Source organism: Diaphorina citri, unplaced genomic scaffold (assembly GCF_000475195.1).
Source record: "Diaphorina citri unplaced genomic scaffold, Diaci psyllid genome assembly version 1.1 scaffold1318, whole genome shotgun sequence".
Taxonomy (NCBI): Eukaryota; Metazoa; Arthropoda; class Insecta; order Hemiptera; family Psyllidae; genus Diaphorina; species Diaphorina citri.
Window position 1 is genome coordinate 1 of NW_007378747.1, and position 61,299 is coordinate 61,299.

A 61,299-nucleotide genomic window follows, 5' to 3' on the forward strand; every position below is an offset into this window, starting at 1 on the left:
AGGCATTTAACGCGTTTAAATTATCAGTTTGATCTCTTCAATCCGACAGCGGTTCTAGTTTCCTCTCATGAACATAATTCCTAAAAAAGTTCAATATGACACTTATGACAAAAATATCAATATTCTTTAAAATTGCAGAGAAAGTAGAATACCTACCTACATATTATTATCAGCAAAGACCTTTTTTTTAGTCCTTGTAAGTATCTATATATATATATATGTAATATTACTTTTATTAGGCAGGTTTTCAACTTAATTAGAGCTGTGTACAAGGTGAATTATTGTTACCAGAAAAACAATGTTTGTCACTGAAGAGGATGCTGAGCTAATAAAAGATTTTATGCAACTAAGTACGTATTAAATCAACAAAGGCTAAATACAACCTATCTTCCCATAATACTGTATTTTTTCAGACGTGATTCGGAAAATGTTTAACGTTTTTAATTAGGTATTTTGTTTTAATTAATTTATGAAGCTCCGCCATAAAAATAACATTTTCCGATGCCTATTTTGTGTTGATTAATTCCTGAAATCCAGTATTTTTTCAATTTTAAAAAAGCTAGCGTTAAAACGATCAAAATTCATAAAATTACTTTCTACTTTTAAATGAGTTATTTTTTATTATTTCTAGATTATGCACGGAAAAATATTCTTGATGTCCACTAAGTTTTAATTCTCAGCTCGTCAAGGCAACGACTTTAATTCAAGGTAAAGTTTTTACGGTAGTATCCAGTTCGAATCCAGTACGAAGAGGGACAACTGTTTTTAGCAAAATTGTTGGGATAGACTTGTTTGCAAGTTATCACCAACTTTTCCCTTACTACTGCGATTACATTAAAATATACGTATACAGTAGTACGTACAAACTTGTAGGTAGTAGAGTAATATCAAAAACAAAAGTATTATCATTTCCGACCAACATTTAATTTTCAGATCGACTAAAGAACTATGCTCGGTTTCAACCACCTCCTATCGCTTCTTCTTTCCCTCTTCGTAATCACAATTAAAATCCCAAGCTCCGAGAGTGGCAAGTTAAGTTTTGGTGCCCAAGGGAGGGGCAGTGTGAAAGATGTACCTTATTTGGCGTCTCGAATGCCCATCATTATCAGGTACCCGCCCAAATCTGACGTGTACGATACTTCTATCCCGGAAAACGTAAGTTTAGAATAGAATAGTTATATTTTCTTTTCGGAATTTCCCCTTCCCTAAGCTTCCCCTCTTTTTCCTATGGTTTGGTGCAGGCGCTATCACGCCAAAAGAGGGGAAACGAGCTTCAGAAAAGGGGAAATTGGAGTGAAAATTTCTTCTACCTTCTACCCCAGTAGTCTAAATAAGGTCTCGTATAGCTGACGAGATAATAATACGTTTAGGGCTTTCTTGAGTGGATAGAGGCTAGAGAGAGTGGCTGATAATTATACTCTTGAGTGCATGGAAGGAGTGAGGTTAACACCGGAAGCGTTCCTACAACTTAACCCTTACAACTATATTATTAAGTGGTCAAAATTCTCAAAGAAATGAAGACAAAATTCCAAGCCTCGGCTGGGATTAAACTCGCGCCCTGTTTACCAGTTGAACACCTTTGAACTACGCTACCAAAAAGGTCACATTAATCAAATTCTCAAAGAAATGAAGATAAAATTCCAAGCCTCGGCTGGGATTAAACTCGCGCCCTGTTTACCAGTTGAACACCTTTGAACTACGCTACCAAAAAGGTCACATTAAAAGTCAGCATACCTAAAAACATACAATTCAATATATTATTTCAATATATTGGACAATTTTTAAGGATTTCCCTATAGTAGCAGCTAGTGATGGGTAAATACCCGGGTACTTATTTTTGGGGTAAACACCCTGGGTATTTACCCGGGTAAATACCCAATTTTTATAAATACCCGGGTATTTTCAAGAAGCGCCTCAGTCGAATTGTGCCCGGGAAGTGGGATAACGGTACATCCTAGAAGAAAAGTGTAAATGTATAGAATGTAAGAAATAAAAATACAAACAACTTTCTAATTCATTGTTCTTCACAAAAAAATACCGGAAACGAGATATTGTGAGAAAACCTCAAATCAAGTGACGATGTTTTTTGTTTATTTTTCTTCTTTTTTTAAAATTTAGCTTAAATCTGTTTCCCCCTCTTCCCCCCATAATATCCGGACCGTAGTTCTTGTTGAGCACTAGCACAACTTAACGCCCCCCAGGGGACCCACCCTGGGGGTGGATAAATACCCGGGTAAATACCCAATTTTTATTTACCCACCCAGTGGGTATTTACCCACGACCCATCACTAGTAGCAGCATATCCCAAAAACGGGATCAACCATTATGGGATAACGGTACATCCTAGAAGAAAAGTGTAAATGTATAAAATGTAAGAAATAAAAATACAAACAACTTTCTAATTCATTGTTCTTCACAAAAAAATACCGGAAACGAGATATTGTGAGAAAACCTCTTTTTTGGCCGCCATTAATTCATTGTTTATAAGATAAAAAAAAATTACCGGAAACGAGATATTGTAAGAAAACCTCTTTTTTAGCTGCCATTTTGGAGAAATCATTACGGCACGGGATTACGGTACATCCTAGAAGAAAAGTGTAAATGTATAAAATGTAGAAAACAAAAATACAAACAACTTTCTAATTCATTGTTCTTCGAAAAAAATTACTGGGAACGCGATATTGTGAGAAAACCTCTTTTTGTCCGCCATATTGGAAAAATCATTACGGTACGGGATTACGGTACATCCTAGAGAAAAAGTGCAAATGTATGGAATGTAGAAAATAAAAAGACAAACAACTTTCTAATTTATTGTTATTAGAAAAAAGTTACCGGAAACGAGATATTCTCATGCGAACTTTTCAGGGCGCCAGAATAATCAAGTCCTCTCATTTCGAATTTGATTATATGCTAGGAAGAAAGATCACTTTCTTCTGTGCGAACTTTTCAGGGCGCCAGAATAATCAAGTCCTCTCATTTCGAATTTGATTATATGCTAGGAAGAAAGATCACTTTCTTCTGTATGGCCGAAGGATTTCCTAGGCCTCATATTACTTGGACTAAAGATGATATAGAGCTTACGTTTCATAAATACTTTCAGGTGAGATGACCTATTAGATCTTGATATTAAGTTACTTAAAAATCTATACTTTGTTGAAATTTTATGTCTGGAAAACACAGAAAAATTCAATAATAATTAATAATACACTTGAAATAATAATAATTTGTATGTTGTAGCAATGAAGCTTTTCAATTTTGAGTGTACAGTCAAAGGTGGGAAAAAGGAAGATATTTTTATTCTTTCAAACCAACAACTATGGGTCAGTTATCTCATATTTTTACAATTTCCAGGTGCACACAAGAACCTCAGTTATTTCATCACAATAACGTACTGTACGTATTAAGGTGTGTCCACACATAGTCGGTTGTCGATCGATGTGGGATTATGGATCGAGAACCGTCGACTACGTGTGGACATACCTTTATACACTCTTTTCTGATTATTTCAGGTACATGAGTGGTTTTTGGGCAATAATACTATCAAGTCCAAAATGGAAATAGATCCAGCAACTCAGAAAGATGCCGGTTACTACGAGTGTGTCGCTGACAATCCGTTTGCCATTGATAGAAGAGGGTTCCGAACAGATTATGTACTTTATGATGGACAATAGGGGAAAACTTACAACATGAATGTCCTAAGGACCTAAGGTATCACAGTAAGGTTACCTTTTGAGAGGTAAAATTGTGATAGAATGATGGGATTTATCTCGTTTGAATAAAAAATTCCATACATTATTTCCGTTGATTTATATATATAAAAAAATATTATTCCGGTGGGTAGCATTCATTTTGAGTAAACTTTATGGTAATTATCTGTGGAAAAGTAAAGCTCCTTTTTGTATTCAACCTAACACTAATCACTGCTCTAATCGTGAAAACTCCTTCTTGCGTTTAACCTAACCCTATAATAACCAGGGTCACTGCTTGTTTGTGCCAGTTCCTTTGGTAGCAATATTCCACGGACGTGACTTCTGAACAAGTACCAACTTTATTATCCTTATAAACAAGAATCATCCCAAAAGGAAATTTAGCTAAAAAGAAAAAATGTGTCTATTTTTGCAGTAAGGATGTCCTGATATCCAGGTTATGATTGGAATCTCATCCCTCTGTGACAAGTTCTCTTAACTTCTGAGAAAAAAAGCAAGGGTGAAAAACGAGCTTAAAACCCAACCTCAGTGGTGCAGTTGTTAATGCATTGGACTTTGGATCTGGAGGTTGGTGGTTCAAGTCCAAGTCAAGTCATAAAATTTATCTAGGTGTAATAATCAGGGATTGATATTTGTGACAAGCATTTCAATATGCTTAACACAATTAAAAATTCCTGTTAAACTTGAAAAATTCTTTCTCCCTCTAGGTATGTCAACTACTGTATGAAATACATCCATATGTTGCTGGCACACAAAATCAAAGTGATCATGGTCTTTGATGGAAGACATCTGCCTGCTAAAGAGGCCACAGAAGAAGACAGAAGAAAGTAAGTGCCCTCTTAGAGCCCTACATCCTCTTTAGGGTAGATCCTTACCATTTAAAAAAGGAAATATTAATTACTGTAGTGGCTAGTGGCGCTGGCCAGAGAATATAATTTTTGTCAGTCTGGTTCCAATAAAATTTGAGAGCAATAGCTCTCGGCTTTGCCAAGTTTTCCCTTCAAATTTGTGTAATCACTTTAGGACATAAAAGTCTAAGATGACCAGTCAGGGAAACTCCACTATTAATTACTGTAGCGGCGCTGGCCAGAGAATATAATTTGTGTCAGTCTGGTTCCAATAAAATTTGAGAGCAACAGCTCTCGGCTTTGCCAAGTTTTCCCTTCAAATTTGTGTAATCACTTTAGGACATAAAAGTCTAAGATGACCAGTCAGGGAAACTCCACATTACCTACTTACCTACGTTTTTTTTTTAGATACTTGGGTAAAGGAACTTCATTCTTCAATCTAAATACTTCCTGTGCTTCAATATGGCAATAGGTTGAGTATTTTGTCCAGTTAGTTGGCCAGAATCAATACAAATCAATAGCTATGCAGAAATACATGTTTTCCCAAGTGGACTGGAATTTTACTGGATGCCTGTGGTATTCACATGAGGGCAGTTACTGTACTGCTTACAGCCCTCTTGTCTTCTACTCATTATAGCAATAGTTTTGGATGTATTTTCAAACTTGTAAGTAATGATTTTTTTTTTTTTTTTTTTTTTTCAGGAAGCGAGATAGCCACAAGGCAAAAGCTGCTGAACTTCTCATTCTGGATCGTGGCAGTGAGGCTCAGTCTCATCTCAGACAAAGTGTCGATGTTACCCACAAGATGGCTCTGAATGTCATTCAAGCATGTCGGGCCAGGGGTGTAGATTGTATTGTGGCCCCATTTGAGGCTGATGCTCAGATGGCTTATTTGAATATTGCCGGATATGCTGACTATGTGATAACAGAAGATTCTGATTTGCTTGTGTTTGGAGCAAAGAAGGTAAGAGGAAGTCTGGTCCATGATCTTTCAAAATAACATTTTCAGTCTGTCTTTACTAGCGCTTCTCACGACTTTACCTTTAGCCACAGGTCGCTCAAATTATGCAGACAGCTTCGATATTTTATGATGATCAAAAGTGTCCGCGGGCCGCACCTCGAGAAATTTACGGTTCAGCCGCTATTTAAGAAAAAGTTTTTGAAAAAGCTGAAAAAGAGTTCGCAATTCTCAGGGTTTTAGATTTCGTCCAATATGGCTCGAACTTGGCACAGAGATTGGAATTATGTAGATCAAAAATATCCTTGGGCCCAAAATTGTGTTTTAAAATTCCTTGCTTGGAAATTGTTTAAGTCTAATAGGTAAGACTTGGAGGGGAAAAAAGGTTGTAGGAACCCACAATTTTTATTTTAGGTTGCTCTTTTGGGAAATGTCATTAATTCATCTACTTCAAATTCTTTCATCTCCTCAGATTATTTACAAGCTAGACCTCTCTGGCAACTGTTGTTTTATGGACCGGGAGAAGCTTCCGTCTGCTCTCAAAATGCCCTTGGCTAAATTTACTGACGCCAAATTCCGGTACATGTGTATTTTATCTGGCTGTGATTACTGGACTGGCATCAAAGGCATGGGACTCAAGAAGGCAAAGGATTATGTGTTCTCTATTATGGATCCAGACTTTGAAAATGTAAGTAAGGAACTAGCGCTTCTCATACCTTTAGTCACAGGTCGCTCAAATTTTACAGACAGCTTCGATACTTTATAATGATCAAAATTGTCCGCTGGCCTAGTCTCGAGAAAAGAGACTCCTCTTTTAGGGCCTAGCTTTTACGAACTGCCCTACAGTGACGCTACAAATGTTTAGCTTGCTAACAGAACTCGAACCCTAACCCTTAGATTTTGAGTCCAACGTCCGTATTTCCCAGTGTGGTGAAAGTATATTCTACTCAACTGTGTACAATTGTACATACTGCTGGACAATTAGGGTTCAAATCAGTACTCTTGTTTAATCTAAAAATAAAAATCCAATAATATCTTGTTCTTTATTTTACAGGCCTTGCGCAAAATCAACGTCTACGGAAAAATCGGATCATATGTGAAAATCACTAAAGAGTTCCTTACTAGTTTCCATAACACCAACTTGATGTTCCTTTATCAGCCCGTATACGATCCTGTCTCTAAAGAGGTTAGTATAAGAACCTATGATGCTTTATTTCGACCGTTCAGGTAGGGCAGGTAAACAGGTGTCTCCTTTTTCAACATATTGATGTAGCACCGCTTTATTGGGTATTCTTTTTTCCTGATACATGTGGTAAGATGCATTAAATACTCAGCAGAAACAACAAAATTTTCTGGTACAGATTTTCTCATTCTACTAAAATAGGAAGGTGAACTTTTGGGACCTCGTTATAAGTCAATGCGATAGAAAGAATGCTTCAAATATGGATTTGAAGAGAAAAAAAAAAACTTTTTGTAATAAAATAATGTGATCTTTCTTTTGAAGGTGGTGCCCCTCAACCCTTTGGAGTCAGAAATGAGGGACGAAGTCTTCTCTCAGCTGTCACTGAAAGAGCTCGAGCTTCCTAAGGATCAAGCATTCCAGCTAGCTCTGGGAAATCTCGACCCATTCTCGTTAGAAGAAATGGACCAGTGGAATCCTGACAGTGAGGTAATTTAAAAGTAATTTGTAAATTGTAATTGTAAATATGTATTGACTTTATTGTGTATGTGTACATGTAAATTTTGCAGTGATCAATTAGTTGGTTTGAATTTTAATTGTAATTGTAAATATGTATTGACTTTATTGTGTATGTGTACATGTAAATTTTGCAGTGATCAATTAGTTGGTTTGAATTTTATGTAAAATGAACGAAAAAGGATACAATAATCCCTGATTAAACTCAATCAATTGACCGATGTCGATCGACATCGACTGAACCGTCCACACTGCCTCTACAACCTCGTCGATCGACGTCCGGTCGACTATGTTTGCACACCATTACAAGGCAGAGCGCTACTCTTCAAGCTAACTAGGTTGGCTAATTAGACTAGAAATACGCGCATCGAGTGGAAGCGCCTTTAGGCACCTGTTTCTCACTTATCTGGAAGCACCTGTGCTGTGCCTTACTTATTTGATATTTTGCAGGAGAATCTTCCAGTAACCAGTATCTGGTCTAAGCAATATGAGAAACCCTGTGATCGTCATTCCAGTGAGGAATCTGTCTCAGAACCTCCAGTGTTCCAGAAACTGAAGCCTGTAGCCAGCTCACCTCTCAAAGGTAAATGTTTACTTTGGTCATAACAATGAAGGCCCGTTCCCACTTTTCGTGAGTTTCATCCGTTTTTTTTTTTCCGAATGTGCTGTAGGCAATGTAATTTAAATGAGTGTTAACACTTACGCACGACATGATTTTTTTTCCGAACGACAAGTGGGAACTGGCCTTAACACGTATTTGTTTGTTTGTTTGTTTGTTTGTTTGGGGTTTAATCTCACTGTACAACAGCTAAGGTCTTAAGTGACGAAGGTTTTACCCTTCATTCGGCGACAATCTACCCGCCTGATATTAACCTCACCCAGCCCAAGTGGGGGCCGAGAAAAGCTAGCATGAAATTGTCCAGATAGTCACCCATTCGGATAAGGCTGTAAATTCAATTAAAAACCGACTTATTTTCGGTGTTTTCGAAAAAAACTGAATGATTAGTGGACTAATTGATTTAATATTTCAGAGCGACCAGCCAGTAGAAGTATATCATCTCAAATCAGTGTTGAACGAAACATAAATGGTGCTCAATCTCCTCAGAATGGTTTTCGAACTCCTGAAAAAATGGCTGGGAAAAGGAAAATCGATGAGACTGGTAAGTTATTCATTAAGATCGATAGGATGATTCTGAGGTCGCTCTCAACCTCTTGAAATATCTTTTCATTCTGACTTTTAGTCCACTGTCTTTTGACGTTAATATGTTGAGATCTTTATTTTATTTTTATTTATTTTTTTAAACCTAAATGAGGTAAGTACTTAATCATAAAACCTGTATTATATCTTACCAATGAAATATCTATAATAAATAATAAGATTAATAAGGCTTTAAAATATAACAAGGCTTAAAGGAACTTTTCAATCTCATCTTAGCAGTATAAAATTGACGTAGGTATAATTCGTGAAAAGTAGGAGGATATTTTTTGTGTAGCTCTGCAGTGGACATAGGGATGTAATGTACACAAATGTTAATGTGTAGGGATGTTAAGAGAAATATAATACCTAGGATATGCAGGTGCTTTTCTAGATGAGTTAAGTTCAGAACACAATTATTGTACCTACATTAATTAATCGTGCTTTCTTAGGTTGTACGAAATAAGTTGTCTTCTAAATAAAGTGTAAATTGCTGTTCAGAATTTTATTTACGAAACTCTATTATGGAACTTTCCTTGGCAATGGAATGATAATTCTAATAAATAAAGCTGAACAGACCCTTCCAAATAGGTAATTCATATTTCGCTAAGAGTTCATTAAACTTTCAAATGTAATCCTTGAATAAAGATCATAAAATATTTATTATTGGTAGAAACAATCATGATCTAAACTCTAAAGTGACTAATTAAAGAATGGACCTATGAACTTTGGCTTTCATCACTTCTTGTTCTCCTGCTATAATGTACTCAGCTGTTTAAAGCTTTAAAGAGCTGTTATTTTCGCTCACCCATGTTGCTAAATTTTGTACCTGCATTTTAGATTGTGGGAATTGATCATAAACGTGTTACCTATGTACTAAGTTTTTTCCCAAAATTGGAATTCCATACCGTTAATTGAACACATAAAAAACGCGAAAAATTCGCAAATTCTCACCTATTTCAAAATTTACCCACATGGAAAATTTACTTTTCAATATTCGTATACCTTGGTATTTTACACATTTGTCGCACTATTTCTGCCCTTGACTCGTTAAATCGACCGTTATTTCATCTACCTGTGTTAGTGGGCATGTGAAAAAATGGAGAATTTCGTTTCGAGAGATAATATTTTACAGAATTCACGTACCCTCTCTTTCTCTTTCCCCAAATTTGCTCTGGTCAGTTTTTAGCATGCTCTGTAAAATGCTGAATGGGCACATTGTAGGCAGGTGCCAAAAAAAGGGGGAAAATCATTTTCCACTAAAATTGAAACATTTATAATGAACAATTTTCGGACCAGACTAGATTTTTTTTTCTCTCACAGCTACGAGTGTTGTTGATAAAATTGTGATTTCAAAATAAAATAAATGGACCTGTCTTGTCTAATACGTAAATGTCTACTAAATTTACTCGCTAATATAAATCTGAATAATCAAGAGAAAACACTGATTAATTATCAGGAATATACCTACCTATTCCTATAGGTTTACAAACATATTATACCTACCTTCACACAAATTATAAAGAAACAATATTGTTTTGGGGAAAGAAAAAAAATGTGTTTTTTTGATGCCAAGTTCAAATTATTAACGTACGTACGTTACGTACAGACCATGGGCTAAAAACCACTTTTTTGGAATCAGGGGACCCCAAAACGGATATTTCCACCCATTTCCCGATTTTGAAAATTTGGACCGATTGCAATACTTTCATTACTAGTATAGCTCGCTATACTGTAGTAATAGAAAGTAAAAACAGATAAACGAAATACAGTCGAACCTGGATAAACGAGAATCCAAGGGACTAGCTCATTTTTTCGTTTAAGGCGGTTTAATACAACATTTTCTCGTTTATAAAGGTTTAGCAAAGTGGAAGAGCAAACTGATGAAAGCATGACAAATTTAAACAAGTTAAGAACAAATTCTGATTTATAGAGGTACCTAATTTTAAAGTTAAAAAATGCGTCCCGAATTTTTTCTGGGACAAAAACGGAAATTCGGGACAAAACGCCCCAAAGTGAAAAACTGAACGGGACGCCGGGACACCCCCTGAAATTCGGGACTGTCCCGGCCAATTCGGGACGTTTGGCAAGCCTACTTTACTTATACGTATTGCGTAGATTCGTAGAAGCTTAACCCATCCTTTAGGGCTGTCGGCCCCTACACCTAAGCCTCGGAGTGGGCTTTTTGTGTATGAAAAGTGTGGTACCAGTCCTAACTGTCTTATATTCTTCTGTGCACAGGTTCTTTGCAAGATTTACTGTAGAGAAGGCTCCCAAGACCACTCCTACCTCACAGACTGCCGGAAATACATCTACCTCTCAAAGTGTTCAAGGAACGAACCCGGACGCAAAGTCCTCCAAGGAAGAGGTAAGTAACCGACCTTAGTGGTTAGCGCGGCGTGATACCAGTCCTAACTGTCTTATATTCTTCTGTGCACAGGTTCTTCGCAAGATTTACTGTAGAGAAGGCTCCCAAGACCACTCCTACCTCACAGACTGCCGGAAATATATCTACCTCTCAAAGTGTTCAAGGAACGAACCCGGACGCAAAGTCCTCCAAGGAAGAGGTAAGTAACCGACCTTAGTGGTTAGCGCGGTGGACTTCGGATCTGCAGGTTGGTGGTTCGAGTCCAAGTCTGGTCATAAAATTTAACGATTGATGGGAGAACGACATTTTTCACAAGCTTGTATGCTGAACACAATTTCAATTCATTGCAAGTGAGCAAATTTTGCAGAGAACGCGGACTTAGTAATGCTGTGGTACCCACAAATATCGTGAAAAGGTGCTTAGCTTCAAATATAATTAATTATGTTTGTTGAGTAAATCGATCAAAATTAAAAGGTTCATTTATTCTCTGCGAGCCATGACAGCCATGGATAGAACAGAATAGACATCAAAGATTCTCCTGACTGTCCTCTCTGTTCCTTAAATCTTCTTATGAACTCTCCACAATTATGTTTGTTGAGTAAATCGATCAAAATTAAAAGGTTCATTTATTCTCTGGGAGCCATGACAGCCATGGATAGAACAGAATAGACATCAAAGATTCTCCTGACTGTCCTCTCTGTTCCTTAAATCTTCTTATTAACTCTGTTCACCTCTTTTCTTGTCCTACCTTGGAAGCCAGCATAGACATTGTAGAAAAATATCGGAATGCGCGCAAGAAAATGACCTAGTGGTCAATTCTTGACATTAGATAACCACAACATTTTTACTCTCTAATCTGTTTCAGACTTCTCCAAAAGTTCCTGCAATAAACGCCTTTGCCAAAATGATGGAGAGACAAGTTGTTTGTAGTTAGGATGAATTTGAAAACCAGCTCACTTATGAATTTGATGACAGTACCTGAATTTTATATCAGTTGTTCTTTTTACTTTCTATTTATACTGATGTTTTTCAAAAGTGATTTTGTGCCTTATTGTCTTTGTGTTTTTGTGTCACTGCCTTTATTGTCTGTGTTATGTTATAATAATTGTGGACAATTATCTTAATTTTCCTTTTTCCAATTATTATAACCTCTGATGTTTTTCAAAAGTGATTTTGTGCCTTATTATGTCTTTGTGGTTTTGTGTCACTGCCTTTATTGTCTGTGTTATGTTATAATAATTGTGGACAATTATCTTAATTTTCCTTTTTCCAATTATTATAACCTTGATTTTCTATTCATTGCTTTTTGGACATTGATCTCATAGGGTCAACCCAATTTTCTGAAGAATCAGTCAGAGATAAAGCAATAATTATATTATTTACATTCCACTTTCATCCCTTTGAAACAACTTGTGGAGGTCGAGAAAACCAATTTATGCAAAATGTCCTTCATTGGATATTAACCTTTCTTTTAAATCCTTTTTGTATTATTTTGTTTAAATAAATATATATTCATGACTTTTTATTTATCTTTTTGCAAGTTATTTACTCTATTCAACACCCATTTCATACATTACGAAGTCACTTTTATTCTTTTTGTACCTAACTTTGCTTTTCACACTTCTTCCACTCTCTCCCTCCCCTCTATAAAATGTCCCCTCACATAGAGAGAAACAAGATAAAAACATTCCTCTCTTATCTGAAATTTTCTTTTTCATTTTCCTAAGGGAGAATACAAGGGGGTGAAAAAATGAGGGTGTAAAGTAGTGTGCATGGAGAGAGTAAAGATGCTTGCGCATGCGTACACCTCTACAAACGAGAGAACTTGAGAGAAAAACTCGGAGAAAAACGTTCCGATTTTCCCTCTTCTATATTGTAAATTTCGACTCTTTGATAAGCACATCATGGGGTCGTCGATTGTTTTGAAAAGTTTGTCGGTGTTGTTGGGAATTTTCTTTGTATTTATTGGACTCATGAAAATCACGTCGCTGTTAAATAAGGAACTACACAAAGATGTGGTAAGCTTTGCGTTTTCATTGAAAAGTTCATTTAGATACGTGAAAAGTAGGAGTATCTTTTGTATAGCTCTGCAGTGGACATAGGGATGTAATGTACACAAATGTTAATGTGTAGGGATGTTAAGAGAAATATAATACCTAGGATATGCAGGTGCTTTTCTAGATGAGTTAAGTTCAGAACACAATTATTGTACCTACATTAATTAATCGTGCTTTCTTAGGTTGTACGAAATAAGTTGTCTTCTAAATAAAGTGTAAATTGCTGTTCAGAATTTTATTTACGAAACTCTATTATGGAACTTTCCTTGGCAATGGAATGATAATTCTAATAAATAAAGCTGAACAGACCCTTCCAAATAGGTAATTCATATTTCGCTAAGAGTTCATTAAACTTTCAAATGTAATCCTTGAATAAAGATCATAAAATATTTATTATTGGTAGAAACAATCATGATCTAAACTCTAAAGTGACTAATTAAAGAATGGACCTATGAACTTTGGCTTTCATCACTTCTTGTTCTCCTGCTATAATGTACTCAGCTGTTTAAAGCTTTAAAGAGCTGTTATTTTCGCTCACCCATGTTGCTAAATTTTGTACCTGCATTTTAGATTGTGGGAATTGATCATAAACGTGTTACCTATGTACTAAGTTTTTTCCCAAAATTGGAATTCCATACCGTTAATTGAACACATAAAAAACGCGAAAAATTCGCAAATTCTCACCTATTTCAAAATTTACCCACATGGAAAATTTACTTTTCAATATTCGTATACCTTGGTATTTTACACATTTGTCGCACTATTTCTGCCCTTGACTCGTTAAATCGACCGTTATTTCATCTACCTGTGTTAGTGGGCATGTGAAAAAATGGAGAATTTCGTTTCGAGAGATAATATTTTACAGAATTCACGTACCCTCTCTTTCTCTTTCCCCAAATTTGCTCTGGTCAGTTTTTAGCATGCTCTGTAAAATGCTGAATGGGCACATTGTAGGCAGGTGCCAAAAAAAGGGGGAAAATCATTTTCCACTAAAATTGAAACATTTATAATGAACAATTTTCGGACCAGACTAGATTTTTTTTTCTCTCACAGCTACGAGTGTTGTTGATAAAATTGTGATTTCAAAATAAAATAAATGGACCTGTCTTGTCTAATACGTAAATGTCTACTAAATTTACTCGCTAATATAAATCTGAATAATCAAGAGAAAACACTGATTAATTATCAGGAATATACCTACCTATTCCTATAGGTTTACAAACATATTATACCTACCTTCACACAAATTATAAAGAAACAATATTGTTTTGGGGAAAGAAAAAAAATGTGTTTTTTTGATGCCAAGTTCAAATTATTATTAGTCGTCAGGGTCATTCTATTTATTTTATTTATTTTTTCGGAAAAAAAGTAAAAGAAATATAGGTAGGTTCACTTTTCCCTATCTTATGCAAAATGATAAGTGTTTTAAAAATAGATTGCGCGTACTTTGGCTAAAAAGTAAAAATATTTCACACTACTTCGCTTTTCTGTCCCCTTCGGTGGTTCTTGTGTCTCCAGATTGATACTGATTTACCAGTTTTTTTTTATGTAAAAAAAAAGGAAAACTCATTTCCTAAAAAGAATAAAGGTGGTATATCCCTTTAGCCCTCTTAGGGTATAAGAAACTCTTATTTTCTCAATTTTTCTGCTTCCTTAAGATTATCATTATTCTTTAAATCTACCATTCCCGAATTTTACCTACGGCACCCATACTCATTCTCTGATATTTCAAACTGGTGGTATATCTCTTTAGCCCTTAGCCGATAATTTCAAAAATTCGAATAGAAAAGTTACGTAAATAGTGCTTCCGTGCTCATGCTTTTACCAAACTAATATTGTAAATCCTCGAGAGATTTTTTATTGATGTACTGAAGAGGCGTCATATTTTTTCATTATTTTCATTTCATCTTCACATTTTACATACTTACGTTTACTTTTACGATTTGTCTGAACGTTTACTTTTACGATTTGTCTGAAGACGTGGTACCTATGTCAGTTGTATCGAATGTATCATTTTGTATCTCCTAAGCCTTGTTTTGCCAGTACAAAAAGCACTGTGGTGGGGATAAAAAAAGTGACCACAGTGGAATATTTTGGATTAGGAAAAATTTCCAGATTTTATTAGTGGCTGTGCCATTAGTACCAATGTTTTAGATGCACAATAAGTTGATTTTATTAGTGGCTGTGCCAAAGCACCAATGTTTTGAATGCACAATAAGTTGATTTTATTTGTGGCTGTGCTATTAGTACCAATGTTTTAGATGCACAATAAGTTGATTTTATTAGTGGCTGTGCCATTAGTACCAATGTTTTAGATGCACAATAAGTTGATTTTATTAGTGGCTGTGCCATTAGTACCAATGTTTTAGATGCACAATAAGTTGATTTTATTAGTGGCTGTGCCATTAGTACCAATGTTTTAGATGCACAATAAGTTGATTTTATTAGTGGCTGTGCCATTAGTACCAATGTTTTAGATGCACAATAAGTTGATTTTATTAGTGGCTGTGCCATTAGTACCAATGTTTTAGATGCACAATAAGTTGATTTTATTAGTGGCTGTGCCATTAGTACCAATGTTTTAGATGCACAATAAGTTGATTTTATTAGTGGCTGTGCCAAAGCACCAATGTTTTGAATGCACAATAAGTTGATTTTATTTGTGGCTGTGCTATTAGTACCAATGTTTTAGATGCACAATAAGTTGATTTTATTAGTGGCTGTGCCATTAGTACCAATGTTTTAGATGCACAATAAGTTGATTTTATTAGTGGCTGTGCCATTAGTACCAATGTTTTAGATGCACAATAAGTTGATTTTATTAGTGGCTGTGCCATTAGTACCAATGTTTTAGATGCACAATAAGTTGATTTTATTAGTGGCTGTGCCAAAGCACCAATGTTTTGAATGCACAATAAGTTGATTTTATTTGTGGCTGTGCTATTAGTACCAATGTTTTAGATGCACAATAAGTTGATTTTATTAGTGGCTGTGCTATTAGTACCAATGTTTTAGATGCACAATAAGTTGATTTTATTAGTGGCTGTGCCAAAGCACCAATGTTTTGAATGCACAATAAGTTGATTTTATTTGTGGATGTGCCAAAGCACCAATGTTTTGAATGCACAATAAGTTGATTTTATTAGTGGCTGTGCCATTAGTACCAATGTTTTAGATGCACAATAAGTGATTTTATTTGTGGCTGTGCTATTAGTACCAATGTTTTAGATGCACAATAAGTTGATTTTATTAGTGGCTGTGCCAAAGCACCAATGTTTTGAATGCACAATAAGTTGATTTTATTTGTGGCTGTGCTATTAGTACCAATGTTTTAGATGCACAATAAGTTGATTTTATTAGTGGCTGTGCCAAAGCACCAATGTTTTGAATGCACAATAAGTTGATTTTATTTGTGGCTGTGCTATTAGTACCAATGTTTTAGATGCACAATAAGTTGATTTTATTAGTGGCTGTGCCAAAGCACCAATGTTTTGAATGCACAATAAGTTGATTTTATTTGTGGCTGTGCTATTAGTACCAATGTTTTAGATGCACAATAAGTTGATTTTATTAGTGGCTGTGCCAAAGCACCAATGTTTTGAATGCACAATAAGTTGATTTTATTTGTGGCTGTGCTATTAGTACCAATGTTTTAGATGCACAATAAGTTGATTTTATTAGTGGCTGTGCCAAAGCACCAATGTTTTGAATGCACAATAAGTTGATTTTATTTGTGGCTGTGCTATTAGTACCAATGTTTTAGATGCACAATAAGTTGATTTTATTAGTGGCTGTGCCAAAGCACCAATGTTTTGAATGCACAATAAGTTGATTTTATTTGTGGCTGTGCTATTAGTACCAATGTTTTAGATGCACAATAAGTTGATTTTATTAGTGGCTGTGCCATTAGTACCAATGTTTTAGATGCACATTAAGTGAATTTTATTAGTGGATGTGCCAAAGCACCAATGTTCAAATGCAGGAAAGGAGAGCGAGTAGTATGTACTAATAGAGAGCACCAAGATATTTTTGGTGGATGTGTCAAAGGCACCAATGTTTCAAAGCAGGTTGGGGAGTCTTGGGGATAGAGAAAATGGACTAGATATTTTAGTGGATGTGCCCAAAATACCAAATTTTCTAATAATACAATCTACATTATTTCTATTATAGTACCTATGTACCTATGAGAAATGTATGAGTATAAGAAAAAGAGAGATTGAGAGACGGAAGTTATTACCTAGGTACCCGTTTTTGGTGGATGTGTCAAAATAACTAAATGTTCCAACTGCTGTTAAGGATTAAGGGAAGAAAAAGTATAAAGAGAGAGGGAATGTAGATGATAAAGTCAGAATAAGATATAGGATGAATTTCATTTCAGACGAAAAGATACTAATTGCGTAAATTTTCTTCTTTCTTCCAGGTACAGTAAAACTTTGCTCGAATGTAGTTTTAATTTTAAATTCACTCAATGCAATTTATTCCCATTATATGGTGGAAGACAAATTTGAAAAAGTTGCTCCAACACTTGTAAGTATCAATCTATTTCTATTGAAAGAGATAGGTACCTCGGGCTTCTTTTTGCTTCGAAATGTACTAAAAATATCGGCCACTGTTCCAATCCTTGGAGACCCTCCGCTTAAATCATGGATTTAAGCATGGAGATTACGTTCTCTTAAGAAAAAGCAGGTTTCAACTAAGTAGGTACCTTCGTGGTAGGTACTTCTATCGACTTATTTCATGTTATGTCAGTTAAAACATGTTTTCTTCTTTCCAGGTATTTTTATTTATGTTAATTGGAAGACTGGTCATAGATTATCAAGGAAGAAAAGCTCTAGCGGATCAACAAAATGTTTCCCATTTAAATTTAGCGGGAAATTTTTTGCTTCCCGGAGAAAAAAAATTTTTGGACTTGGACCAAATTTTGTTTTTCTCCAAAAAGTGACAAGTGAAGCTCGGGAACTTGCTGAAATTCAGGGAAATTCAAGTAAAAGTTCTAAAAACTGTACCCCTAGTGTTTGACTGTGATTGGTAAGTTCTAAACACCTCATGCAGACAAAAGGTTCAAGACCCATCATCAGGAGGTATCTTATCTGGAATCTGTATCATAGTCTCTAGTAGTCTCAAATTAACTTGGTACTTTGTTGTTTTTTGGAAAAACTACCTAGGTACTTGAAGAATGCTGAAGTTTGGCTACCAAGTTAAAATGAGACTGTCAACCTGGAGGTTCATTTGTAATTCATTTTGTATTTTAGGAAACAAACTGTGATAAGACTGCCTATGGAATACACAGTTATCATTTGAAGCAGTAGTCTCAAATTAACTTGGTACTTTGTTGAAAAACTACCTAGGTACTTGAAGAATGCTGAAGTTTGGCTACCAAGTTAAAATGAGACTGTCGACCTGGAGGTTCATTTGTAATTCATTTTGTATTTTAGGAAACAAACTGTGATAAGACTGCCTATGGAATACACAGTTATCATTTGAAGAAAGTTCATGTGATAAAGTACCTTCAGTCAACAATCAGTGACAGATAATTGACACAATATGGGTATTACAAATCTATTACAATTTGTGAAAGATGCTGGAGCACCAATCAAAGTGTCAGAATTGAAGAAGTCTACTGTGGCAGTTGATGCCTATGGCTGGTTACACAAAGGAATATTTTCATGTGCCGACAAATTAGCCAGAGGAGAACATTCAGACTTGTAAGTAAACTTTATGGTAATTATGCAGAAGTCACATCCGTGGAAAAGTAAAGCTCCTTTTGTATTCAACCTAACCCTATAACAACACTAATCACTGTGAAAACTCCTTCTTGCATTTAAGCTAACCCTATAATAACCAGGGTCACTGCTTGTTTGTGCAAGTTCCTTTGGTAGCAATATTCCACGGACGTGACTTCTGAACAAGTACCAACTTTATTATCCTTATAAACAAGAATCATCCCTATAAGAAATTTAGCTAAAAAGAAAAAAAAAATGTGTCTATTTTTGCAGTAAGGATGTCCTGATATCCAGGTCATGATTGGAATCTCATCCCTCTGTGACAAGTTCTCTTAACTTCTGAGAAAAAAAAGCAAGGGTGAAAAAGGAATGGGGGCAGTTAACTCAATACTGTTAAGCTTAAAACCCAACCTCAGTGGTGCAGTTGTTAATGCATTGGACTTTGGATCTGGAGGTTAAACTTGAAAAATTCTTTCTCCCTCTAGGTATGTCAACTACTGTATGAAATACATCAATATGTTGCTGGCACACAAAATCAAAGTAATCATGGTCTTTGACGGAAGACATCTGCCTGCTAAAGAGGCCACAGAAGAAGACAGAAGAAAGTAAGTGCCCTCTTAGAGCCCTACATCCTCTTTAGGGTAGATCCTTACCATTTAAAAAAGGAACTATTAATTACTGTAGCGGCGCTGGCCAGAGAATATAATTTGTGTCAGTCTGGTTCCAATAAAATTTGAGAGCAACAGCTCTCGGCTTTGCCAAGTTTTCCCTTCAAATTTGTTGTAATCACTTTAGGACATAAAAGTCCAAGATGACCAGTCAGGGAAACTCCAATGATTACCTACGCTTACCTACGTTTTTTTTTTAGGATAACTTGGGTAAAAGGAACTTCATTCTTCAATCTAAATACTTCCTGTGCTTTCAATATGGGCAATAGGTTGGAGTATTTTGTCCAGTTAGTTGGCCAGAATCAATTACAAATCAATAGCTATGCAGAAATACCATTTTTTCCAAGTGGAGCATGGAATTTTACTGGATGCGCTGTGGGTATTCACATGAGGGCAGTTCTGTTACTGCTTACAGCCCTCTTGTCTTCTTCTACTCATTATCAGCAATAGTTTTGGATGTATTTTCAAACCTTGTAAGTAATGATTTTTTTTTTCTTCTTTTATTTTTTTTCAGGAGAGCCGAGATACGCCACAAGCAGAAAGCTGCTGAACTTCTCCATTCTGGATCGTCGGTCTCGCCGCAGTGAAGGCTCAGTATCATCTCAGACAAAGTGTCGATTGGTAACCCACCAAGATGGGCTCTGATGTCATTCAGCATGTCGGCCCAGGGGTGTAGATTAGTATTGTGGCCCATTGAGGCTGATGCTCAGATGGCTTATTTTAAATATTGCCGGATATGCTGAGCTATGTGATAACAGAATTCTGATTTGCTTGTGTTTGGAGCAAGAAAAAGGTAAGGGCGAAGTCTGGTCCCATGTCTTTCAAAACCAACATTTTCAGTCTGTCTTTACTAGCGTTCTCCCACGACTTTACCTTAGGCACAGGTCGGCTCCAAAATTTTACAGACCCAGCTTCCATATTTTATGACGATCAAAAGTGTCCGCGGGCCGCACCTCAAGAAATTTACGGTTCAGCCGCTATTTAAGGACAAAATTTTGAAAATGCTGAAAAAGAATTCGCAATGCCCAGGCTTTTAGATTTCGTCCAATATGGCTCGAACTTGGCACAGAGATTGGAATTATGTAGATCAAAAATATCTTTGGGCCCAAAATTATGTTTTAAAATTCCTTGCTTGGAAATTGTTTAAGTCCAATAGGTAAGACTTGGAGGGAAAAAAAGGTTGTAGGAACCCACAATTTTTATTTTAGGTTGCTCTTTTGGGAAATGTCATTAATTCATCTACTTCAAATTCTTTCATCTCCTCAGATTATTTACAAGCTAGACCTCTCTGGCAACTGTTGTTTTATGGACCGGGAGAAGCTTCCGTCTGCTCTCAAAATGCCCTTGGCTAAATTTACTGACGCCAAATTCCGGTACATGTGTATTTTATCTGGCTGTGATTACTGGACTGGCATCAAAGGCATGGGACTCAAGAAGGCAAAGGATTATGTGTTCTCTATTATGGATCCAGACTTTGAAAATGTAAGTAAGGAACTAGCGCTTCTCATACCTTTAGTCACAGGTCGCTCAAATTTTACAGACAGCTTCGATACTTTATAATGATCAAAATTGTCCGCTGGCCTAGTCTCGAGAAAAGAGACTCCTCTTTTAGGGCCTAGCTTTTACGAACTGCCCTACAGTGACGCTACAAATGTTTAGCTTGCTAACAGAACTCGAACCCTAACCCTTAGATTTTGAGTCCAACGTCCGTATTTCCCAGTGTGGTGAAAGTATATTCTACTCAACTGTGTACAATTGTACATACTGCTGGACAATTAGGGTTCAAATCAGTACTCTTGTTTAATCTAAAAATAAAAATCCAATAATATCTTGTTCTTTATTTTACAGGCCTTGCGCAAAATCAACGTCTACGGAAAAATCGGATCATATGTGAAAATCACTAAAGAGTTCCTTACTAGTTTCCATAACACCAACTTGATGTTCCTTTATCAGCCCGTATACGATCCTGTCTCTAAAGAGGTTGGTATAAGAACCTATGATGCTTTATTTCGACCGTTCAGGTAGGGCAGGTAAACAGGTGTCTCCTTTTTCAACATATTGATGTAGCACCGCTTTATTGGGTATTCTTTTTTTCTGATACATGTGGTAAGATGCATTAAATACTCAGCAGAAACTACAAAATTTTCTGGTACAGATTTTCTCATTCTACTAAAATAGGAAGGTGAACTTTTGGGACCTCCCTATAAGTAAATGCGATAGAAAGAATGCTTCAAATATGGATTTGAAGAGAAAAAAAAATCTTTTTTGTAATAAATGAATGTGATCTTTCTTTTGAAGGTGGTGCCCCTCAACCCTTTGGAGCCAGAAATGAGGGACGAAGTCTTCTCTCAGCTGTCACTGAAAGGAATATTGCCGGATATGCTGACTATGTGATAACAGAAGATTCTGATTTGCTTGTGTTTGGAGCAAAGAAGGTAAGAGGAAGTCTGGTCCATGATCTTTCAAAATAACATTTTCAGTCTGTCTTTACTAGCGCTTCTCACGACTTTACCTTTAGCCACAGGTCGCTCAAATTATGCAGACAGCTTCGATATTTTATGATGATCAAAAGTGTCCGCGGGCCGCACCTCGAGAAATTTACGGTTCAGCCGCTATTTAAGAAAAAGTTTTTGAAAAAGCTGAAAAAGAGTTCGCAATTCTCAGGGTTTTAGATTTCGTCCAATATGGCTCGAACTTGGCACAGAGATTGGAATTATGTAGATCAAAAATATCCTTGGGCCCAAAATTGTGTTTTAAAATTCCTTGCTTGGAAATTGTTTAAGTCTAATAGGTAAGACTTGGAGGGGAAAAAAGGTTGTAGGAACCCACAATTTTTATTTTAGGTTGCTCTTTTGGGAAATGTCATTAATTCATCTACTTCAAATTCTTTCATCTCCTCAGATTATTTACAAGCTAGACCTCTCTGGCAACTGTTGTTTTATGGACCGGGAGAAGCTTCCGTCTGCTCTCAAAATGCCCTTGGCTAAATTTACTGACGCCAAATTCCGGTACATGTGTATTTTATCTGGCTGTGATTACTGGACTGGCATCAAAGGCATGGGACTCAAGAAGGCAAAGGATTATGTGTTCTCTATTATGGATCCAGACTTTGAAAATGTAAGTAAGGAACTAGCGCTTCTCATACCTTTAGTCACAGGTCGCTCAAATTTTACAGACAGCTTCGATACTTTATAATGATCAAAATTGTCCGCTGGCCTAGTCTCGAGAAAAGAGACTCCTCTTTTAGGGCCTAGCTTTTACGAACTGCCCTACAGTGACGCTACAAATGTTTACGTACTTTATAATCATCTAAAGTGTCCGCTGGCCTAGTCTCGAGAAAAGAGACTCCTCTTTTAGGGCCTAGCTTTTACGAACTGCCCTACAGTGACGCTACAAATGTTTAGCTTGCTAACAGAACTCGAACCCTAACCCTTAGATTTTGAGTCCAACGTCCGTATTTCCCAGTGTGGTGAAAGTATATTCTACTCAACTGTGTACAATTGTACATACTGCTGGACAATTAGGGTTCAAATCAGTACTCTTGTTTAATCTAAAAATAAAAATCCAATAATATCTTGTTCTTTATTTTACAGGCCTTGCGCAAAATCAACGTCTACGGAAAAATCGGATCATATGTGAAAATCACTAAAGAGTTCCTTACTAGTTTCCATAACACCAACTTGATGTTCCTTTATCAGCCCGAATTTTGAGTCCAACGTCCGTATTTCCCAGTGTGGTGAAAGTATGTTCTACTCAACTTTGTACATACTGCTCGCCAATTAGGGTTCAAATCAGTACTCTTGTTTAATCTAAAAATAAAAATCCAATAATATCTTGTTCTTTATTTTACAGGCTTTGCGCAAAATCAACGTTTACGGAAAAATCGGATCATATGTGAAAATCACTAAAGAGTTCCTTACTAGTTTCCATAACACCAACTTGATGTTCCTTTATCAGCCCGTATACGATCCTGTCTCTAAAGAGGTTAGTATAAGAACCTATGATGCTTTATTTCGACCGTTCAGGTAGGGCAGGTAAACAGGTGTCTCCTTTTTCAACATATTGATGTAGCACCGCTTTATTGGGTATTCTTTTTTCCTGATACATGTGGTAAGATGCATTAAATACTCAGCAGAAACAACAAAATTTTCTGGTACAGATTTTCTCATTCTACTAAAATAGGAAGGTGAACTTTTGGGACCTCCCTATAAGTAAATGCGATAGAAAGAATGCTTCAAATATGGATTTGAAGAGAAAAAAAAAAACTTTTTGTAATAAAATAATGTGATCTTTCTTTTGAAGGTGGTGCCCCTCAACCCTTTGGAGTCAGAAATGAGGGACGAAGTCTTCTCTCAGCTGTCACTGAAAGAGCTCGAGCTTCCTAAGGATCAAGCATTCCAGCTAGCTCTGGGAAATCTCGACCCATTCTCGTTAGAAGAAATGGACCAGTGGAATCCTGACAGTGAGGTAATTTAAAAGTAAATTGTAATTGTAAATATGTATTGACTTTATTGTGTATGTGTACATGTAAATTTTGCAGTGATCAATTAGTTGGTTTGAATTTTATGTAAAATGAACGAAAAAGGATACAATAATCCCTGATTAAACTCAATCAATTGACCGATGTCGATCGACATCGACTGAACCGTCCACACTGCCTCTACAACCTCGTCGATCGACGTCCGGTCGACTATGTTTGCACACCATTACAAGGCAGAGCGCTACTCTTCAAGCTAACTAGGTTGGCTAATTAGACTAGAAATACGCGCATCGAGTGGAAGCGCCTTTAGGCACCTGTTTCTCACTTATCTGGAAGCACCTGTGCTGTGCCTTACTTATTTGATATTTTGCAGGAGAATCTTCCAGTAACCAGTATCTGGTCTAAGCAATATGAGAAACCCTGTGATCGTCATTCCAGTGAGGAATCTGTCTCAGAACCTCCAGTGTTCCAGAAACTGAAGCCTGTAGCCAGCTCACCTCTCAAAGGTAAATGTTTACTTTGGTCATAACAATAAAGGCCCGTTCCCACTTTTTGTGAGTTTCATCCGTTTTTTTTTTTTCCGAATGTGCTGTAGGCAATGTAATTTAAATGAGTGTTAACACTTACGCACGACATGATTTTTTTTTCCGAACGACAAGTGGGAACTGGCCTTAACACGTATTTGTTTGTTTGGGGTTTAATCTCACTGTACAACAGCTAAGGTCTCAAGTGACGAAGGTTTTACCCTTCTTTCGGCGACAATCTACCCGCCTGATATTAACCTCACCCAGCCCAAGTGGGGCCGAGAAAAGCTAGCATGAAATTGTCCAGATAGTCACCCATTCGGATAAGGCTGTAAATTCAATTAAAAACCGACTTATTTTCGGTGTCTTCGAAAAAACTGAATGATTAGTGGACTGATTGATTTAATATTTCAGAGCGAGCAGCCAGTAGAAGTATATCATCTCAAATCAGTGTTGAACGAAACATAAATGGTGCTCAATCTCCTCAGAATGGATTCCGAAGTCCTGAAAAAATGGCTGGGAAAAGGAAAATCGATGAGACTGGTAAGTTATTCATTAAGATCGATAGGATGATTTTGAGGTCGCTCTCAACCTCTTGAAATATCTTCTCATTCTGACTTTTAGTCCACTGTCTTTTGACGTTAATATGTTGAGATCTTTATTTTATTTTTATTTTTTTTTAAACCTAAATGAGGTAAGTACTTAATCATAAAACCTGTATTATATCTTACCAATGAAATATCTATAATAAGATTAATAAGGCTTTAAAATATAACAAGGCTTAAAGGAACTTTTCAATCTCATCTTAGCAGTATAAAATTGACGTAGGTATATTCTATTCTATTTATTCCAGATCTGCTTCAACTATACACACAACCAGGCTGTTCAGATACTTCCCCTCCAGCAGAAGACCAATTGAGTCCTTCCCCCGTCAAAACCAGACCTAACTTATCTCAGTACGCCTTTGGTGGCCCATCCAAATCCCAGAACCCATTTGCAAGAAACCCACGATCTCAAAATCCTTTCGCCAAAGCGCCTCAAACTCAAAATCCTTCGGCAAAGACCCCTCTACCTCAAAATCCCTCTGCTCAAACCTCTCTTCAATCTGAAAATCCTCCTGCCGAGATCATTCGATCTCAAAATCCGTTCGCCAAGAGCCCTCTATCTCAAAATCTCTCTGCCCAAACCTCTCTTCAATCTGAAAATCCTGCCAAACCCCCCGTCAAAACCAGACCTAACTTATCTCAGTACGCCTTTGGTGGCTCATCCAAATCCCAGAACCCATTTGCAAGAAACCCACGATCTCAAAATCCTTTCGCCAAAACGCCTCTATCTCAAAATCCCCCTGTCAAAGCGCTTCACTCTCAAAATACTTCTGCCAAGAACAATCTACCTCAAAATCCCTCTACTCAAACCTCTCATCAATCTGAAAATCCTCCTGCCGAGACCATTCGATCTCAAAATCCGTTCGCCAAGAGCCCTCTATCTCAAAATCTCTCTGCCCAAACCTCTCTTCAATCTGAAAATCCTCCTGCCGAGACCATTCGATCTCAAAATCCGTTCGCTAAGACCCCTCTATCTCAAAATCTCTCTGCCCAAACCCCTCCTCAATCTCAAAATCCTGCCAAAACCCCGCGATCTCAAAATCCTTTTGCCAAAACCCCCGACGCTACCAAGAGCCCTGATCTGAGTGATGGATCTCTGAAGAGTGGACTGAAACAGATCTTGGATCAAGGCGGTCAGCGGAAAGTTGCCACGAGTCCTCCTGCCGAGACCATTCGATCTCAAAATCCGTTCGCTAAGACCCCTCTATCTCAAAATCTCTCTGCCCAAACCCCCCCTCAATCTCAAAATCCTGCCAAAACCCCGCGATCTCAAAATCCTTTTGCCAAAACCCCCGACGCTGCCAAGAGCCCTGATCTGAGTGATGGATCTCTGAAGAGTGGACTGAAACAGATCTTGGATCAAGGCGGTCAGCGGAAAGTTGCCACGAGAATCATTAGTCCGTAAGTGGTATTTTCTTCAACTTTTGCCTTTTTATTGGTTGACTAACTTTGATAATTGATCTTAAAGCGTGGTACCAAAGCTTAAACTGTTGGTACCTATAATAGAACAACTTGGTCTAAGCTGACAGTCTAAATAAAACACTACTTATACTTAGGCTTGCCAAATATCCAAAATGTCGATTCGGGACGCGAATCCGCGAACATAATTGCCAAATCCGCGAACATAATCGCAACTAAGAATATATTTTATGCTATTCGTTCAGGGGTGTAGTGGTCAAGGCGCTCGCCTGGTAAACAGGGGAGAAAAGGGACTAGATATTTTTAGTGGATGTCCCAAAAATACTAATCCCAAGCGAGGCATGGGATTTTATCCTGATTTGTTTGAAAATTTTACAATACAGCAATAGAGCTCCAACACCTCAAATCCGACAAAAGTAAATTCTAGCCATGGATGTTTTGAATTGATTCTTCAGTAGGTACTAGTTCAGAGCCTCTACTGTACCTTTTTAGCCGTACCTGTCAGTTCTACCTGATAGTAAGTGGCTACATGGCCTTACAGTTCATAAATATGGGTGTAAGGGTTAGGTGGTAGAGAACGTCTCATTAATCTGAGCTGCTATTTTCCCATTTCCAGAGAAAAGAATACGTGAAATATGCCAAAGTGTTTCCACTGACGGCAATATTAGACATGAAAGTTCCCGCCAAATGGTACAGGAGAATCATAGGCTCCATAGAGGTCATCTGTGGATTCTCAATGGCCACCATTCCATTTAGTAAGTATCAATAATAATGAACACAAAATCATATTAAAGTTGAAATAAAGTACTTGCGGGGAAAAAATCACATTGGTAGATGTGCCAAAGCACCAAAGTTTTGAATTCACGATAAATTAATTTTATTAGTGGATGTGCCAAAGCACCAATGTTTGAAATGCACGATAAGTTAATTTTATTAGTGGATGTGTCATGAACTCCAATGTTTTGAATGCACAATAAGTTGATTTTATTAGTGGCTGTGCCATTAGTACCAATGTTTTAGATGCACAATAAGTTGATTTTATTAGTGGATGTGCCAAAGCACCAATGTTTGAATGCAGAACAGAGAGCGAGGAGTAGTAGAGGGCACCAAGCTATTTTTGGTGGATGTGTTAAAAGCACTAATGTTTCAAAGCAGGTTGGGGTGAGAGAAAGGGGATAAGATATTTTTAGTGGATGTGCTATAAACACCAAATTTTCTAATAATAACAATCTACTTAATTTCTATTTGGTAGGTATAGGATAAGAAAGAGAGTCAAGAGAGAGTTGAGAGACAAGTTATTACCTACCTGTTTTTGGTGGATGTGTCAAAATAACTAAATGTTCCAACTGCTGTTAAGGATTAAGGGAAGAAAAAGTATAAAGAGAGAGGGAATGTAGATGATAAAGTCAGAATAAGATATAGGATGAATTTCATTTCAGACGAAAAGATACTAATTGCGTAAATTTTCTTCTTTCTTCCAGGTACAGTAAAACTTTGCTCGAATGTAGTTTTAATTTTAAATTCACTCAATGCAATTTATTCCCATTATATGGTGGAAGACAAATTTGAAAAAGTTGCTCCAACACTTGTAAGTATAATTTCTATTGAAACAGATCGGGTCATTAGGTACCTAATTTGTTTACCCACAAGTCTATAACTTTATGTCGGTCAATTGGACAGCATGAAACAGAAAAGAACCATCCATAAGGGGAAGCACCTTATGGATCGTTCTTTTTTTATTAATGTTTTCCAATTTCTGGAAGTTTTTAAAAGTATATATCTGCACTGTACTAAGACTAAGTTTCCAAAGAAGTGCTAGCCTACTTAAATTGGAGTTGCTTTTCATGAGATCCAAATACTTACTTCCATCTACTTTTCTGGTGTTACTTACTCTTATGCCCAATTTTGTAACTATCAGCAAGTTTTGTAAGTAACTATTTTCTTCTTCTTTTCCAGGTATTTTTATTTATGTTAATTGGAAGACTGGTCATAGATTATCAAGGAAGAAAAGCTCTAGCGGATCAACAAAATGTTTCCGAAGACACGCGAACAAAACAGGAGTAAGCCGCAACATTGGAAAGGCACCAAACATGAATTTATCCTCCCTTGGGTGCTAGCAAAGGTACAGAATTGCCTTTTTGTATCTGGTTTTGATTTTAGGGGTACCTACTTAATGCTAATCGAGACCTAGGTACCCGTACTCTGGTTTTCTGGCCGATTTTTTTTTTTTTTTTTTAGTCATCGCTTCCAATATCTTTCTCACCTTCTGCGATCCCTTAGGAACTGGTGCAGACGAAAGAATAGATGGAAACAAAAAGGAGACACATTCGGAGTCAGAAGTTCTTTCAGAAATCAGCTCCAGTGAACTCAGTACTTGTGAACTCAGTAGAGGTGAGCAAGTAACCATAATAGGTAGAAACTTATTATTATAACCTGTAAATCCGATAACAAATACATTTGTGCAATATTAGACATGAAAGTTCCCGCCAAATGGTACAGGAGAATCATAGGCTCCATAGAGGTCATCTGTGGGTTCTCAATGGCCACCATTCCATTTAGTAAGTATCAATAATAATGAACACAAAATCATATTAAAGTTGAAATAAAGTACTTGCGGGGAAGGCAATATTAGACATGAAAGTTCCCGCCAAATGGTACAGGAGAATCATAGGCTCCATAGAGGTCATCTGTGGATTCTCAATGGCCACCATTCCATTTAGTAAGTATCAATAATAATGAACACAAAATCATATTAAAGTTGAAATAAAGTACTTGCGGGGAAAAAATCACATTGGTAGATGTGCCAAAGCACCAAAGTTTTGAATTCACGATAAATTGATTTTATTAGTGGATGTGCCAAAGCACCAATGTTTGAAATGCACGATAAGTTAATTTTATTAGTGGATGTGTCATGAACTCCAATGTTTTGAATGCACAATAAGTTGATTTTATTAGTGGCTGTGCCATTAGTACCAATGTTTTAGATGCACATTAAGTGAATTTTATTAGTGGATGTGCCAAAGCACCAATGTTCAAATGCAGGAAAGGAGAGCGAGTAGTATGTACTAATAGAGAGCACCAAGATATTTTTGGTGGATGTGTCAAAGGCACCAATGTTTCAAAGCAGGTTGGGGAGTCTTGGGGATAGAGAAAATGGACTAGATATTTTAGTGGATGTGCCCAAAATACCAAATTTTCTAATAATACAATCTACATTATTTCTATTATAGTACCTATGTACCTATGAGAAATGTATGAGTATAAGAAAAAGAGAGATTGAGAGACGGAAGTTATTACCTAGGTACCCGTTTTTGGTGGATGTGTCAAAATAACTAAATGTTCCAACTGCTGTTAAGGATTAAGGGAAGAAAAAGTATAAAGAGAGAGGGAATGTAGATGATAAAGTCAGAATGAGATATAGGATGAATTTCATTTCAGACGAAAAGATACTAATTGCGTAAATTTTCTTCTTTCTTCCAGGTACAGTAAAACTTTGCTCGAATGTAGTTTTAATTTTAAATTCACTCAATGCAATTTATTCCCATTATATGGTGGAAGACAAATTTGAAAAAGTTGCTCCAACACTTGTAAGTATAATTTCTATTGAAACAGATCGGGTCATTAGGTACCTAATTTGTTTACCCACAAGTCTATAACTTTATGTCGGTCAATTGGACAGCATGAAACAGAAAAGAACCATCCATAAGGGGAAGCACCTTATGGATCGTTCTTTTTTTATTAATGTTTTCCAATTTCTGGAAGTTTTTAAAAGTATATATCTGCACTGTACTAAGACTAAGTTTCCAAAGAAGTGCTAGCCTACTTAAATTGGAGTTGCTTTTCATGAGATCCAAATACTTACTTCCATCTACTTTTCTGGTGTTACTTACTCTTATGCCCAATTTTGTAACTATCAGCAAGTTTTGTAAGTAACTATTTTCTTCTTCTTTTCCAGGTATTTTTATTTATGTTAATTGGAAGACTGGTCATAGATTATCAAGGAAGAAAAGCTCTAGCGGATCAACAAAATGTTTCCGAAGACACGCGAACAAAACAGGAGTAAGCCGCAACATTGGAAAGGCACCAAACATGAATTTATCCTCCCTTGGGTGCTAGCAAAGGTACAGAATTGCCTTTTTGTATCTGGTTTTGATTTTAGGGGTACCTACTTAATGCTAATCGAGACCTAGGTACCCGTACTCTGGTTTTCTGGCCGATTTTTTTTTTTTTTTTTTTTTTCGAATCTATAGGTACCTATTACCTATTGGTATGCAAGTTAGACGAGATGATTTTGAGGAAAAATGTGCAATATACTCCGGCTGTGATAAAGCAAAGCTACTACTACCTGCATCAGGTGAGCAATATCAATGCTTTTGATGAAAGCTTTTTGTGCCGTGAATAATGCTCAGATCTTGTAAAAGCCAGATACGGATATGGAATTACGGAGTTATAAAAGATACTTTTAGGTGCCTAGGAGTTTCATCTCTTAGCAAAGTGACCATTTCCCGCTGAGGACCTAGTTTCTTTGACGGAAGAAACCCTCTAACTTCCCTTTATTATTTAATTTTACTTTTTGTTATTTATTAATTTTTTGAAGACTGTGAAAGAATAAAAATGAGAACCAAAACTTTAATAATACTGGTATTATGTTGGTATACTTTCGAGTATAAAAATTTCCCAACAGTCTAAAATGCTGGTCCACGACTGAGCACCACAGTGCTCGCCTTTAAATTTTGTCAAGTAAAATATCTAGTTTAATTATTATTTATTTATTACTACTTCTAATAAAATAAAAGCTCAATACAATGCATATTACTACAGAATAGGATTATAGGTAATTCTTAAAAGTAAGTAAGTATTACTTAAGTATTTATTTGAATCCCTATTGATTAGGTATAATTTTTTTGTACATATTTTATTTTTAGTCATTTAGATTCTAAATAGATTAATTCGAATTTCAAGTCTCTCTATTTCTAGTTCTAGATTGTTTGGTAATTTTGTTATCTTGTGTAGTGTTCCAAGACATTTGTTGAACTCCCAAAGATACTATCCTACTGCCCTAAAGATAAGATCATGTTTGTTTAGATAATTTTACTTGACGTGTTGTAGTCTTTACCTAAATTCACATTCATTTTGTTTTAGGGGTGACCAATTAAAATTGTCCTAAAGGCAATATTCATTCTTTAGGTATCTTCACTTGTGCGGAAAGGAGAAATTAAAACCGTTTGACTCTGAATTATATTTGTAATTATATACAGAACACATATCAAAATAACTGGAAGGCACATAGCTGGAACCGTTTTTGAACCCGAACTTTTTCCTGGACCTTGTTTTACATTGGTACTTTATCGGTCGAATGTATCCTTTAAAACGTTCCTGGTCCCTATGTCTCTTAAATTTGTAAATAAAGAAGAAAATAAATTTATATTTTAAGGTGTCTTAAAAGGAAGAAAGTGTTATTCTTTGACCTGCAGTTATTAAAAAAGAGAAAAAAAATCGATTTTATATAATATAGTAAAATCTGTTTATTGTATGTATTTATTTTACAAAATAGTATCAAAGGGAATAAGAGATTCTTAAATTTTAGGAATAATCTAAACTTTACCTGAAAAATTCTAAAAAGTGTCTATTATGGGGGGAAAATTGAAGATATAGGTACCTAATACTCGTAGGTATTTATCTATTCTTAAAGGATCTTATTTTTGTCGTAGTACCTTTGGGTATATTCTTTTGGCAAGATTGAACCTAAAACTAAAACGGGCCAAATTTAGGAAAGTTTATTATAATTTTTGAACGCTAAAAAGTATCAAAAATAAATACATTACGGGGAGAATGAGATATTAAATCTTTTTACTAACAATGCTAACTTTAATGTCTTATTTCACAATCCCGAAATTTACTTTCCGTGTCCAGAAAGTAACTTAAGAAGGTACCTAATTATTAGGGATCTATCAGCTGATGGGTATAAATATCGATTCCAAAAAACAGCAGATAAAAAACTCTTTGTTAGATCTTCATCTCGGTTTGCTATCTAGACTTTAATCCTCTAGTTAACTTAACCATCGGACTGTAAAACCGGACACAGGTATATTATCAACTAAATATTAGTTACTTACCTATATAAATGACCAATAAAATGATCTTACTAAGAAATATACAATATGTACATGGGTGACTTCAAATCAGCTGTGAACCGTTCAAAAACGAACGTCTAGCTATACTTTGATTAAAAAAGAAATATTTACTCGATCAATGATAAGGTGTTTTCAAATACCTCTGTGTACGTTTGTGTCATTGTTGAGGATTTCTTTAAGAAATAGCGATGGAGAGGAACCTCTACTACACTTTGCAGAAGAATCCATGAAATAGAGAAACTGAGACGCCCAGAAACGACAAAATTCCAGGATACTTAGACGACAAAATTTCAGGATTCCAGGACAAATAAAAAGCTTTTGACGAACCACAAGAGTTACAAATGACAGGAGCATTGACATCAGAAATACAGAAAAGACTTCGAATTTGTTGGAACGAAGAAAGCTATTTGAGCTTACTTGGTTTTTCATTTAGCACCAAATTCGGAACATACGTAGTTGCGTTAGGTATGTTTTGAGGAAGGTTCTTGGTCAACATTGATAGCTTTTGCTTTTATTAATTAGGAAAACGCGTAAACCTATGGCTGTAATAGATCTTAGCAAAAAAATACAACCTAAATTTTTTCTATTGAAAATCTAAAAATGTGTCCATCCTTGGGTATCATTATTTCGACCGAGATTTTCCGAACATCCTGTGGAAAATTCTTCCAATGGCCTGCACGTTTCAGTGGCAATGATATAATGGTCATTGTTACCTATATTATGCTGTGTAATTCTATATATATGCTGTGTAATTCTGTACTATATATGCTATATAATTCTCTATGCTGTAATTGTAACACGTGAGGATGGTACGTTGAAACATATCGCATTAGATAGCAATTGGAACAAATGTAGAAATATTATGTCCTCAAATACTTACCTATAAGTAAGTACCTACTTAACTATAGCTGGGTTACAACAGAGTTACGGAGTGCCTACTATTTATAGGTGCCTAATCAACATATAGCGTGGGTCAGGTATAAACGCATCCAATTATCCCCTTGAAATGATCTTCTAAATTAGGTACTGATCTTCTAAATAACCTAATAACTTTATTACCAACCAAACCTCAAGGCTAAAAAAAAACTCCCATAGCCCATTAATTCTTTTCTCATTACTCGGTACGGTAGCAAACTGCTTGTCTAGTAAGCAAGAGAGCGAGGGTTCAACCCTCATCTAGCATAGAAGTAGATTTCTCACTCTGGCAGGTTGACTTTAATCAATTGTACTTCAAACTCTTACAATCAAGGATCTACATTTATTTATTTTTTTCTGGTAAGTTTCAATTGTATTTCAAGACAAAATAATATCAAATTGACATAAGTAACTATAAAATCCTAAAATAGGTACGTAGTATAGATATAGAGGTAAAAGTACCTATCTCAAAAATTAATATCAATGGAGTTTGTTTTACAATGGGCTATCACCCCGAAATGCACTTTCTTTTGCCTTGGGGTTAGATACAAACAATCCCCATTCAATAGGTAGGTATACACAGTAAAATCAACACAGATATGATTTCATAGAAAGGAGCAACGTGTATCATCTTTTGAAAGTGTAAAAACCCATTAAGGAGAACAAATGAAAATTATAATTAAAAGAAAATACACGCATTGTTATCTAACACAATACAAACTTGAGGCCTGGCTTTCTATGATAATTTCAAAAATTCGAATAGAAAAGTTACGTAAATAGTGCTTCCGTGCTCATGCTTTTACCAAACTAATATTGTAAATCCGCGAGAAATTTTTTATTGATGTACTGAAGAGGCGTCATATTTTTTCATTATTTTCATTTCATCTCCACATTTTACATACTTACGTTTACTTTTACGATTTGTCTGAAGACGTGGTACCTATGTCAGTTGTATCGAATGTATCATTTTGTATCTCCTAAGCCTTGTTTTGAATGACTTCGCCTACCACCTCATATTGTTTCCGGAAATTTCATTTGCATTGAGAAATCTGAACGCATCAAATATTTTATTTAACACAATAAAGAAATTTTGTATTTACGAGTAGGTATCACTGATAAGAATATATTTTATGCTATTCGTTCAGGGGTGTAGTGGTCAAGGCGCTCGCCTGGTAAACAGGGGAGAAAATGGACTAGATATTTTTAGTGGATGTGCCAAAAATACTAATCCCAAGCAAGGCATGGGATTTCATCCTGATTTGTTTGAAAATTTTACAATACAGCAATAGAGCTCTAACACCTCAAATCAGACAAAAGTAAATTCTAGCCATGGATGTTTTGAATTGATTCTTCAGTACTAGTTCAGAGCCTCTACTGTTAGGCCAGCCGCTCACTCTCAGGTAGACCTGACGACAGGTCACCTGTTCAGGTCTACTTGATGGTGTGTGTGTGTGCTCATCAGGTATCAGGTAGACCTGACAGATGGACCTTTTTAGCCGTACCTGTCAGTTCTACCTGATAGTAAGTGGCTACATGGCCTTACAGTTCATAAATATGGGTGTAAGGGTTAGGTGGTAGAGAACGTCTCATTAATCTGAGCTGCTATTTTCCCATTTCCAGAGAAAAGAATACGTGAAATATGCCAAAGTGTTTCCACTGACGGCAATATTAAAGAAGTCCTTTTTGGGATCACGACTTACTACAGAGGAAAATGTATGATTGCTCATTAATAGTCGCGAAAAGTTCTGTCCGTTCCATAAAGAACTTTGCATTTCGCACTTCACAAAAGCTATAACTTTACAGAATTGCAAAGTTGTAAAGTTACATTCCGGAACGCATCCCAGGTATTTGGTTGTACCGTCCCGTACTTGAGTTCCTTTTCACAAATTCCCTTTTACAAGTTGGGAATGGCGGACATTGAATTGGGTTCGGAGATGGTTTGGGACGCGTATTTCGGCTTGCACACGCACCCGCTTTCAACGAGCACATAATCTTGTCCCGTCAGAGTTACGGGACCAAGTGGGATCACGAGGAATAAATACGGGACGTACGTTTGGGTACACTCACCCCGCACCACGTCACACTCACTGGACCTGAAAAGAAAAGGAATTTGGTTACTTCCAGGGCCGCATTTAAGGGAGGGCCCCTCAAGCTTCATTCTTCCCCTCCTTACGGCCCCCAGATAAGGTTCGTTTTAGGAACGGCTGAATCTCTCATCCTGTCGAAATATTTATAGTAGGGTTAAAAAGAGAACCTACACTTAAAATAGCCAATCATTACCCATAAGGATGAAGGCATGTGAGCAATACCCTAACGCTGTCATGATTAACTTTTAACTTGTAGTTTATTGAGAAATATTTATAGTAGGGTTAAAAAGAGAACCTACACTTAAAATAGAAAAATAGCCAATCATTACCCATAAGGATGAAGGCATGTGAGCAATACCCTAACGCTGTCATGATTAACTTTTAACTTGTAGTTTATTGGCCCAAAATTCGCCCAAAATAAACCCGGTAAATGACCCAAAATTGACTAAATCCCCAAGTCTATAGTCCCATATTGACTTACAAACTTTATGTTAGTCAATGTTTGGACGTTTTCCTGAGTTTACGATTTCATGCTGGTATTCAGAATGAATCAGTTGATTGGCTTTTTGACTTACTACAGAGGAAAAGGTATGATTGCTCATTAACAGTCGCGAAAAGTTCTGTCCGTTCTATAAAGAACTTTGCATTTCGCACTTCACAAAAGCTAAAACTTTACAGAAGTGCAAAGTTGTAAAGTTCTTTCCGGAAAGCATCCCAGGTATTTGGTTGTACCGTCCCGCACTTAAGTTCTTTTTCACAAATTCCCTTTTACAAGTTGGGAATGGCGGACATTGAATTGGGTTCGGAGATGGTTTGGGACGCGTATTTGGGCTTGCACACGCACCCGCTTTCAACGAGCACATAATCTTGTCCCGTCAGAGTTACGGGACCAAGTGGGATCACGAGGAATAAATACGGGACGTACGTTTGGGTACACTCACCCCGCACCACGTCACACTCACTGGACCTGAAAAGAAAAGGAATTTGGTTACTTCCAGGGCCGCATTTAAGGGAGGGCCCCTCAAGCTTCATTCTTCCCCTCCTTACGGCCCCCAGATAAGGTTCGTTTTAGGAACGGCTGAATCTCTCATCCTGTCCTTCTCTCTTCGGTTTGGGGACGATTAGATCTCAACAGTTACAGTTCCCTCTATCAAACCTCTTTTGAAAAAATGGTTAGAGTGGTTTTAGGAAGTTGAGAACAATTTTTGGACGGCGGAATCGGTATCAATTAGAAATTTTCAATTATGGTGCCATCGGATACTTCCCAGTTTTTTCAACATAACACATCACAACACAAGTTTACTTACTCGCAGACTTCATACACCACTTGCTGCAAGAGGTCCGGGAATTTTTGAACTATAGTGACAGGTTGCCCTGAAGTTAGCGACACCCCGTACATGGGAGCCGTGGTGTTATACCGGGTCTTGCACAGTCGTGACGGGGTCCCCATACAAGTTTCCTGGGAACTGTAGTCTCGTCCTGTAAACGATAATAATAAAGTAGAAATCGCCCACAAATACAAATGTGTGCCTACACGGGAGTTTCAGTGTTAATAGATTTTCACAAAAGCCATTCGCTATAATGAGATTTCGCACATAATTTTCCCAATAACGAAAACGACAAAATATTTTTAAATACCTATGTGCTTTGCAATTGTTGGATGAGCTAACACTCCTTTTAGCTAAATGGTTATCGGTCATTTAATGAGGAAGCGCGAAACCTAAATACCTATGTGCTTTGCAATTGTTGGATGAGCTAACACTCCTTTTAGCTAAATGGTTATCGGTCATTTAATGAGGAAGCGCGAAAACTCTCTAAAGCCAAATTTCACAGTCACTTTTTGCGAATTCAAATAAATATTTAAATAGAGGATCCTGTTATCCTGTATCTAGAGCCACTTCTGTGCAACGTACAGTGTACACTTTCCAATAACCCTCAACTACCTACTTCACATGAGTGCTTACTCATTTTTCATAGGTAGGTACATGACTAATTCAGGAAACTTCAAAGACTTTTTCCCCTGGCAGTTTTTCATCCAGACTTACAATTTATCTTTGAAGGAAAGAAAAGCTGTTTGTTTTTCTTTCTATAAGTTGTATACGAACCCCCTTTTAGTTTTCCTTATGGCTCTTTACAAACTTTTCTTTCAGCGAATTTCTTGTTGATTATTTGAACAAAGGTATATGGAATTCAGAAGAGATTTATTTCCTTGCAATCAAGGATCTACATAATTTATTTAATTTTTTCTGGTAAGTTTCAATTGTATTTCAAGACAAAATAATATCAAATTGACATAACTATAAAATCCTAAAATAGGTACGTACTATAGGTACAGAGGTAAAAGTACCTATCTCAAAAATTAACATCAATGGAGTTTGTTTTACAATGGGCTATCGCCCCGAAATGCACTTTCTTTTGCCTTGGGGTTAGATTCAAACAATCCCCATTCAATAGGTAGGTATACACAGTAAAATCAACATAGATATGATTTCATAGAAAGGAGCAACGTGTATCATCTTTTGAAAGTGTAAAAACCTATTAAGGAGAACAAATGAAAATTATAATTAAAAGAAAATACACGCATTGTTATCTAACACAATACAAACTTGAGGCCTGGCTTTCTATTACAAAATATTTAGCTTACTTTCTCCATTTCTCCTATCTCTCTCTCGCTCTCTCTCACACTCTTTTCCGTGAGTCAATATTTTTTTAGTGGATGTGCCAGAACTACCTATCAAAATTTCTAAGACGTAAAACAGGATAACACCCCATTTAGTGACTTACAAAGAGTCAAAATTGAACCAATTTCATTTTAGGTTAAATTGGGGTAAAGGTACTCACGTGTCCTACTGAGCAGAGTTGTCTGATCCATGTCATTCATGACTTCGTAGTTTTTCAGCAAAGTCTTTTGGGTGAGCAAAGGATCGATTGTGCCGTAGGATCTGCCTTTCCGGGAACTGCCCCATCCTTGACTTCTCCTGAAGATTTTTGTGATGGTTGTCCTGGGGATAAAAGGGGAAGAAATCATTATTTTTATTCATTGTTCCTCTAAAAAGTAAAAAATCCTCATTAAGATAAAAAGTATGTTTTTCCCAAGTTTTTTTTATTTTTATTGTTATTATTTAAAAAAGAAAGTAGTTTATGAAATGAGGTGGTAATTTTTTCACTTACGATGGGTAAGGAGTTCCTTTGGGGCCTAAACAATTTGGCGAATCCGTAAGGGCATCTCCCCAAACATATTTGAGCTTCTTGTTGTCCTCGCACGTATCTCTGTTGTCGCATAGAACTGAACTAGGATTGACTATACTTGTGATGAACAGGGTTCCTATTAGCCGAAATATCTGAAACAAGAAATGGACAGTTTTAATTTTCTTTTCAAGGGGTTGTAGTCTTCGCTTCCAATATATATCTTTCTCACCTTCTGCGATCCCTTAGGAACTGGTGCAGACGAAAGAATAGATGGAAACAAAAAGGATACACATTCGGAGTCAGAAGTTCTTTCAGAAATCAGCTCCAGAACTTGTGAACTCAGTAGAGGTGAGCAAGTAACCATAATAGGTAGAAACTTATTATTATAACCTGTAAATCCGATAACAAATACATTTGTAAGTACACTCATCCAACCAAGGATAATAGTGAAGGCATCTGAGCTCAGTCTTTACCGAATGATGTTACTTATTGTTTGAAATCGATTTTTAATACCTCTGTACCAACCTACCTAGTATGAAAAAAGTCTCCAAGCAATTATAGCGGTGTTCAATATTTCATAAGATATTTTCTGACTGATGTGTTTTCTGCATTATTGTTCTTAACACATTAGAAGAAATCTATAAAAGTGAATGAACCTTCGGACTCTCGACGGGTTTTGAAGAAGTTGATATTTCATTCTTTATTTTTATGATATACCTAAATGAAATTATTTTTCATCTGGCTGCCACATAATACTTTTTTGTACCTACATCAGTGTTGAACAATTGATTTTTTCCTCGATCAATCACTCTTGACGGGTTTTGAAGAAGTTGATATTTCATTCTTTATTTTTATGATATAAATGAAATTATTTTTCATCTGGCTGCCACATAATACTTTTTTGTACCTACATCAGTGTTGAACAATTGATTTTTTCCTCGATCAATGATTATGTCCTGTGTCTTAAATTTTCATATTTCCAAGCATAATTTGAAGCTAAATGCTGATCTCTTTCAAGATACAATCAATAGATTGATAGATTTGACATCAAAAGCAATAATTGTTGTAGGTATAACTATTGTGTTTATAGGATACCTAATAAATCCATTCCTAGGACGGTAGGTTCCTATTTTCTTGCCCAAGTGTTGTTTAGTGGGTGGTCTATAATCTGACGCAAAATACCATCTCCAATTTCTACGACATTAGTTGTTAATAAATCAGTTTAATGTACTTATCGTGTATAAAAAAATATTTCCGAATTTATTGGTAATAATTTTTTATGTCATAATACATCAATATTTAACGGATAAGTTATCGCTAAATTTACGACTCACATTCTACGAGAAATTACGAAGATAAAACGACAAGTAATCATAAAAAAGCGAGACGATACACATCTAAACGGGAAATATTGAACAGATACGAGTATGTTTAGAAAATGGGCATCAAATAGACCTTAGAATAGTTTCGGGAAGGCCGTTCCAAAAAAATTCTAGGTGATTGTTGTTTTTTTTTTCTGTCTTAATATTTTCTTTATTGTCTAAATTTTTGGCATACAAACAAACAAAAAATAAAGAAAATCGATGATTAATTTTATTGTTGTCTCAGATGAATAGGTACTTATCTGTAGGTATAGTTAGATACCCATCAGCCCATCACACATCTATTAATTTTGATAATCTCAAAAGAAGTCTTTTGAGAACTTTCATCGGTTTTTTTTGCCCACATCCCCATTGGGCTTCGGGGTCTATGAGGCCACCCAAGAGCCCTGTGAGGTCTGCAGTTCAATGAACTCCTGGAGTAATCACCGTGACAAATCCACTGACTGAGATAAGTACCTAGACATCCACTGAGTACTTCTTATAGTTCCTACACTCATTTCAAGAGTAATAATCTCGAAAATATAACAGGTTGTTGGACTCTTAGATAAACATTAGGTTTACTATTATGATGTCATAAATATTCTTCAGAGCTTGGAATAAAAGGAACCACCTACCGGTCTGAAGCCAAATGGATGAGGATGACCTACATCCTAACATTGTACTAGTATCAATATCATTAGTAATATCACCTTTCACTGCCCGCGTTCAAACAAGAGAACTTGAAATCTTGTGTCAGTTTTCAAAGTTTGATCACTTTCTTGGTAATCTGGCCTCACATAGTCGACGCCGTCAACGGACCGTCGATGGATGGTCGATCGACGAGGTGAAGAGGTGAACCTATGTTGTCGAGGCAGTGTACGGTTTCAGTTGACGTCGAAGTTGACTATGTGTGGACATACCTTGAGAATTGAGGCACAAAGGACGCCAATTGATCCTATAAAAGCATAAGGATAGCTCATCTTTAATTGCACATTCCTGCAATCATTAATTTTACTTTGGTGCCCTATAATCGGCCCAAAGTTGGCCGATCTTCTTCCACCAGTCAAATTTGCCAACTGATGGCTGATGGTCTTATTGGTAAGCAAAGTCTACAGAGCAAGGCTAGGAAATACTCACTAGACAGACACAGGAAATATTATTTGTTACCTACCATTTTGTACTTTATAATTTAAATAAATAAAGTGGTTCAATATTAAACTGTTGAGATAATGGGACTACATGTCCTAATTCGACAGTCTAAATAAAGCACTAATATCACTAATAGACCTACTTCCAACTTTATAATTCTTACCACAAACTTTGGGATATAGGTCCAGCCCTTTTTGATTTAAGTGCTTTTATTTTTTTTTTTTTTATTTTTTTAATTTTATAGGTACTTGTCAAAACAGATAAGACCGAAAGGGACTCGCCTAAGTTGAAACCTTTAGAAATATTTACTAGATCGCGCCTAATCAACATATAGCGTGGGTCAGGTATAAACGCATCCAATTATCCCCCTGAAATGATCTTCTAAATTACTGATCTTCTAAATAACCTAATAACTTTATTACCAACCAAACCTCAAGGCTAAAAAAAACTCCCATAGCCCATTAATTATTTTCTCATTACTCGATACGGTAGCAAACTGCTTGTCTAGTAAGCAAGAGAGCGAGGGTTCAACCCTCATCTAGCATAGAAGTAGATTTCTCACTCTGGCAGGTTGACTTTAATCAATTGTACTTCAAACCCTTGCAATCAAGGATCTACATAATTTATTTAATTTTTTCTGGTAAGTTTCAATTGTATTTCAAGACAAAATAATATCAAATTGACATAACTATAAAATCCTAAAATAGGTACGTACTATAGGTACAGAGGTAAAAGTACCTATCTCAAAAATTAACATCAATGGAGTTTGTTTTACAATGGGCTATCGCCCCGAAATGCACTTTCTTTTGCCTTGGGGTTAGATTCAAACAATCCCCATTCAATAGGTAGGTATACACAGTAAAATCAACATAGATATGATTTCATAGAAAGGAGCAACGTGTATCATCTTTTGAAAGTGTAAAAACCTATTAAGGAGAACAAATGAAAATTATAATTAAAAGAAAATACACGCATTGTTATCTAACACAATACAAACTTGAGGCCTGGCTTTCTATTACAAAATATTTAGCTTACTTTCTCCATTTCTCCTATCTCTCTCCATTATGCTAAATGCTGATCTCTTTCAAGATACAATCAATAGATTGATAGATTTGACATCAAAAGCAATAATTGTTGTAGGTATAACTATTGTGTTTATAAGATACCTAATAAATCCATTCCTAGGAGGGTAGGTTCCTATTTTCTTGCCCAAGTATTGTTTAGTGGGTGGTCTATAATCTGACGCAAAATACCATCTCCAATTTCTACGACATTAGTTGTTAATAAATCAGTTTAATGTACTTATCGTGTATAAAAAATATTTCCGAATTTATTGGTAATAATTTTTTATGTCATAATACATCAATATTTAACGGGTAAGTTATCGCTAAATTTACGACTCACATTCTACGAGAAATTACGAAGATAAAACGACAAGTAATCATAAAAAAGCGAGACGATACACATCTAAACGGGAAATATTGAACAGATACGAACAAGTATGTTTAGAAAATGGGCATCAAATAGACCTTAGAATAATTTCGGGAAGGCCGTTCCAAAAAAATTCTAGGTGATTGTTGTTTTTTTTCTGTCTTAATATTTTCTTTATTGTCTAAATTTTTGGCATACAAACAAACAAAAAATAAAGAAAATCGATGATTAATTTTATTGTTGTCTCAGATGAATAGGTACTTATCTATAGGTATAGTTAGATACCCATCAGCCCATCACACATCTATAAATTTTGATAATCTCAAAAGAAGTCTTTTGAGAACTTTCATCGGTTTTTTTTGCCCACATCCCCATTGGGCTTCGGGGTCTACGGGGCCACCCAAGAGCCCTGTGAGGACTGCAGTTCAATGAACTCCTGGAGTAATCACCGTGACAAATCCACTGACTGAGATAAGTACCTAGATATCCACTGTACTTCTTATAGTTCCTACACTCATTTCAAGAGTAATAATCTCGAAAATATAACAGGTTGTTGGACTCTTAGATAAACATTAGGTTTACTACTATGATGTCATAAATATTCTTCAGAGCTTCGAATAAAAGGAACCACCTACCGGTCTGAAGCCAAATGGATGACCTACATCCTAACATTGTACTATTATCAATATCATTAGTAATATCACCTTTCACTGCCCGCGTTCAAACGAGAGAACTTGAAATCTTGTGTCAGTTTTCAAAGTTTGATCACTTTCTTGGTAATCTGGCCTCACATAGTCGACGCCGTCAACGGACCGTGATTGTGACATTGACCCTCTTAGGGTGACCCATGAACTGGGAATCACTGTTTCAATAATACCTGTGACATATTTCCGATGGTCGTGCCAGAAGACCCATACACCGCATTTCGTTTCGTCGTTTCAAACTTTCTTTTCAGTTTGTCGTGATGTATTCTTCGTGGTGGTAATTTAGTATTTTTATGTCTTACTTCTTTGTTTCTAAATATTTGCCATTGTGGACAAGACAGAAAAAGTTATGGACGTGACCTCAAAATAGATATGTCTGGTTATTTAGAGGTGTATAGAATGAATTAAAACAAATATTAAAATCTTGATTAGCCCCCCTGGCCTCACGGTCGCGGCTGAAGCCAACATCAATGCCGAAAAAAGTCTTGCTTAAAGAAGGGTCTTATAGGGTTTCCGGTTTTTGCCGAATATTATCTTTTCATAGGCTGCTACCTACCTACGACTTAGACGACAAAATTTCAGGATTCCAGGACAAATAAAAAGCTTTTGACGAACCACAAGAGTCACAAATGACAGGAGCATTGACATCAGAAATGCAGAAAAGACTTCGAATTTGTTGAAACGAAGAAAGCTATTTGAGCTTTCTTAGTTTTTCATTTAGCACCGAATTCGGAACATACGTAGTTGCGTTAGGTATGTTTTGAGGAAGGTTCTTGGTCAACATTGATAGCTTTTGGTTTTATTAATCATGAAAACGCGTAAACCTATGGCTCTAATAGATCTTAGCAAAAAAATACCTATTTTTTTCTATTGAAAATCTAAAAATGTGTCCATCCTTGGGTATCATTATTTCAACCGAGATTTTCCGAACATCCTGTGGAAAATTCTTCCAATGGCCTGCACGTTTCAGTGGCAATGATATAATGTTCATTGTTACCTTATTATGCTGTGTAATTCTATATATATATGCTGTGTAATTCTGTACTATATGCTGTATAATTCTCTATGCTGTAATTGTAACACGTGAGGATGGTACCTACGTTGAAACATATCGAATTAGATAGCAATTGGAACAAATGTAGAAATAGTAAGTATGTCCTCAAATACTTACCTATAAGTAAGTACCTACTTAACTATAGCTGGGTTACAACAGAGTTACGGAGTGCCTACTATTTATAGGTAGATACTTTCGAGTACATAGGTACCCTCTTATGTACAAATGTACAACTGAATTCTTCATTTATTAATTCGTGATCTGTTTCTAAGGGATTGAGTATATCAATCAAGTTTGTCAAATGGCCTTTTTGACACGTAGAGGCTACCAGAAATAAAATTACAGGTAGGTACTAGTATAACATTATGCTAGGATTTCTCTGGAGACCTTCGGGAGAGAAGAGATTAATCGAAGAAAACGATTGAGACATTGTCAGTTTACAGTTCTTTGAGGAAAATTTAAATTATGATGAAAATGGCTGGCAAATTTCAAAATTCTGCAACATTGCTAGAGCTTTTCCGTACATATTTGTAAATAAGTAGATAGTTAATTAATTTGTTGTTTTTTTTTTCAACATCTAGACAACTAAACAAACCCAGTCGTGAAATGATCTGAAATCCAGAAGTTCCAGAACCAAAACAAAAAGAATTCACCTATTTTGCAAACATCTGCTCTACTCATATTGAAGAAGTTATAAAATATGCAAAATTTCCTCTATTTCTCAGTTTCACACAGACAGACAATAGAAATTTGAGAACACTGTCCGTGGATTCCAAATAGTTAAGGTCAATAGTCTTTCTTGTTCTTCTGTTACCTTGGATTACGGTACATGATTTAAGTTCACGGAACACTCCGTCTAGCAGAAATTTCACCTGGAGTGAATCATGGTCGACGAAAGGTCAAATGCAAATTTTATTTGACAAAACTTTATAAAAAATTGTACAAGGCGTTGTAATTTGTAGGATGTTGACTGTGCTCTGCTTCTGTTTTTGGTGCTGGGTCAAGATTGATAGGAGATAAGGCAGGTCATGTAAGTACTTTTTATATCGTAGCGTATAAGTGGGACCATTCCATTCATTTCAGAAATAAAATGCAAAAAATTCCTGACGATCCGACCTATGAGATTTAATATGGATAGGTACCTACTTTGGTATCTCTGAAGGTAGATAACTTGGATCCTTATATTCCTTATCTATCTTTACTAGAGTAGGTACATTAGTACATTAAGTTATCTAGAGATAGTACCTATGTTTCGTATAATAAAACCAGGAGCCCTACAATAGACAGGACACGACAGCTCGAGTTCAAAGAACACAATGTAAATGATACTTTAGAAATTTACGGTCAACACAAGGCAGGTCATGTAAGTACTTTTTATACCGTACCTAGCGTATAAGTGGGACCATTCCATTCATTTCAGAAACAAAATGCAAAAAATTCCTGACGATCCGACCTATGAGATTTAATATGGACAGGTACCTACTTTGGTATCTCTGAAGGTAGATAACTTGGATCCTTATATTCCTTATCTATCTTTACTAGAGTAGGTACATTAGTACATTAAGTTATCTAGAGATAGTACCTATGTTTCGTATAATAAAACCAGGAGCCCTACAATAGACAGGACACGACAGCTCGAGTTCAAAGAACACAATGTAAATGATACTTTAGAAATTTACGGTCAACAGGTAGTAAGGACTATCCTAGCCTAGATCTGGTCGATCATGCAAGAAGCCTCGATTAATGAGTAGTCCAAATACTAAGCATACTAACGATATATGCGTGAGTGAAATGGTGCCAGTAGTTCCAAAACTGGTGTAGGGGAAACCATCTGGAATCAGTAACCGTTGAGACTGAAAATTGTCATGGTTTAAAAATAAAATTGTGTTGGGAAAAAGGACTGATATCAAAAGAAGGGCACCTTGTGTTTTCTCATTGCCTAATTTTATTCATAAATTAACGCGGTCAACTTCGGATCCGGAGATTAGTGGTTCGAGTTCAAGTCGAGTCAACAAATTTAGCACAGATGAGTAGCAATTTAGTGCATGTATCGAGGAAGGAAATTATTTCAAATCACCATTGAAGTGAACATTGGAGTTGAGATTTACCATTACAAAGTTCCACTTGCACTTGAGCACTTCAACAAGACTATGAATTCAACTCAAGGGTAGGGGTTTTACCGTCCCGACCTCCTCAGCTCACAATTTGTGACGGTCGATTGTGACATTGACCCTCTTAGGGTGACCCATGAACTGGGAATCACTGTTTCAATATTACCTGTGACATATTTCCGATGGTCGTGCCAGAAGACCCATACACCGCATTTCGTTTCGTCGTTTCAAACTTTCTTTTCAGTTTGTCGTGATGTATTCTTCGTGGTGGTAATTTAGTATTTTTATGTCTTACTTCTTTGTTTCTAAATATTTGCCATTGTGGACAAGACAGAAAAATTTATGGACGTGACCTCAAAATAGATATGTCTGGTTGTTTAGAGGTGTATAGAATGAATTAAAACAAATATTAAAATCTTGATTAACCCCCCCTGGCCTCACGGTCGCGGCTGAAGCCGAAAAAAGTCTTGCTTAAAGAAGGGTCTTATAGGGTTTCCGGTTTTTGCCGAATATTATCTTTTCATAGGCTGCTACCTACCTACTTCAGTCTTAGTGAGGTTGCCTGAGGCACTCTCTACCTTTTATAACCTTTACTGTTAAGGTATTCATTACATCGTCCTTCTTTATCCTAATAGGTACCTAGTGGATACCTAGAGTAGGTACTTGGTTATAGATACCTGGGTTATAGATAGTAGGTAGGTATCTAACCAATGTCGCTTTTGTTCTCAGGTCACAGTTACACTAAATAGCACGAGCGGTCAGTAAAAATTTCAAACAATGGCGAGTAAAAATGAAGAATATTATAAAAAAGAACTGAAAGTCATAGCATTCCGGGTAAATATACAGCTAGGTAATAAGCACTATGGCCGGTGACCACAGTAATGTTATTTGGCGTAGCCTACGTTCAAGTAAATCAATTTCTGCTCGATCATGGTGATTCCACAATGGACTTTTTTATATTTTCTTAGCTTAAAGCTTCGAAGAATGATTGTTTGAACAGTTATTTTTGATCTGTGTTATTATTTTCTGTGCTCGTCTTCTTGGAAACTCGTAACCGCGAAGTTCCCTGTGTACTATGTATTCGTTTTATTTTCAGTAAAACTAGTAAAAGTATGTTCCTCGTTCTTGGGAGAACAGGAGATTGCGATCAAAATTCTCTGGCCTTTACAGACAATTGGCTATTGGAAAGGGAGAAGATACCCAGATCCCTGTTGGGCAAAATCCTTTGGGATTTCTTTTTCATAAATTAATTTATCTCATTTACGTACATACCTACACATGTTTTAAAGTGTTAGGAAGGCCTAAATATATACCTAGGTAAACCCTGAACCAATGGGCTCTAAAATACATAATTTCATTTAACTGTACCCAAACTTTGGGCAGTCCGTCAATAAATTTGATTGATTGATTGATTGATCTACTTGAATTTTCCCAAACAAGTCGCCACTGAATTAAAGTGAACACTTGTTACATTGTTCCAAAGTGTTATGTTAATTATGTAAAACAGTATGTAGATGATTTTCCTAACATACTCCGTTCATTGTTCCATAATACCTGGTTACTATTGTTACATGACAGTTAACATGACATTCCTTCATCTCCTGTTAACACGTTGACTTCCACGAGACTGGGTTTCGTACGAAGAAATTGGTTTCCTATTTTGAAGTTAGATGAGTACCTATACTTAATTACTTACTTGAATATGAGTAGATTTACATACCTACCCATTTTACGTCTTTCTTTCTTCTTTCTTTTTTTAACAAATTTCGTTCTTTCTTTCTTTCTCATCATACGTACCTATTTTTTTTTCATCTTTGAGAAGAGGAAACCTTTCAATCATTACTGTTTTATTAGTTTTGTTAATTTATCTATCCGGATGGTTGATCCGATTACTTAATTACTTACTTGAATATGAGTAGATTTACATACCTACCCATTTTACGTCTTTCTTTCTTCCTTCCTTTTTTCACAAATTTCGTTCTTTCTTTCTTTCTCATCATACGTACCTATTTTTTTCATCTTTGAGAAGAGGAAACCTTTCAATCATTACTGTTTTATTAGTTTTGTTAATTTATCTATCCGGATGGTTGATCCGATTTTGAAGAAATGCGGTAGAAAATGTACCCATGTACACTGAGCTAATCATCACCATAGTTACCTGCCTACTTAGATACCTACATATGCAATTGCTTATCTAACAAAACTGCACTTGCATGTAGGTAATCTGAGGTCGAAACAAACAAATTAGTCCTAATTACATTCTACTAGCGCTCTACCTTACGTTCTTGTTTACGTATTTAGATCAGTATTCTCTTTACTGTTCCTCGGAACCGATCTCAATTAGCACCGGGCCATTATCAGGCCAATAGTGAATCTAATTATTTCCACGATTCAGAAATAGACATGTGACAGGTTACAGGTATATAAGTAGTGCTTTATTTAAACAAAGGAACAGGAAAACTAACAAGTGGTGTGTACCATGGAGCTATTTAAGTCCCTGCTATATTTATTATTAACATAGGAGTTAGGTGCTTATATTGCCTATCTTGTATTACCTATAACATAGGAGTTAGGTGCTTATATATTGCCTATCTTTATTTATTATTATTATTATTTTTTTATTTTTTTTGAAGTTAAGCAAGGTTTATATACTTTTGTAAACTTTACCTATGAAATATATAAGACCTTGTTTAGACTGCGGGAGTAAAGGGACTTTTCAGTCTCATTCTGGTAGGATAAACAAGGTATATTCTATTCTATTCTTATTCTATCTTGAAACATAAGTAGGTAGATAGGAACATGAGATTTGTGCTTCGGTAGGTAATAGGTATTCAATATACATATAGGGTTCCAGGTACGAGTTATTACCTATTGCACAGACTTGACTGAAACTTACTTCTACTGATATGTCATAAATTTATTTCCCTAGGTACCTACTTGGCATACGCCATAGAATATGTATTGTTTTAGAGGCACATCTCTATCACCTGGCCTGTTGGTCTAGGGGTATGATTCTCGCTTCGGGTGCGAGAGGTCCCGGGTTCAAATCCCGGACTGCCTTAAATATGAGCACAAGGGTCTGTTAGACACTTGAGTAGAAGGTAACCACTAGGTTAACACTGGAGGCGTTCTCTACCACCTAACCCTTAGAGCTTTAGAACTTAAACTCCCCATCGAAATATATTTTCATGTATGAGAAATGTCAAAATGAGAAATTCATGAAGACGTAGGTAGGAGGTGCAAAGGTACAAATTTTTTACCTCAGTGTCCAACTAAGACAAATTCCGCTGTTTCGTGAAAAACTGAGGTGGATATTGCCCTTTTAATTTCCTTATCCTATAGGAAGGAAAGTAATGTAATCGGGTACCTATTTGTAATTTATAAGACCCAATTTACAGATAGGGAAAATACCAATGGCTTCTGCATCTTTCATTTCCAAGCTTATAACAAAATTAATCTCATCTCTCGCAATAAAAATAACAACAAGATTCAAATAACTTTTATACTTCCAAGACATAGAGAACGTTCCATATAATTCTAATTTATATGATTCAATGTAATTTGTAATCAAGATATTATGAATTGATAACTGCCTAAATAAAAAATTTAGGTATATAAACAGATAAATCCATAACTAATATTTTGTAACCATACCGATTTTGACCCGATTTATTTCATTTAGGTGTAACTGGTGGTAAGTAACTATCTTTACAAGATAAACAAGATAAGAGAGAGAGAGAGAGAGAAACAGAGATAGAGGATATTATAATATTTTTAGTGGATGTGTCAAAGTCACCAGAAAGAAAAAACCCTTCTTTCCATCTCTCTGTTGGTTCAAGAGCCAAAGGGCAATCTTATCTCGTGCTACGAATTTGTTTTCATAATCAAATTTAATAGCCCGAGGCCATTTTGAAAACTAATCTATCTGGAGCACAAGTTCTTCACAATAGTAGCCAGCTAATGTTAGTAATAATACCATGAAACCTAGAACAATGGATCAGAATAATAAATGAGCCCTCAAGGATCAGACTAGATTTCTCTGGAGACCTTCGGGAGAGAAGAGATTAATCGAAGAAAACGATTGAGACATTGCCAGTTTACAGTTCTTTGAGGAAAATTATGATGAAAATGGCTGGCAAATTTCAAAATTCTGCAACATTGCTAGAGCTTTTCTGTACATATTTGTAAATAATTAGATAGTTAATTAATTTGTTGTTTTTTTTCCAACAACTAAACAAACCCAGTCGTGAAATGATCTGAAATCCAGAAGTTCCAGAACCAAAACAAAAAGAATTCACCTATTTTGCAAACATCTGCTCTACTCATATTGAAGAAGTTATAAAATATGCAAAATTTCCTCTATTTCTCAGTTTCACACAGACAGACAATAGAAATTTGAGAACACTGTCCGTGGATTCCAAATAGTTAAGGTCAATAGTCTTTCTTGTTCTTCTGTTACCTTGGATTACGGTACATGATTTAAGTTCACGGAACACTCCGTCTAGCAGAAATTTCACCTGGAGTGAATCATGGTCGACGAAAGGTCAAATGCAAATTTTATTTGACAAAACTTTATAAAAAATTGTACAAGGCGTTGTAATTTGTAGGATGTTGACTGTGCTCTGCTTCTGTTTTTGGTGCTGGGTCAAGATTGATAGGAGATAAGGCAGGTCATGTAAGTACTTTTTATATCGTAGCGTATAAGTGGGACCATTCCATTCATTTCAGAAATAAAATGCAAAAAATTCCTGACGATCCGACCTATGAGATTTAATATGGATAGGTACCTACTTTGGTATCTCTGAAGGTAGATAACTTGGATCCTTATATTCCTTATCTATCTTTACTAGAGTAGGTACATTAGTACATAAGTTATCTAGAGATAGTACCTATGTTTCGTATAGTGAAACCAGGAGCCCTACAATAGACAGGACACGACAGCTCGAGTTCAAAGAACACAATGTAAATGATACTTTAGAAATTTACGGTCAACATTAGTTACCTGCCTACTTAGATACCTACATATGCAATCTACAATCTACAAATGCTTATCTAACAAAACTGCACTTGCATGTAGGTAATCTGAGGTCGAAACAAACAAATTAGCCCTAATTACATTCTACTAGCGCTCTACCTTGCGTTCTTGTTTACGTATTTAGATCAGTATTCTCTTTACTGTTCCTCGGAACCGATCTCAATTAGCACCGGGCCATTATCAGGCCAATAATTAAATCAACTCATTTTCCGCTCCAGCTCGGCTGAAATGGAAATAATATCCGTAAATTGTTTTTCCTCTCCGAGATATGAACCAGAGACTTCCTACAGGCGTGGACCTTGTTTCAAGGTTGAACTTTTTGGGAAGACCTTTTTATGGGTTTCTTTTGGGAGGAGTCGTTTTTGGGGCTAGGGGCCGACCTACTTGGCCTCTTGGGAGAAGGCGAATATAGGATTTTTGGCAGGACGAAAGGCTTCTTCTTTTCCATCTTCTTTTTCTTCACCTTCTACCGTGTTCAGACGAGGTCAGCGTTTTTCGTCAGCTTTTCAATCAGCCCTAGCTAGGGTGATTGCTTTGGGCTGTATATTCGTTTTGTGTATGTGTGTGTGGAGTGTCAAGTTAGCATAAAATTAAGTGTCATAAAAAAGTCAAGTGGCTGATAAACCGATCATTAATTAGTCCAAGCCTGGTTAGACCTATTATAATAAATTTAGAAGCCTTTAGGTACGCTAGGATAAGACCCAGAACAGCATGACCCTAGGATAAGAGTGTCAGCAGGAGAATAAGTAATACATAGTAGAAGAACAAACTTGTTTTATCGTAGAATCCTAGATTTTTGACCATGATCCTAAAAACTGTACTTGAGCTGTTATGTGAAAGGCTTATTCTTTTCCATCTTCTTTTTCTTCACCTTCTACTGTGTTCAGACGAGGTCAGCGTTTTTCGTCAGCTTTTCAATCAGCCCTAGCTAGGGTGATTGCTTTGGGCTGTTTATATTCGTTTTGTGTATGTGTGTATGGAGTGTCAAGTTAGCATAAAATTAAGTGTCATAAAAAAGTCAAGTGGCTGATAAACCGATCATTAATTAGTCCAAGCCTGGTTAGAAGCGGTGAGATCAGTTTTTATGCTAATGACGGTGAGCACATCTCTAAAGACAAATAAACCCAAGTACCTCGTACCATTACGGTGCTGACGGTCCCGGGTCAGTGGCCTGGTATGGATGGGATTTCTGGTAACCTGCCTTAAATATGAGCACAAGGGTCTGTTAGACTCTTGAGTAGAAGGTAACCACTAGGTGAACACTGGAGGCGTTCTCTACCACCTAACCCTTAGAGCTTTAGAACTTAAACTCCCCATCAAACTATATTTTTATGTATGAGAAATGTCAAAATGAGAAATTCATGAAGACGTAGGTAGGAGGTGCAAAGGTACAAATTTTTTTACCTCAGTGTCCAACCAAGACAAATTCGGCTGTTTCGTGAAAAACTGAGGTGGCTATTGCCCTTTTAATTTCCTTATCCTATAGGAAGGAAAGTAATGTAATCGGGTACCTATTTGTAATTTATAAGACCCAATTTACAGATAGGAAAAATACCAATGGCTTCTGCATCTTTCATTTCCAAGCTAGGTATAACAAAATTAATCTCATCTCTCGCAATAAAAATAACAACAAGATTCAAATAACTTTTATACTTCCAAGACATAGAGAACGTTCCACATAACTTGATTTCACGGCACACCTATGGCGCATTTAAAAATCTCTTATGGAAAATCGAAGAACTTTTTATGGCTCGATTTGATGTCCTCAGACACACTAGACAGAATTTTATCTCGTGACGATAACAATAATGCAACTTTTGTGCTAGTATAAAGGGTCTGATAGGAATGTTGAATGTGGAATCCTGATAAATATTTTACATAGCTAAACATTTTAGATTTCAGATGTCATCAATGTTCAGAAATTCCTAGGCCTTGGTCAATGGTTTAAACTGTTTTCCTCGGGCTATGAGTTTGTAAATTGCGGATTGTGGACACAAATTTAGGAGAAAACATTATGTTTTCGCCAGCCTCCTTTGCAAAATTTATGATTTGCTAAAGTTCACACATCACTATATAAAAAAAATCATTGAAGTGAGAAAGATCCTTAGATAAGATTCTAGTTCGGAAAGTTAGGTCTCAACTGAACCAGCACTACTGAGGACACTCCGCAGTCCCTATTTAGTCTGTTTTACCTATGAGCACTCAAGTGCCTCAAGTTTGGAATGTGCTTAAAGTTCTGTTTTTATGACTTTTTTTACTTCACTGCGCTTTGCTAACTTGACGATCCTCTAGTCAAGTTATAGTTTATCAAGTTAGCTATGAAATCATTTTGTGCTGACGGCTGAGGCTTCTATAATCACTTTGGTCTAGAGAAGTAAATTGGTTGACTAATACCCATACCAAATTGGTGGTTGAGTGATGGGACATAAAAGATATTGCATTTTTGAGGCTGTCTAGCTCTAGAACAATGAAGTTTAGAATGATTAGATAGGTACTCATGTAGGTGCTCTTTTGAGCACATTGTAACATAGACGTAACCACATGTATTTTGAGTTTTATTGGGATGATTTAATTTATTACAGCAAATAGGGTCTTCTGTTATTATGAGAAAATTGACATTTTCACAATGGAATGGGCTCTTTAATGGTCATTCCCTGAGACATTCTCTACCACCTAACCCTTCATAAGCTCTTGTATATCTCTGATCAGGTGATACGTAATAGGTAGTCGTTCGTCAGATTGCAGGGTCATCGAGCTAGCCGTTTTCAAGTTTGTACTCTGAAATTTTCTGTAAAAAAAAAGCTAAGACCTTTAATGCCTGGGATCACAATCTGGGTTTAAACTTAGTTTAAGGTAAACTAATCTCTGTTTGGCTGAATTTTAATCCAAAGAAAATCAACCAATAACATTGCTCAATCCAATGAGTTAAACTTAAATTCAGTTTGAACTACGATCGTCGTCCAGGCCATAAAAGACGGAAGATCCAAAATAAACTGCCAAGTCTTTAGTTATTTTCAGTTCTTTCCTTCACAACCCGAAACTAGAACAATAAGTCAGCAAGAGCTTTAAACTTTACCTAAAGCCAATCCCATCATAGACAAAAGACAGATTCTTTCCGCTTCAATAACTTCAAAACTAGAACACTGTAAAATAACAAACCATTTGAATTTTATAGCAAAAACTTCATATAAGTAGGTAGGGTACTGCAACTTTATTTCCTGAAGCAGAACATTTATCTGGAGGGCGTGGGTTCAATCCCAGCCGAGGTGAGGAATTTGTTAACATTGTTTGAAAATTTTACCTATGTGGGAAGGAATATCCTACTGATAGGGTGAGGGGAGTCTTTACTCCTATCTGAACTTATTGTAGGTATATGGCTGACAATAAACATGGAATTAAAAAAAAAGGAACGAAGAAGAAAAAGAAAAAAAATGACGAGTAGTTGATAATTAAGTCAATATACATATTTTACTTGAAACTTACGGACTAATGCTTTTAATAACTTAAAATACGCTGGTTAAACCACATTTTCCTCTAACTGTAATTTTTTTGCAAGCTACTTTTTCACAGACGAATTCCTAATTTTTACGGGTAGGTACCTACAAAGTTAGGTAACCTACCTAAGACTTCCCTGGCACTGTTGGCAAAAAAGGACTTGGTCCTACGCTGACAGTTTAGATAAAGTCAGAAGTATCTTTAGACTTTTTAAATCGCTGATAAAAAGGAACTTTTTAGTGATACACAGGCAGTTACAGGTACGTTTTTTCTAATCTTGGGTAAGTATGTAGGTGGGTATATTAAATCTGGACATGTGCAACCAGCCCAAAAAACTTGGTACACAATAACCATTGCCGGCCGGTCTTAAAGACCAGAGCTATCAACATCCGTACCTATTTCAGGTTATTTAAAATTTCTTTCCCCCATTTGACATACTGCCCTTTTTCTAGAGAAGATTGGTGACAAAAACGCCAATGAATACGAATTACAAATGCAAGCCAAAGAAAAATCCGTATTCAAGGCGATTTTAAAACATTACTAACGGTATTTTTCAGTCAGGTACCAGGTACCATAGGATTGAACCTGTAATCTCGGAACACGTTTATCAGGCAAGATATTTTGACACAACAGTTAACAGTAGATCTACTTGAAATCTGGAGGGCGTGGGTTCAATCCCAGCCGAGGTGAGGAATTTGTTAACATTGTTTGAAAATTTTACCTATGTAGGAAGGAATATCCTACTGATAGGGTGAAGGGAGTCTTTACTCCTATCTGAACTTAATGTAGGTATATGGCTGACAATAAACTTGGAATTAAAGAAAAAAAAAAAGGAACGAAGAAGAAAAAGGAAAAATGCCGAGTAGTTTAATAATAATTAAGTCAATATACATATTTTACTTGAAACTTACGGACTAATGCTTTTAAGAACTTAAAATACGCTGGTTAAACCACGTGAACTTAAAATAACGGGGATTATACTTATCTTGAGAAGATATTACGAGGTATTCCTACTTCTTGACATTTTCCTCTAACTGTAATTTTTTTGCAAGCTACTTTTTCACAGACGAATTCCTAATTTTTACGGGTAGGTACCTACAAAGTTAGGTAACCTACCTAAGACTTCCCTGGCACTGTTGGCAAAAAAGGACTTGGTCCTACGCTGACAGTTTAGATAAAGTAAGAAGTATCTTTAGACTTTTTAAATCGCTGATAAAAAGGAACTATACACAGGTAGTTACAAGTACTTTTTTTCTAATCTTGGGTAAGTAAGTAGGTGGGTATACTAAATCTGGACATGTGCAACCAGCCCAAAAAACTTGGTACACAATAACTATTGCCGGCCGGTCTTAAAGACCAGAGCTATCAACATCCGTACCTACCTATTTCAGGTTATTTAAAATTTCTTTCCCCCATTTGACATATTGCCCTTTTTCTAGAGAAGATTGGTGACAAAAACGCCAATGAATACGAGTTACAAATGCAAACCAAAGAAAAATCCGTATTCAAGGCGATTTTAAAACATTACTAACGGTATTTTTCAGTCAGGTACCATAGGATTGAACCTGTAATCTCGGAACACGTTTATCAGGCAAGATATTTTGACACAACAGTTAACAGTAGATCTACTTGAGCTTAGAAGACAACGGGTTTCTCACCTTGATATGGAAATATTGATTACTCTTGTGTAATATCGAGTACATTATTCCTAAGAAATTGCACTTATCCAATACTGAAAAAAAATCGAGCACAAAAATTTGTGCAACTAAAGAAAAATATTTAGCGAAAACTGAACTTAAAAATTTACGTGAAATATATTTTTGTACATTTTTTCAATTTTTAGCCACGAAGAAAATCGTTAAAATTTTTACTTATTCACTTCTTTTGGTAAAAATAAGGAAAGCAAAATAAGTCGGGAGGTTATAAGTTTTGAAAAAAAAAAACGGGAAAATTTGTCACGTCAATTGAAAGTTTCCGAGGAGATTTTGAATCAAAATGATATCACGCTAAGTCAACGACCGCGGATATTTAAGACAAGTTGGACTGAACACAACGGTACCGTGGTGTAAACTTGAGTGAAGGTCTACGTCGAGAGACTCAGGTTGAATCTTCTTGGTTGAGTTTGTGATTCTCATCCTTCTTGGGTTGGATCAAATGTAAACCGGAATGTATTGACGTTCTTTTTTCGGTCAATGCAAGGGGAATCTCCACTGGTCAAATTATTCTGTTTGCGTATTTCTTATCGTCTTGAATCTAATTATTTCCACGATTCAGAAATAGACATGTGACAGGTTACAGGTATATAAGTAGTGCTTTATTTAGAATTTTAGACAAAGGAACAGGAAAACTAACAAGTGGTGTGTACCATGGAGCTATTTAAGTGTCTGCTATATTTATTATTAACATAGGAGTTAGGTGCTTATATTGCCCATCTCGAAACATAAATAGTTAGATAGGAACATAAGATTCGTGCTTCGGTAGGTAATAGGTATTCAATATGCACAGGTTCCAGGTATTACCTATTGCAGAGACTTGACTGAAACTTACTCCTACTGATATGTCATAAATTTATTTCCCTAGGTACCTACTTGGCATACGCCATAGAATATGTATTGTTATAGAGGCACATCTCTATCACCTGGCCTGTTGGTCTAGGGGTATGATTCTCGCTTCGGGTGCGAGAGGTCCCGGGTTCAAATCCCGGACAGGCCCGTTAATTTTTTTTTCCTATTATAATAAATTTAGAAGCCTTTAGGTACTCTAGGATAAGACCCAGAACAGCATGACCCTAGGATAAGAGTGTCAGCAGGAGAATAGGTAATACATAGTAGAAGAACAAACTTGTTTTATCGTAGAATCCTAGATTTTTGACCATGATCCTAAAAACTGTACTTGAGCTGTTATGGTACTTAGAACTAGAATTCATTTATTTGCATGGTATCTTAAGGCTAAATATTGAGAGAAATTACATTGATTGATCTCAGGTACCATAAGCTTTGTACAAAACAATACATTTGTTTGCGTTTTTTACCAAAATAAATTGAAAATTAATAAAATAAAATCCATAAATTAATAATACCCATGTTACCTATGTACTCTAGCCATCCTATCACGAGTATTTAACACTCAATGACAATCTAAATATGGAGTCATGGTTCTGGTTCCAATTGAATCCACCCAAGACCATTCGTCAACTGGTCCTTCGGTCCTGAAATATCGTGATGATATTGAAACGATAACGATAGTAGAACTGATTATCGTTGATATTTTCATTTTACTTGGACAAAAAGTTAAGGACAAAAAACTTACTACCTATACAGTTTGAGTGTGACGTAAGTAGATACCTTCACGTACCTGCTGTATGTAGGTAACACTCTAAATTACTTACTACCTATACAGTTTGAGTGTGACGTAAGTAGATACCTTCACGTACCTGCTGTATGTAGGTAACACTCTAAATTTCCCAGGTATTTTATTTCAAAGAGAGTAAAAAATAGATAGATACCAAAAAATGCTTGCAATTGAGGTGTAGTGGTCAAGAAGCTCGTCTGGTAAGCAATAGGCATTTTTCTAATTTCGAAATTTTCTTATGTCAGATGATTTCAGACTGAAATTAGAAAAATGCGAACACGGTTTACTTTTTGAATATCTTCGACACTTGGGATGATCGACAAGAAATTAACAATCTACAATCTAATGGACAGCTAGGATTTCTAATCGTATGGGATGAAACGACCTTGAATATGGCATGCCAAGATAAGAAGATGGAATTTGACTAGGTTCCTACTCCTACATTGTTTGAAGGTATGGCCCAAGAGGTCTTCAATAGGGAAGACGATTATGATTTTATCTGGTTTTGTCCTAAACCAAGATAAGAAGATGGAATTTGACCAGGTTCCTACTCCTACATTGTTTGAAGGTATGGCCCAAGAGGTCTTCAATAGGGAAGACGATTATGATTTTATCTGGTTTTGTCCTAACTCAGTTTAGGGTTTAGGTCAAATTAAATCTGGAAGTGGAGGGAAAATTTCATAAATGGTCAAATTAATAGGTAGTACCTACCAGTAGGTTTTTTTTTAATAGGTATAAAAAAGCTTGAAAAATTTCAATGTTATTTAGGTAGATCATATGCTTACGATACAATTAGGACAGAAAATGTCACTGTTTAAAAATAGCTTTCAATGGATGATTTTGTTACTATAAAATCCCAGGACCACAAGCCAAGTTTAAATTTAGCTCAACTTCAACTTATGGCTTACTAAGTATAAAATCAGATTCTGACCATAAGTGAATCAGTTTTTCGAGTAATATTTTTTGCGTTGTACTCAACTATGTGACCATCCTGTATAAAATACAGCACATTCGTAGTAACATACCTACGGTAGAGATATTAGGAATACTTGGAGCATATATATTTAATATGACCGTTAAGTTTTGGTTAGATACAAGCATGTGCTAATACTTTACGTAAACTTTAGGATCATCACAAAGTTTACTTCAACTTACTTGATGTTTGTCTCACTGTATTCTTATTTTTGTAGTTTTATTCTGTGGTAGGTAATACTTTTATTTTTGTAAATATTGTACATTTATTATTATAACTATCTATTTATTGCGTAGGAAATGTAGGTTCTTAAGTACCTAAGTTCTATTCTGGAGCTCGTTTTGGAAAATTACTCACGGTAAACTAATTTTGTTCTTCGAAATTTTGCCATCTACGTATTAAAATAACATGACAGTTTAACCAAAGTATTTTGTAAGCTTTTTCTTGCAAAAACCATGTCCAAAAAAAGTCCCCTTGAAAAAAAAAAAAATCTCAAAGATCCAACTTTTATACTGCTTTTCATACAAGAGGAACCAACAAAGCTTAGTTAGCGCTAGTGGCTCGATATCCTCAAGAGAAATTGAACAATTAGATTACCTATATTTCATCCATCACTTTTCACACAGGCACCTACTTTTGAACAGTCGAGATAAGTGGACTTGTGTAAAAAAATTCTCTAATGACTTTGTTGACTCCCCAAAAATAATTGGTACCCAGATCACATGTAAGTGTTTCCCATTACAATAGGTTTTTTTTAATAGGTATAAAAAAAGCTTGAAAAAATTCAATGTCCCCCTTGGAAAAAAAATCTCAAAGATCCAACTTTTATACTTTTACAAAAGCCCCCTTGGAAAAAAAATCTCAAAGATCCAACTTTTATACTGCTTTTCATACAAGAGGAACCAACAAAGCTTAGTTAGCGCTAGTGGCTCGATATCCAACATCTCTCATGTTATGAAATTCCTAATCCAATGATTCATCAGCTTTGAGTAAAAATCAAACATTCAATTAATGATCAGCGGAGATGAAATTGCAGGGTCATCGAGCTAGCCGTTTTCAAGTTTGTACTCTGAAATTTTCTGTAAAAAAAAGCTAAGACCTTTAATGCCTGGGATCACAATCTGGGTTTAAACTTAGTTTAAGGTAAACTAATCTCTGTTTGGCTGAATTTCCACGATCGAATAAACTACGACCTAAAAAATTCCCGGAGGGACGGACCCAGCTTGTTGTACAAGAAATATCTACAGTAACAGCTACAACATTGATACATGAACCTATAACTACATTGGTAGGTACATGAACTTATAGTAACAACATTGGTACATGAAATACCTACCTATAGTACCAATAGTAACAGCTACATTGATACATGAAATACTTCAAGAAAAATCTGGTGTGAACATCACACGACTTTCCTTATCCTATTGAATGATGCTTATTTGAGTGTTCTTTTACCCTAACTTTTACAATATCTCTAACCGTTTTGTCGCTATAGCTGAAAACCGCCAAAAAACGGTCGAAATCTGTCCAAAAGCGGTAAAAATACCGCCAAGCGCAGCAACCATCTCAAACAAACGTTTTGTGTTGCATCCTTGTCACATTAGTGAACCACATACCAAATTTCAAGTTTCTAGCTTATACCGTTCCCGAGATATTGTTAAATTACACCAAAAACCGCCAAAAAGCGGTAAAATGCCGCCAACCGTTGCACCGATCCTAACCAAAAGTTTCGTGTCGCATCCTTGTCACATTTGACAGCTACATACCAAATTTCAAGTCTCTACCTCTTACCGTTCTCGAGATATTTTGTTTACAGACACACGGACACACAGACACAGACACGGACCAATGGCTGAAACTTTGGATTTAAGCTCTAGGGACCTCAAAACGTGTTTTGGCACTAAAAACTGACCATCGAAAATTTGACCCGATTACATTACTTTCCTTCCTATAGGATAAAAGTAAAAAATGGTGTTTTGGATTATTATTCTGAAATCCAATTTTATCTAGTGTAAGAGGCCCTGATAACTTTGGGGGGGCTTAAGCCCCCCAAGCCCCCCCC

The 61,299-nt window shown here is 36.1% G+C and overlaps 5 protein-coding genes and 2 non-coding genes across 9 annotated transcripts; 6 read left to right on the top strand and 1 right to left on the bottom strand.

Moving 5' to 3' along the window:
• Window positions 1–9: 9 nt before the first annotated feature.
• LOC103515318 (immunoglobulin domain-containing protein oig-4-like) lies at window positions 10–3,811 on the top strand. 3 transcript variants are annotated; one of them, XM_026828052.1, is made up of 5 exons: window positions 10–448; window positions 632–708; window positions 934–1,155; window positions 2,951–3,100; window positions 3,510–3,811. In XM_026828052.1, exons 3-5 carry the CDS (start codon window positions 949–951, stop codon window positions 3,669–3,671), a joined length of 519 nt encoding a protein of 172 aa, XP_026683853.1. In that variant the 5' UTR covers window positions 10–448; window positions 632–708; window positions 934–948; the 3' UTR covers window positions 3,672–3,811. The 3 variants fall into 3 exon arrangements, with proteins under 3 accessions (XP_026683853.1, XP_008478481.2, XP_026683854.1); XM_008480259.3 differs by having other exon boundaries at window positions 10–708; XM_026828053.1 differs by lacking the exon at window positions 632–708.
• Window positions 3,812–4,104: 293 nt separating this feature from the next.
• LOC103515320 (exonuclease 1) lies at window positions 4,105–11,915 on the top strand. Its single transcript, XM_008480260.3, has 10 exons — window positions 4,105–4,121; window positions 4,415–4,534; window positions 5,258–5,519; window positions 5,986–6,201; window positions 6,568–6,699; window positions 7,018–7,182; window positions 7,660–7,792; window positions 8,241–8,406; window positions 10,646–10,772; window positions 11,638–11,915. The coding sequence occupies exons 1-10, from the start codon at window positions 4,105–4,107 to the stop codon at window positions 11,704–11,706; spliced, it is 1,407 nt and encodes a 468-aa protein (XP_008478482.1). The 3' UTR covers window positions 11,707–11,915.
• A 699-nt stretch (window positions 11,916–12,614) lies between these two features.
• LOC108253159 (transmembrane protein 35A-like) lies at window positions 12,615–28,473 on the top strand. The gene is made up of 4 exons (XM_017446613.2): window positions 12,615–12,790; window positions 26,865–27,003; window positions 27,730–27,836; window positions 28,205–28,473. The coding sequence occupies exons 1-4, from the start codon at window positions 12,677–12,679 to the stop codon at window positions 28,310–28,312; spliced, it is 468 nt and encodes a 155-aa protein (XP_017302102.1). The 5' UTR covers window positions 12,615–12,676; the 3' UTR covers window positions 28,313–28,473.
• A 79-nt stretch (window positions 28,474–28,552) lies between these two features.
• LOC103515322 lies at window positions 28,553–31,727 on the top strand. Its single transcript, XM_026828054.1, has 4 exons — window positions 28,553–28,639; window positions 28,871–28,967; window positions 29,729–29,835; window positions 30,204–31,727. Exons 1-4 carry the CDS (start codon window positions 28,553–28,555, stop codon window positions 30,309–30,311), a joined length of 399 nt encoding a protein of 132 aa, XP_026683855.1. The 3' UTR covers window positions 30,312–31,727.
• A 3,947-nt stretch (window positions 31,728–35,674) lies between these two features.
• On the bottom strand, window positions 35,675–56,665 carry LOC103515323. Its single transcript, XM_008480264.3, has 5 exons — window positions 56,572–56,665; window positions 38,556–38,725; window positions 38,226–38,386; window positions 36,692–36,863; window positions 35,675–36,351 (listed from the first exon to the last, which is right to left on the bottom strand). Exons 1-5 carry the CDS (start codon window positions 56,614–56,616, stop codon window positions 36,153–36,155), a joined length of 747 nt encoding a protein of 248 aa, XP_008478486.1. The 5' UTR covers window positions 56,617–56,665; the 3' UTR covers window positions 35,675–36,152.
• Window positions 49,373–49,444, top strand: Trnap-cgg. The gene has a single exon. It is a non-coding gene; the product is annotated as a tRNA-Pro (tRNA).
• An 888-nt stretch (window positions 56,666–57,553) lies between the features above and the next one.
• Window positions 57,554–57,625, top strand: Trnap-cgg. The gene has a single exon. It is a non-coding gene; the product is annotated as a tRNA-Pro (tRNA).
• Window positions 57,626–61,299: the final 3,674 nt, after the last annotated feature.

Excerpts from the sequence above, each read along its gene's own strand:
- LOC103515323 (XM_008480264.3), bottom strand. The coding sequence starts at position 56,616 with ATGTACTCGATATTACACAAGAGTAATCAATATTTCCATATCAAG. Across the intron at positions 36,864-38,225 it reads AACTCTGCTCAGTAGGACAC|GACGAGACTACAGTTCCCAG; the intron begins GTGAGTACCTTT and ends TATCGTTTACAG. Across the intron at positions 36,352-36,691 it reads GTGGTGTATGAAGTCTGCGA|GTCCAGTGAGTGTGACGTGG; the intron begins GTAAGTAAACTT and ends TTTTCTTTTCAG.
- LOC103515320 (XM_008480260.3), top strand. Across the intron at positions 4,535-5,257 it reads ACAGAAGAAGACAGAAGAAA|GAAGCGAGATAGCCACAAGG; the intron begins GTAAGTGCCCTC and ends TTTTTTTTTCAG. Across the intron at positions 6,202-6,567 it reads TGGATCCAGACTTTGAAAAT|GCCTTGCGCAAAATCAACGT; the intron begins GTAAGTAAGGAA and ends TTTATTTTACAG.
- LOC103515322 (XM_026828054.1), top strand. The coding sequence starts at position 28,553 with ATGGAAACAAAAAGGAGACACATTCGGAGTCAGAAGTTCTTTCAGAAA. Across the intron at positions 28,968-29,728 it reads AATGGCCACCATTCCATTTA|GTACAGTAAAACTTTGCTCG; the intron begins GTAAGTATCAAT and ends TCTTTCTTCCAG. Across the intron at positions 29,836-30,203 it reads AAAAAGTTGCTCCAACACTT|GTATTTTTATTTATGTTAAT; the intron begins GTAAGTATAATT and ends CTTCTTTTCCAG.
- LOC103515318 (XM_008480259.3), top strand. The coding sequence starts at position 949 with ATGCTCGGTTTCAACCACCTCCTATCGCTTCTTCTTTCCCTCTTCGTA. Across the intron at positions 1,156-2,950 it reads ATACTTCTATCCCGGAAAAC|GGCGCCAGAATAATCAAGTC; the intron begins GTAAGTTTAGAA and ends CGAACTTTTCAG. Across the intron at positions 3,101-3,509 it reads CGTTTCATAAATACTTTCAG|GTACATGAGTGGTTTTTGGG; the intron begins GTGAGATGACCT and ends TGATTATTTCAG.
- LOC108253159 (XM_017446613.2), top strand. The coding sequence starts at position 12,677 with ATGGGGTCGTCGATTGTTTTGAAAAGTTTGTCGGTGTTGTTGGGAATT. Across the intron at positions 12,791-26,864 it reads AGGAACTACACAAAGATGTG|AGAAAAGAATACGTGAAATA; the intron begins GTAAGCTTTGCG and ends TCCCATTTCCAG. Across the intron at positions 27,837-28,204 it reads AAAAAGTTGCTCCAACACTT|GTATTTTTATTTATGTTAAT; the intron begins GTAAGTATAATT and ends CTTCTTTTCCAG.